Source organism: Stylophora pistillata, chromosome 2 (assembly GCF_964205215.1).
Source record: "Stylophora pistillata chromosome 2, jaStyPist1.2, whole genome shotgun sequence".
NCBI lineage: Eukaryota > Metazoa > Cnidaria > Anthozoa > Scleractinia > Pocilloporidae > Stylophora > Stylophora pistillata.
The window spans coordinates 49,676,975-49,748,143 of record NC_142520.1 but is presented as its reverse complement, the minus strand read 5'-3'; the positions used below and the strand labels follow the sequence as shown (position 1 = coordinate 49,748,143).

The 71,169-nt window shown below is 38.4% G+C and overlaps 5 protein-coding genes and 1 pseudogene across 7 annotated transcripts; 5 read left to right on the top strand and 1 right to left on the bottom strand.

The window, feature by feature from the left end:
- Positions 1 to 3,585: 3,585 nt before the first annotated feature.
- On the top strand, positions 3,586 to 8,512 carry LOC148740089 (uncharacterized). Of its 2 annotated transcripts, none has more exons than XM_088748140.1 (5): positions 3,586 to 3,841; positions 5,164 to 5,444; positions 5,723 to 5,837; positions 6,016 to 6,138; positions 7,119 to 8,512. In XM_088748140.1, exons 1-5 carry the CDS (start codon positions 3,739 to 3,741, stop codon positions 7,745 to 7,747), a joined length of 1,251 nt encoding a protein of 416 aa, XP_088604266.1. In that variant the 5' UTR covers positions 3,586 to 3,738; the 3' UTR covers positions 7,748 to 8,512. The 2 variants fall into 2 exon arrangements, with proteins under 2 accessions (XP_088604266.1, XP_088604265.1); XM_088748139.1 differs by having other exon boundaries at positions 3,587 to 3,841; positions 5,143 to 5,444.
- A 14,565-nt stretch (positions 8,513 to 23,077) lies between these two features.
- Positions 23,078 to 25,716, bottom strand: LOC148740088 (C-type lectin domain family 4 member K-like). Its single transcript, XM_088748154.1, has 2 exons — positions 25,217 to 25,716; positions 23,078 to 23,928 (listed from the first exon to the last, which is right to left on the bottom strand). Exons 1-2 carry the CDS (start codon positions 25,544 to 25,546, stop codon positions 23,515 to 23,517), a joined length of 744 nt encoding a protein of 247 aa, XP_088604280.1. The 5' UTR covers positions 25,547 to 25,716; the 3' UTR covers positions 23,078 to 23,514.
- An 11,693-nt stretch (positions 25,717 to 37,409) lies between these two features.
- On the top strand, positions 37,410 to 49,244 carry LOC111346094 (uncharacterized). 2 transcript variants are annotated; one of them, XM_088748149.1, is made up of 7 exons: positions 37,410 to 37,527; positions 38,563 to 38,602; positions 39,097 to 39,386; positions 39,668 to 39,782; positions 40,497 to 40,761; positions 40,955 to 41,209; positions 41,432 to 42,390. In XM_088748149.1, exons 1-7 carry the CDS (start codon positions 37,525 to 37,527, stop codon positions 41,595 to 41,597), a joined length of 1,134 nt encoding a protein of 377 aa, XP_088604275.1. In that variant the 5' UTR covers positions 37,410 to 37,524; the 3' UTR covers positions 41,598 to 42,390. The 2 variants fall into 2 exon arrangements, with proteins under 2 accessions (XP_088604275.1, XP_088604276.1); XM_088748150.1 differs by lacking the exons at positions 37,410 to 37,527; positions 38,563 to 38,602; positions 40,497 to 40,761; positions 40,955 to 41,209; positions 41,432 to 42,390 and adding exons at positions 45,504 to 45,597; positions 45,742 to 49,244 and having other exon boundaries at positions 38,639 to 39,386; positions 39,668 to 39,792.
- A 2,995-nt stretch (positions 49,245 to 52,239) lies between these two features.
- Positions 52,240 to 57,150, top strand: LOC111346648 (uncharacterized). Its single transcript, XM_088748147.1, has 4 exons — positions 52,240 to 53,115; positions 53,392 to 53,506; positions 55,822 to 55,916; positions 56,062 to 57,150. The coding sequence occupies exons 1-4, from the start codon at positions 52,786 to 52,788 to the stop codon at positions 56,725 to 56,727; spliced, it is 1,206 nt and encodes a 401-aa protein (XP_088604273.1). The 5' UTR covers positions 52,240 to 52,785; the 3' UTR covers positions 56,728 to 57,150.
- Positions 57,151 to 65,794: 8,644 nt separating this feature from the next.
- On the top strand, positions 65,795 to 69,041 carry LOC148740087 (vitamin K-dependent protein S-like). The gene is made up of 5 exons (XM_088748159.1): positions 65,795 to 65,967; positions 66,271 to 66,359; positions 67,661 to 67,964; positions 68,239 to 68,353; positions 68,483 to 69,041. Exons 3-5 carry the CDS (start codon positions 67,779 to 67,781, stop codon positions 68,632 to 68,634), a joined length of 453 nt encoding a protein of 150 aa, XP_088604285.1. The 5' UTR covers positions 65,795 to 65,967; positions 66,271 to 66,359; positions 67,661 to 67,778; the 3' UTR covers positions 68,635 to 69,041.
- On the top strand, positions 68,711 to 69,602 carry LOC148740086 (uncharacterized; annotated as a pseudogene).
- Positions 69,603 to 71,169: the final 1,567 nt, after the last annotated feature.

Sequence of the window (71,169 nt, the reverse complement as noted above, 5' to 3'; positions counted from 1 at the left end):
TGATTTCGTTCCTTTTTGGACGGTTGTTTGAATGGATTAGAAATGCATTCAAACAATGCTACTAATGTTCAATTAGTAGGATCTTCCTCGATAAGAATTTCTTGAGATCTGTAATAGAGTTTCCTAAAATGGACATGAAAATGGCTCATACTCCCAAAAATACTTTCTTTTCAACTGAAAATTTTACTTCTGCTGCGCAAAACTACTAGAGTACCGTAATGATTCGATTTTTTATTTCCAGGGCGCTTATTTACTCTTGAGTTACCTCAAGGGAGGGCGCTTACTGTAACTGAGGTTGCTTAAAAATGTAAGTTTCTATTTTGAGAGACAGCAGAATGTGAGACAAACTTCAAGTCTTATTTGAAAGGATAGAAAAGATTGGAAACTGAACGAACTTGTTTCACCCCTGGATCATTCCTTGCTTAAACGACTATAGCCAAGCAATCTTCGCAACATTTTAAGACGGTATCTTTCGTTTGAAGGGACTGTGTACTGACATAATAGTTGAGAAACTGAGACCAAGACCACTGTTTTTGTGATAGGACTTTACCTGACCAATTAAAGGAAGATGGTCCACGGCTGATCTCAATGAACATCTACTCTGTACAATGCTATGCCTGAAACAGAATAAGAGCGTTTATTGGAATAGGGGGCGCTTATGCTATAGGAACACTTATCAAAACGAGGGTGCATTCTAAATAGAGATTCCTATTAGAACAGAGGCGCTTATTAATAAAAAAAATATATATTAAACGTTGGGGGCGCTTATTAGAGAGGAAGCGCTTATTGGAAGGAGGGCGCGCACTAAGTCGAATCATTACGGTACCCAAGCGCAAAGGCTTATGGACTAACATTAGACCACGAATATAAGTGTACAAAACAGGAAATTCGAACTACGTCGAAGGACACCCATGATCATTTAATTTAAACACCAGAAAAGTTAACAATGCAATAAGGTTTACATTTCACTTGCTAGATTGATACGTGCTGGTTCATTACTGCTCCTAATTCGTTTGCATTATGAAGGGACGATCTCACTTCATGCAGTTTACTGACAGAATGAAAATACAACCTTTTCTCAAGGCTACTAATTAACAACAACCTCTAAAACTGGCTATTTGAAAGAAGGGAAACTATAGAACTGACTGCCTCAAAGATGTTTTTAATTGCATCTATATATTTCTTGGAAAGAAAACCTTAATGCCAAAGAATCATCTTTAAAAATAATAAGCGGGAGTTGTTATTGATAACTGATCTATTCTGAGCAGCATCGACTATCAAGCTGTATAATAAATAATTTACATGCTAAAAGAACCAAATAGCATTTAATAATAGCTCTTGCAAAAAATTTCCGATCTAGCCGATCAACCCACGCAGATCGTTGTTCTCCTGTAGGGCATGAAGCAATGCATGTTAATTCACGGTGAGAACAGCAATTATGCATTATGGTCTCGAACAGTTTGTAGAAAGTAGTATTTTCCTTTGGGGTTTAAGACTTCAAATGAGATTTATTGATTAAATGTTGTTACTTGAGAAGTTCACACATGCGCTTACATCATTGCAATACTTTTCGTGGTATGGGCCTCCGCTTGTAACCAATAAATAATTAATTCTAAATGAGTAGGCGTGGAGTTTCACTCTGCGGTGCATTAGGGACCTAAAACGTAGACGCAATGGCGAAGCTGAGAAATAAAAATTGCAAAACAAGGACACACTTTTGTTGATAGAATTTTACTGGTGGCTCCATATGTTTACCTACTATTTAGGCAGTCTCTTTAAAAGCGGTCTGATGCTTTTCGGGTAAAAAATAACCGATTTCTTTCAAAAGTTGCCCATGAATCTGTCTTAGTCTAAAAAAAAATTGAAACCACCATGGGTTTTCCAAATATTGTAATATGTTTTTTCCCAAGCGAAAATCGCCTCAGCACTCAAAGGCTCGTTTTTGACAGCGCCTATCATCAAAAATGGCAGAAATTGAATTACTCGTCTTTCCACAAAACTCCTGTTTGAGGTATTATTTTTGTTTCGCATATTTAGATGGATCCTTTGTGAGAACAAGTCATATGGTTTTTTTCTTTTTAACGGTTTCTTACATTGAAAATTATTTTTCCGTTTGACACCTGCTTTGCCTTTGCCGTCATGACCGTAAATATACAAGCTTTTATTCTCGGCATAGCGCGAAATTCTCATTTCTTCTTTCATGATGTTTTTATTCAGACTAGCTTAAGTAGGGTAGAAGATTATAGAAATATAAAAATATGTTGTGGTTACGGTGAACTTCTAGTTCAGCCAGTCGACTTAGTTTGCACATTTCGAAATTCCACCCAGCAATGAACAAAAAGTGGACTCAGTTATTTTACGAAAATTTACGAAATTTACGTCTACAAGCCATATGGTTGACGTCTGAGTTGAGTACTTTAAAGCTTTTTCATGTTTGATGATGCCATAAAACAGCATTTAAGAGAGACAAATCCCCGCATCCATCTAGAAAAATACCGCCGCCGAAAGCTGACTCTTCGCTCTAAGCGACCTCTTGTTTTGTTTATTACTCAGTAATAGGAAAGAAAAAAAGAAAAGAAATCACTAAAAAGGGAGGATAGATAAAAATTTTCATAATGATCCAAAATATATATATATATATATATATATATATATATATATATATATATATATATCTTATTAGACGTTATATTGTGTAGTATCGCTGAGGGGCGTGTTCTGAAAGGGGGCGCTAAATCGAATCATTACCCACGCCCAAAGGCTTATGGACTGACAATAGACCACGAAAATAAGTGGACAAGACAGGAAATTCAAACTGAGTCAAAGGAAACTCTTGCATTTTCAATACAGGAAAAGTAAACTCTGCAATCCATGTTTAAATTTCACCTGCTAAATTGATACCTGCTGGTCCATTACTGCCTCTTATCTGTTTATTTTATAAAGAGACATTCGCACTTCATGCAATTTACTGAAATAATAATAAAATATACAACTTTTCCTCGAGGCTACTAATTATAAGTCCCTGATCACCTTATTTCCTTATTTTCATTCCTTATTTTCCCTTCCAAATACCCATTACTACGTGAATCGTTAATCAATTAAAACTTCAGATGTAAACAAGAAAACGCACAAATGCTACGTCTATATATCATAACCTGCTAATAACTGGGCTTGTTTTTAACGTTTTAAGGAGAACACCTTTCCTCATTCCATCAATATCACTGTAAAGCGAGAAACATTTTAGAAAGTAACGATTGCATGTAATCGATTTTTCGTCAACAACATTTAGAAGAGGTTATTTGAAAGAAGAGAAAGTAGAGATTTGACTGCCTCACAGATGTTCTTAAGTGTATCTAAATCATGTTTCTTTGAAAAAACCAAAATGCCGAAGAATCATCTTTATAAATTAATAATGAACGTGGGTTTGTTATCGATAACTGATCTATCCTAAGCGAGTTACCACATAAGCGTAATGTGATTTTATCTTAAGGCCCGTCATAGTTAAGTATTTAGGTGTGCCGTTGCATGGGGCAAGCAGCGTTGTCAATCACAGAACTTAATTAAGCCAATTAGCATTAAATATTTACTGCTCTGCTTTGCAGAAACGAACAAGGGAAGTTATCTTCTAATGGTCGTTGAGTTAGGACCCACACCGCGATGTTCAGTCGTGCAACTAACTAAAACAGTCCGAGCACCAATAGTCTGTCAACATAAGAGATATTTCAGTCGTATGCCGTGATGTATTTTAAAAGGAAAAGCTCCATTTTTTCGCTGCTTCCGTTTAGTTTTGCGTCTGTGCTTTTAGTGGAATGGTTACTTGGCTGGGCTGTAGCAGGCAAAGGTGATTTAATTATCATTCTCTCCAAAGTTGTATCATAAACTCAATATTTTGCTGGTATAGCATTCAAACATTTCACGTAAAGTATATTAATTTTTTTTTCTTCTTTTCTTGGCTCTTTGTATCACCACGGGATTCTCTTTCAACTATTCCAGAATCGAATGCAGTGAAGATCATCTTCTTCTCGGAATAGGGGAAAAAATCCGAGCCTGTGTCTTGTTTGAAGCGTTCAAAATTATTACTAAGACACACATTAACTTTTTATCACAATATATGGGACTACCATACGATATGTTTTATCCCCTTATAGAAAGAGCAATTATAAAGAAAGTGTTTCACCGAATAATAGTAAAATAAAAGAGGAAAAAAGAAAAGGAAAAAAGAGATGGAGGAGTATGAGGTGAAAATTTCGATTATTCATTCATCTGTTTCAAAAGTTGCATGTTCTTAAAGTTTTACAACTGTTTCGTCCTAACAAAGGGACAGAAGGTAGGAAGGAAATAAGCTTCTACTAAAAATAAAGTGAGGAGTATTTAAGAACACTTATAAAGTTAAGTTATTCACGACGATGAAATTGTTTCATTGTTTCATTCCTTTTGCTGAACTGTTGTCACTGACAAGTTCTCATCATGAAGATTCGAAACAATATCTTTTCTAAGTGGAAATTGCGAACACTAACTGGTTCATTTTCGAAAGCACGTCAGATTTTGGACGTTGTCAGTTTACAAGACAACAGAGAAAAGCAAATTTTGGTGTAGTGAAATTAGTTTGTTTTTTTGAGATATAACTTATTTAATTTGAAATCTTGAAAAACTTTGGAAAAAAAATTTTAAAAAAATATATCTCTCTCACTAACTAATCAATAATAAAGTTGTCATTAAGAGTGGACTCCCTGTTTATTGCTGTCTAAACTGATAGACAACTTGCAGCCCGGGTATATTTACATTTACGACAGGTTGTCAGTTGATATGTGATCTGTTATGCCAAATATACAAAAAGCCCTTAGAATTAATGATTTTATCATATCATTTTACAGTCTGGCAAATTACTCACAGTTTGCTATAAAACTGCTTAATTCAAGAGCAAGGGAACTGATCAGATTTCGGCCACATGGGGATGATGGTAGCATACAACTTCAAATGGTCTTATAATTAAGACTTCCCAAAAATTCAAGGAGTTGTTTCCTAGTACTAGTGATAAGAGTTTTTCTAACACGTGTTTTAGAATTCTGATGATATATTGGGCATGAGTGGAAACTTGCAATAAATTTTTTCATTTCTTTTTTTCATTTCTGGAAACAAAAGTCGTTGATGTACTGGTTGAAGGTAAACCTCTTAGCCGAGGCACAGATGAAAAAATGGTTTATGCCAACTTTGAGCTTCACAAGTCTTTCTTCCTCAACATCACTACTATTGGTTTGGACCATGTTGTTGAAGGCAGCGAATGTGGATTTGCTTGTGTCAATATCCCTTCATGTTTCTCTTTTAACCTGGCTGCATTTTATGATATCAATGGCAAAATTCTGTGTGAATTGCTTCCATCGGATATCTACAACAACTCAGACAAGCTAATCCCCAGTCAGAGTCACCATCACTATAGTATCGCAGTAAGTTGCAAATGAAAACTGTTCACTCTATTTTTTTGAAAGGAAGAGGATATGAATTACACGCAGTTGAATGCGTATGGAGTGGGGTTGGTTGCAGAAATAAGGAGAGGGGTTATTTGAGCGAAAGACTACTTATGGATTTTGGGTATTAGCGGGGAAGGTCAACTAAAGGATACTGACTTTATTTGGAAAGATGGCTCATAATAAGATTTATTTTGACTGTCGAGCTTATGCCACATCACCCGCGTTTATTTCTCATTGCTATATGTTTTCTTTAGTCTCCATGTATCAGTTGGCCTTGTCAGAACCATGGGAAATGCGCTCCACAGTACGAGAAGAACAGTTACGTGTGTGTTTGCACGAGAGGATACACTGGGGAACATTGTGAAACAGGTAAGACACAATTAAGTTCACATTTACAAGACTGCTTCAAACTTAACTGATGGTATAATTCTCTTCCACAACAGGAGACTGCCCCAAATCTTAATTATTTGCCGTTATCCTGCTGTTACCGTATATTTCCAAATTCTCCTGTTAATTTACCCAAAGGTTAATTTCATTTTTCCTTCAGATATTGACGAGTGCAGTTCTTCCACTCGGCCTTGTGAGGTTAATGCAGACTGCCATAACACTTACGGCTCCTACAGCTGTTCCTGTAAAAGTGGATTTATTGGGGATGGAAAAACATGTAAAGGTAAACCATATTTGATGTTTATCTGTTTGTCAAGCTCTAACTATTTCCTCTTTACAAGTTTTGTTTTATTTGATATTTAGGCTCTGCAACACCTGAAAACCAATGTCTGCTTCACTAACAGTGCTTTGTCAAGAGGCCAATATCATTTTCGCTTACGGAACCTTAACGTTGGGATGATAATATCCTCTAAGTTCAAAGACATTACAGGGGCGGATCCAGGGATTTTTGATTGGGGGGGGTCCAAACTTTGGTTCAGAAAGGACTGTTGGACTCTTTTGAGGCAAATTACTTCTCCCCCACACCCCCTTCCTCCAGTCGCGGTTGCACGTTATAATTGCTTGGCCGCTTACCGTTGGATTCATTAGTAAAAGAATCAGCCAGTTAAAAAGTGATATACGATCCTGCGGATGTAAGAGTTTCAGTCTCAAAGTTGTAAGCGTCAGGTCTGATGGGGGGGTCCGCACCCCCCAGACCCTCCCCCTGGATCCGCCACTGCATTAGAACATCCCTCATTACAAGTTCTCACCGCTGAGATGAGTTTGAATTCTATTTTTTTTCTTTTTTTTTTTTCGCCTCTTGATGATTATGGTGTAAAAAAAAAATGTTGTTACTCAAACATCAATCCACAAGATTTATTAGAGTGATTCCATGTTAAATCAAAGCAACCATTTTTTCAACTTTCTGGCAATGGATATCAGACGATAAAACAGAAAAAGTGCCTCACTCATTTTTGCTCTACGGCTTACGGTTAAAAATCTTGATCTATCTACGATTTATAATTAATACTTTCTCATTTTGGTCATCAGAAAACAATTTAACGGTTAATTTTCTACTGCTAACCCCAAGAAAAACAGAAGAAAGGCGAGATCATTGCACAATTCGTTACAAGCTATAGAAAGAACAAATAACTCTCTTTTCATAAAACTGTCCATACAATGTCATGAAAAACAGAAAAGATGAGAAATGTACTATCTTTGCAGGCTGGACTCTTATCGCTCGATTCTCAAACAGCGATGGCAAGAATTGGATGCGTGACGATGGTAACTGGTGGTATGACCAGAAAGCTGCTATTGGAGCGACAAAGAACCCTTCCGTGAACAACGATATGATCTCAACAGCCTTTTGGTCGGTCAGCGGGAAAGAAGTAAAGATCACGCGCAGTGACGACCCCAGTCACACTCCTCTGTTACAGACCACAGGTAACTGTTTGGGTGGACAAACATTTCGATCCAAAGTCACAAGTTACGGCGACTTTAGGAATGGCGCAGTTTGGGCCAGTGATCAGTGTCTTGGAAACTGTACGGTTCAATATGGAGGACTGTACAACTCAACAGATGGGTTTCAACAGGCTAAGTGCAGTGGGCACATCCAAAGTGCAGACAAGATCGGCTTCTGGTGTGACTGGGATACTGGTGATGGATCAGTGATGATGATTGGGGGAGGAGGAAGTAGCTGTGCGCGAGCTGATCATGGAATTGGAATCACAGAAGCCAACAGAGCCTCTTTTGATGACAGCGGAAGCCCTGATACTGAATATGACTTTGGATTTGATGCTCTAAAAGGAAACACACCATCCCAGTCCTACTCTTTGAACTTATGGATCCGTTAAAAATAATCAGGTCTTCATTTCTCAAACTTAGTTTAGAAAAGAAGAACTTTGTTGAGGATGACTTGTGATCCAAGTCAAATAAGAATTTTAAAATGATCAGTAATACTGAGCGCATCTTCCCCCTCTCGTAGCAACATAAAATGACTTGACATCCACCCCAGCTGCTACGCTAAGATCCTTAAACATTCTTAGATCCTCACTTGCAACAATTTAATTGCTATTAGAATTTCTATATGAAAACAACATCCAGCGTAATTGATTTAAGTCGGACTCACAACTCATCTCTTCAAGAAGATGTGAAGTACGTATTCATTGACGATTGTTAATAAATGGCATATAAATACAAATGTTATTTTGTAATATTTCTATTTATATGTTATAGTCTCGTACTAAGCTAAAATAACTTGATCTCATATATGATCCAAGCCCTACTGCTAGGATCTCGCCATTTTAAGATCTTCGCTGGCTACAAATAGCCACTAAAAGTATTCGAAAAAGTCACTTTTTAGGAGAATGAATCATATGAAATCTGACCCAGACTCATCTTTTCAAGGAGATGTGAAGTGTATAACAATGCTAACTTACACAATTCAGTCGATGAAGACGCAAGATTCAAGCCGTCTGTGATCAGAATATAGCATGAGAGAATGTAAATATTTCTTCATTCAAATACGGTACAGCCACCCATTGTCACTACAGGAATCAAGCTTAGTTAATTCCAAAACAAGATCTCAAGAATTAAACTTAGTAAGTCGTTTCAACTGATCTGCTTGTTTCTTTTGTTTTGTTTTGTTTCTCAAGCGCGCAAATTTCGGTGAGGGGAGGTATACTTGAATTTTATCTTTGAAAATTTTTATCCCATAGTAGAGGGGTTGTATACGTATATGGAAGGACTTGGTAAAACTCAATGGTCGACAAAATGCTTAACGCAAATCACGCCTTTCCAACCAAGAGGAAAATTCGTAGAGCGAGCATATGCCGTCGTGTTGTGATATTATGTAAAAATGATGGGCAGCCATTGAAAATAAAAACCAGTCGGAAGGAAACTATTATTACACATTATTAACCTGGCGAAGAGGATTAATTCAACTCAGCAAATACCGCTTTAGTTCCACGGTTTGATCCTATGACGATCAAAATTCTCTCGCTTACCAATGAAAAAAGTGATTCAAAAGCTTCAACATATTCTCCGACGCAGCTGTCTGCGAATAAAACAAACAACGCTCATTGTTTTTCCTTGCTGATCCCTTATCGCGGCATGTAATATTCAAGACGCCGTCTGCGCGTTATCCGATGAAAAAGCTGGTTAAAAAACGACCGCGGAATGTTGAACGAATATTTCCTTCCGTGGGAAAACACGGCTTAAATTTCGCCAAGAAAAAAATACAGGGAAGGCGAGACCATCACACGATTGGTTACAATCGAGGAAAACAATACATAACCATCCTTTAAGATAGGCCCATCTTGAAAGTCGTAAAATAAGGTAAAGCTGCCCATGCATTGTCATTACAAACAGAAAAGATGATCAATGTTCTTTTATTGGTGTGGCTATACCCTGAGATGGGAATACTTTTCATCCAAAAAGCTTGAGAGTGCAAAGATTTAGAAATAGAAATCGCTTGAAGTAGAGAGATTAGAAAAATGGTTATCTCAGTATTAAAGGGGCTCTTAAAGAAGTTGTTAAATGAAGTAAGAAGAAAGTTCTTAGGTTTAAAAATTCTCGTAGAAGGCACGAAAAAGTGGCTTCAAAGTCTTGATACTCGAATTAAATGATACTATACTCCATTGAGATGGGTGAACTTAAAGGCTGTTGTTGTATTTATCCTACAGTCGCAACTCTTGTGGTGAAGTGGCTAAAATAATAAATAACAAGCAGCTACTGGATGGGAAATACTGGCTAAAAATTGGGGAAATGAAATTTTAGGTAAGCAATAAAAGTAAATAAAGTGGAAAGCATGGTTTGAATTTGCAACAGTATTGCAGGTGAAGGTTTAAATAACCAAGCCTTTAATCAAGCTTATGCTTAGCGATGCAAACATATTAAAATCTCTATTTTGTTTTTTGACTAGATTTACTGCCACATGGGAGACAACAACAAAGACTGGACTCTTATCGCTCGATTCTCAAACAGCAATGGAAAGAGCCTTTTGATTGGTAAGCGGTAGAGAATTAAAGATCACGCGCAGTGACGCCCCCAGCCACACACCTCTGTTACAGACCACAGGTAATTGTTTGAATGGATAAACATTTCGATCTAAAATCACAAGTTATGGCGACTATAAAAATGGCATAGGTTGGGCCGTTGATCAGTGTCTTGGAAACTGTACGGTTCAATATGGAGGACAGTACAATTTAACAGACGGGTGTCAACAGGCTAATTGCAGTGGATCGGAGACATCCAAGGCGCCAAAAAGATCGGCTTCTGGTGTGACTGGAGTAAAGGCGATAAGTCTGTGATGATGATTGGCGGAGGAGGAGAGGAATTTGATCGTGCAGATCATGGGATTGGAATCACAGAAGCTAACCATGCCTCTTTTGATGACAAGGAATGCAGTGAAGAAGACTTTGGTTATGGTGTTGGTCGTGGTAATCACATTTCAACCGATCTATCACAGTCCTACTCGTTGAACCTATGGATCCGTTAAACATAATTAGAGTATTACTTTTCAAACTTAGTTTAGACCTGCAGAACTTTATAGAGGATGACGTTATTCAATTTATGTCACATTGTGATCCAAGTTAGATGAACATTTTAAAATGGTCAGTAAAAGCACATCGTTTTCCTCTTACAGCAAAGATAAAATAACTCGACCATCTCCCCAGCAACAATACTAAGATCCTTAAACACCTTTAGATTCTCACTGGCGACAAATTAATTGCCAGAAGGATTTTTCTGTGAAAATCAGATTCAATAGAATTAATTTAAGTCAGACTCACAACTCATCGATCTTTTAAGGAAATGTGAAGAGTTCATTGATGATTCTTTAGTAATATCAGATCTAAAATATGCAAGATGTGTGTATATTTTAACCGAATATTTCATCAGGAAATTTTTCTGAAGCTACGTCGAGCACTCTATACTTTATTATATTGGCATAAATAAATGAAATAAAACGATAAATAAATGGATAAATAAAAATCTTTGAAAAAAGGAAAAAGCCTGCGAGTCCTTGATGTATAGTATCTATTGAACAGTTTGAAAAAGTTATGTATAATCTAATTGATCATGCTTAAGTTTTCTACGAACGTGTCAAACGAGGTAATTCTTAGATTTCATCCACATGACCAATAGCTTAGCAACGGTTACTATCCGCCATCTTGGTGTCTCTCGAGCGTAAACAAACCGTATCTAACGAAGAGTTCATGTGAGAAAGAAGGGATGGTTTTGTGCATTGTTTTTGGCTGTTCGAGCAAAAGTGGAAAGCATAAAGGCTAAGGATTGTTTCGTATAATAATTTAATAATTTTATTATTTCTATAGCGCAAAATTCATTAGATATATGATCTAATGCGCTATACCTAAGATCATTACAAATCAAGGGGAAGAACAGGAGGAACTAGAAGTTGTTGTATGGTTCGAGGCTTGCGGCTGTTGTAGATCCTCGATTTTCTGGTCGAGCTTTTCTTTGAGCTTCTTAGCCGATGAGAAATCGATGTCTTTAGCCCTCGCATACGGCACTTCATTGACATATGTCGGCAAAATCCATGAGCATTTTACCTGAGTGCAAGCGAGCTTGGGGTGTCACGAAAACTCACACCCCGAAAACTCAGATCTCAGACCTCAGACCCCGAAAACTCAGACCCCGAGAAAATCCAAGAGATGAACTTGACTCATGATCACTCCTGGTAATGCCGCGTGTATTTTGACCTTTTGGGTTTTGATCCAATTGAAGCAGCAAAAACAAGGCCGCAAGTTGCATGTTTCGTAAAATCGTCCGATCGTTGAGTATTAAAACATTTTAGAGTGACACATGACTTCATTTAGCTTAGATTTCCTCCTTTTTTCCCGTTAATTTTGAGCTGTTCATTCACAGTTAACTGGATCAAATGCACTCGCTCCAACACCAAAGTATTAAAATGTGGCGTGATAATTACCAGCCGAAAGGGACGTTTGTTTACTTTTTTGAACTTCGTCGCACAGATCCTTGTTGTCGTTCTGTTAAAATTCTCAAATATCTCGCGATAATAATGGATACAAACAGAGACCCTGCCCACCAGTCCCAAAACGAAGACAATTTTGCGACCCTTGGACTAGAGTTCTTAAATGAGGCGGAAAGAGAAAAACAACCGGAAAGAAGACTCGGCATCAGCGTCGTCACGATTCGCTTCACTGAAGAAGCACTCTTGATATTGTTGTCCGTCTTTCGCGTCGGATTTGTTGCATTATTCCACCGGTTATGTTATAAAACAATTGGTTCATGCTTTATGCTATGCACTTTCGAATTATGGAGCACTACGGAAGTTTGGAGAACACTTCGAGGGGTCAGAGTTTTCGGGGTCTGAGTTTTCGTGACACTCAGCGAGCTTGCCATGAATTCGAGTAGCTGCCTCTAACATGAAAAAAAAACACTCGCGATATGTGAGCATGACTCAGCCAGTCCAGCTTTGCATCCCAACCAATGAGCTGACAAAATAGTCCCATCGTTTTCGGAAATGACCTAAATGTTCACAAAAGGATCATTAATATGCTGTGAATGCCAAACTCGTGCTCTCACGACATACTTGCCGGCGATTACTTTGCCTATAACTGAGGTTACAAATCCCAACACCATTTGATTAAATGCCTCCAGACTATTGAACGCCTTGAACTGCTTCTTGGTGTAGAAGCTGGTCTCAAGAACGAGGTAACTCAGCAAGTCCGACACTTCCCCAGGAAGCAAGAATTTTGGACTGAATTTCTCGGTTGGTATGCGTGCGGGGTCAACCCCAATGACCGAGATCTTTTGCAAAAATCTTTCCTTCCAACTCTCTAAGCTTTCGGCATACTCAGAGAGCAATGGGATACCTTAACATGAATGCCAGATACTTTTATCGCTCTTTTCTTTCTGGATATTCATGTAGTTGGCGAAATAATACGGCGATAAGAGAGAGGGCTTCACTATAGAAATCGACTAATTATTCATAAATTTGACACCCGAGGGACACCAACATGGCGGACACTAACTTCAGCAAAGCTTGTGACGTCACCTGAAACCCAAGAATAGGAAAATGGCGGCTATTTGAACCTCCATTGGTTCAGCACACCAGAAGGAGGCCTGGGACCAAATTCTAGACCACCAAAATGACAAGTTAAAAACAAGCGTCAGTCTCCGATTGCAGTATCTTGCTTGATTCCGCTGACATTGTCGTGCATATCACGAAGTGGGGAGGAGGACCTCATAATGATAAGCTAATGGGGATGTTCCACAAGATGACGTCGCGTTTTCACTACTGGATTGAACAAATTTCGGCTGCATTTTCAATAGGGATTTGTGAATGGGATCACGTATTTCGGGATTTTAGGGGTAACAAAACTCTGATAATTAGACAGATATTTGCGTTCAGTCGGGCTTTTTGTTGAAAGAAACTTTTTTTTGCGCCTGCATTTGCTTAATCTAGATGGAGCGCGCGCAACAATAAAGATAAACAGCACACGCGTTAAACTTAACAATTAATATAATAAAATAAATACGCAGTGAAACAATCAAAGTATTAAGAACGTCGCACATGCGTACATCTTGACTGCGATTTGCGACCGAACGAAAATAAAAATGAAGACGAAATTTTAACTCGGGCGTTTCCTGTGGAAAGCCCGAGTAATTAGAGAGTCTCAATGGGGTTGACCGTCAACCGTAAAATTGCAAAAATACTAACCATCAGCCGTCAAAAACGCAATATCTTTACCGTCAACCGGCAAATAAGTGAGCCAACGTTAGCCGTCAAATGTCTCAGATATCCTTAATTAATTAAGAGCTAAACCATTGCCTTCATTGGGGTCAAGTTCTGTTGTTTAGTACAGGTAATCACATGATTTCGAGTGCAATTTGGAATAAATAAGCATGAGTAATTTTTTTCAAAGACTAACAAATTGTATGAGACTATAGGGCGAGTGCAATTTGTGGTCTTTGAAAAAAATCGCAAGTGCTTATTTATTCCAAATTGCACTCGAAATCATGTGATTATGTATTAATAATAGACATGAAATAAACAAAAAAATACGAGGTAGCTTCTCACAACTACGCAGAAGAAAAGCGCGCGCATCACATGCAAAAATGATTTATTCAAACCCTGCAAGAGACATTGATGTTTACGTTAACCTTGACATTTATATTGACCAATCATTCTGACCAATCCGAAAACTTTGTTTCTTTCTTTACACTGAATTAACCCTCTTCTGCACTGAATTAACTCTCTTCTGCACTGAATTGACTGAAAACTGCATTCATCTCAACCAATCAGAACTGAGGAATTTTCTTATGTATATTATTATAAATAAAAGTTTTGATATATCACAAAAATGCAGTTATGCATGTTTATGATATTTGAAGTCCTTTAACTTCTAGTCGGGAGTAAACCTAGCTGGCGACAGAACTGACTTCCGGTGTGGAAACACATCCGGTTTCGTAGAGCGGTTGTCATTAATTGATAAAAGGTTTTACAAACTAACAGTCCCCCACAAACGCTTAATTGTGAAAAATTACAGCCAAATTAGCGCGTTTTATAAATGACATTACAAATAATTAACCGTCACCGTCAAATGACCCAAAATTTAATCGTCAACCGTCAAAATAGCCTATTTTTAACTGTCAACCGTTAATGTTAATCCCACCCCCCTCCGTGGAGAACCCCTCTTTAGGTATGGAAGGATTCGTGTTTTAAAAGGTGTTCAATTTCCAAAATTGACTAAAATGGGGTAGGGTTTCTGAGAGGCCAGCGGCACCCACCCGGTACTCGTTATCCAACTGTGTTTCGTAGAGTACAGATAATTCCCAAAACAAGTACAAATATCTCACGGCATTTGTACCCCATAGAACCATTTTGACAGGTTTTCTCCCATCGCGCGAGCGAGGAATTGAATTGAAGTTACGAAAAAAGATGGCGAACCATATGTTATTTTCCTGACGACGAAGAGTCGGAATGGCTGGCGAATATTGATTCAAGTTTAATAGATAAATCGAATGTAGCAGTTAGACGACAATGAAATCTCTTTGCCAATTCCGTTCCGCTTCGCATACTTCTATCGCCCAGTCCCCGTCAATAAATAGCCGCAAATATCCGCCCGCACTGGAATAACAACTTGCTGGCGTGTTGGATAATAAATCTCTTTTTAAACGTTTTGTTGTTTGTATTTTAATACGGCACAGCTCGTAAAGGTACTCAGCAATCCCTCACAACAAAACGTTTATCACCTTCAAGACCACACCCATTTTGAAAACTGGATTCATTTTTTGCGTCGGGTCAGGCCTCTGGGCTCTTACTTTTGTGACGCAATGACAGAAAAATCAATAAAGGTTTACTTTACATCTCGCCTGTACATCTTTTTTATTATATCAGTTTCACAGCTCGAATTTTTATCAATATCCCTTGAAGTTACAATCGACCCTACAAAGAAACCTCCGCAAAATGCTCAAGCGATGATTTTCGCAGAAGTTCTTCGGTTCCTTGTTTCATTTCAATTCTACCCATTGTTACGCTGTTCTTGAGGATGGGGACGATCGACAAGCGAACGGAATTGAATGAACTGCGTATTTTAGCTGTTGAAAGTCATATGAAGATGACGAACGAAGCAGATGAAGATGTCGAGAGCGAGCCCAAAACGTTCACCGGTAAGCATAAAGCCATTGACTTTGATACAAACGACTTTAAGTTTGATATGAATCGGCTGAACTTCTACAATTCGATTCCCTGCGAGACAGAATAGGAAACGTACAAACATGCGTTTATTCATGAGCTCCAAAATTTTTTCTGTGCATTATGTACGTTTTTATATTATGGAGATCATAATAGGCTGTAGTCAAACGAAAAGCCTCGTCATTTTGCCTAGATGATAAGTCGGTATTTGCAGTACAGTGGGCTCATAATCTTCACTTATATACCTATAAGTTTGATCAAGACTAAAAAACGTGGCGAGTACGTGAAAGAGTTTTGGATATTACTTGTTATGCGTGAAAAGGCCAAATATTTACACGTGACTGAGTTTTACAAAGGGATATGACGGACCCTCTAAACGGGAAGATCAAGTCGGCTGGTAAGATCTAACAGTTCCTTTCTTGTAATACTTCCCTTTTTTTAATTAAAACTAGAATATAACATTGCATACAATTCTACGGGTTATACATGACTTGACAAAAGTATTTTCTTATACTTCATGATCAGTGAACTATGATTCACTGTGATGGGACTGTCTCAATGGTCCAGAATGAGATATCGAGAGAGGATTGCTCCAAGTGGCTCTGAGCTGATGAACTCAGAAAATGAATTACGAAAGTATGTTAAGGCTGTTGAATGCTTATCCAAGTTCGCTTAATGCCAATATAAATAAATACATTCTAAATCACACGTAAGGGACCAGTCGCCTTGGGGGTGGGAGAGTTGGAGGAGTTTTTTTGTGCTATAGAAAAGTTTTATCGGTTTCTTAAGTATTTTAATTCTCCCCTTGTTGGCAGTCAATTTTCTATATTCCCCCTTATACACTCCGTTAAGGACCACTGCTCCCCCCTTTTTGTTACCCTAAAAACCCACGTGATCCCACAAAATCCACCGAACCCACCTCAGGCGACGGCCAGGGATTGGTTTCTGGCGTAAGCTTGGAGGTACTCTGCCTGATGCTACTGTAAAATTAAGATGGTATGCTTCGAATCAACAGCGTACAAAGGTCACATATTGGGTCATATATGTGTTCTGCTAACACAGGTTTCGGAAGTCTGGAGGCTTTCAGCACTTTACAAGTAAAAGGTGTGGATATAGGTTGCCAACTTTTGCGTTGTTTGGAATGTTCTTTTTTTTTTTTAATTAACACTAATATAGACATTAATTTGTTAATCAAAAACACATTTTTGTCGTTCCATAGTGAGCCACTGAGCTTGAGTGTGTTTAGAGAGCAATTTATCCCCTTTGACGCTGGTTACTTTGGGAGAGATTATATGTACTTGATAAACTTAAAAGAGTATGATAGGTTTGAGTTGTATGTCCTCGGCTATTTTCAAAGCTTGATTTTTTTCCACTACTTGATACCGAAGTTGTTGCTGACGGCTGTTATTGATCACATGATGTTATTAAACATATGCCGGTTTTTGCATGGATTTTATTCTGCCATCAGAGCCACCGGAATTAACTTGTCAAGAAACTACCATCTTTCGTTATCGCAGATGAGAGCTCCTTTTTAAGTCTCTGTTGTGAAGCCGTGTACCAGCAACTTTACACTTTTGCATCAGACCCCAAACTACTTACTCCAAATCAGTTTGGTTTCCGTTCCAAGCTTTCAATAGTAACTTCCCTTGCCCAAATATTACAAAGTAAAGCTGCTAAAGTTATCCTCGATTTTTCGAACTACGCCTCATCCACCGACGCTCTAAAAACTCTAAATTGGCCAACACAGCTCCAACGGCGCCTTGTACATAGATAAATTGCCACCTTTAAGTACATTTATGGCCTTGTGGATTATAGTTTTAACTGATTTTAAGAAATTCTGACTTCCATAGATATAATACAAGAAGAAAGAACGATTTCCGCCTCCCTCGAGTAAAAACGAACTATGGAAAACAGAGACTTATATATATATATATATATATATATATATATATATATATATATATATATATACATATACATATACATATACATATATATATATATATATATATATATATATATACATATACATATACATATACATATATATATATATATATATACATATACATATATATATATATATATATATATATATATATATATATATATATATATATATATATATATAAATATATATATAACTAACTGCAGACAGTACTGTTTCGGCCTTCTGGGCCTCATCAGTGCAGTGCTAATGCTAGGATGGGGGAGAACCGAGACGGTCACCCCAAACGACCCAACCTTTGTGGTATCGTCTAAGCCATGCCAGAGTGCTCAGACTAGAGTAAACCAGCGAGCATGCGCAATTGCAACGGCAATGACTCATGCTAGATAGAGTGCTCAATTTGGACATGAAAGCAAAGCTTTGTATGCCAAAGAGCTATATCTAACTGCAGACAGTACTGTTTCGGCCTTCTGGGCCTCATCAGTGCAGTTTTTTTTATGTTTAAGGTGGACGGCCGGGCCCCGATGAAGGGAGGTGCAATCCCGCCGACCTACATGTCTAATCCCAACCCATTGGCTTACGTGCAATGCCTTAGGGAAGGGGACCACCAGAAACGAGGGCCACCAGACGCCAAACTCGCTGGGGAATCGAACCCCACCTCACTTAAAAATTAACACACTCACACCCAAAAATTAAACACACCCGCTCATTACTTAACTAATTATTTTCTTTTGTTTTTCTTTTTATGACCTTAATTAATTACTTTGGGAACTTTTTGTTGAAAAATTTTATAGCAGTCTTAAAGTCCTCATCTTTCAAACCAATAAAGCGGGGATCTGAAGTCCAACGGCAAAAACGTTTTCGCTGATCAGGCGGTTTACGATAATCAACCGCAATCTCCCACAGGATTGCACGGTGGTCTGCAGAACAGGCTGCCAATTCCGGAACTTCAAGGAAAACATCAGGGCCATTGCGGATATCACTCATGGGTGAAACCACAGGACTTTTAGATGGGGCCTGTTGAGTCCTCTTAACTGAAACGGGAACAGAGGAAGCGGGGCGTTTCCGGGAAACAGTGGTCCAGGGACCACTTTCACCAGCCATGTCAGAGTCAGCAGGGTTAGCAAAACCCTCGGTTGCTGATATAATATTCTCATTTCCAGTCGTTTCACAAGAGGCGAACCGGTCTTCGCTTGCATCAGAGTCTGGAGGTGAACCAACTTCATCTTCAGAGTCTTCAATAGCAGTGTCGGGGGTCTCTTCTTCGGCGGGAGTGCTCTTCACCGGAGGAAAAGCCACACCGTTCTCTGTAACAGGGGCGTCAGCCTCAGCTGGAGCAGCCACGGTCACCTTACAATTCCGAGCCAAGTGCGCATCTTGATGACACCGGAAGCATTTTCCTTTGAGAGGACAATCAGCTGACTTGTGGCCAACTTTCCGGCAAGTCCCACACTGGAGGGGTTGCCCCCTATACCAAGTTTTACAACGAACACCGCGGATAGGGATAAACGGTGGAATGACATTCCTAATGACCATTTGGACGATGCGTGACCCGGTGGACACTGAAGGCCTTCCGGGCCAAACCTGATTGCGAACAGATTTGACCGTACCATATGCAGACAAAGCTGTGCTGATGGCGTCGTTTGATCCCTCAAAGGGGAACCAAGAAACTACAACAGTAGTAAGCTGGGGTGGAGGAGGAGGAGGTTTGACCACCCTACACTCTACATCACCCAACTTGATGACACCTAACTCCTCAAAAAATAACTTAGCAACATCCCCGTTCTCTGCAAAAGTGACTCTGGCAACACGGCCAGGGCATGCCTGCACCGCAGCCACCCGATGATCAGACTCTCGGTCGAAAAAACCCAGCAACAGACCAACCGCTTGCGAAAAAAGTACCTCCTCAGGGAGCCCCTGACAATCGACGTCGATAGTCCTATTAAAGGACACGACCATGCTGAAGTTCGGACCCAACCCAAAGGGATGGGTGACCGAAACAGAGAAAAAGCAAAAAGAAAAGCAAGTTCGGATCGACCGAGAAATCCCAAAAAAAGGGATGGGCGACCAAACAGAACCAAAGAAAAAACACTGCCAAGGAGGAAGAAAGTTGCAAGTTTTCCCTCCCGGCAGGTACTCACTTATCCAACAAAAATCCTCAGAAACCTCAAAAACAAACCAAAACAAACTCCCAACCACTAGGGAAAGGAGCGAACACTTACCAACAAGCAAAAGTCTCGTCAGTGCAGTGCTAATGCTAGGATGGGGGAGAACCGAGACGGTCACCCCAAACGACCCAACCTTTGTGGTATCGTCTAAGCCATGCCAGAGTGCTCAAACTAGAGTAAACCAGCGAGCATGCGAGCAAACCAGACTAGAGTAAACCAGCGAGCATGCGAGCAAACCAGACTAGAGCAAACCAAACTAGAGTAAACCAGCGAGCATATATTATATATATATATATATATATATATATATATATATATATATATATATATATATATATACACATTTCTGTTTAGGTTGGTTTCCCCGTTATAATATGCGCAAAAGAATGGACTCTCTCAGAAACTTCCTTTAAAGAAATCGACTCCATTATCATTTTTAAGCATAGAGTGAAAAATCATGTATTTAGTTTAGTTAGTGTTGAGAATTTATCCTATCATGTTTATATACCAAGTGTATTACTTAGTTTTTATGTTTCTAATGTGTTATCTATTTACGATGAATTTTATTTTATTTGTTTTTATTTTACAGCGCCTCACAGTATACCACTCTCCAGTGATGTGAGCCCCCTGTATAAAGACTGTCATTATCATTATTATTATTATTATTATTATTATTATTATTATTATTATTATTATTATTATTATCATTATTATTATTATTATTATTATTATCGCAGAGAAATCAACTGAATGCTACATTCTAATCAGGCAGCACAGGGCTAAAACCGTAACCTGTGAGCCATGGAGTAAAAAATAAATGTACATTAACTAATCCTAAAAGGCTTTTTCGTCGTGTCTACGGTCCTCCTTCTAACAAGAACTCAAACTGCCACCTTGAAAGTCCGGGCTATATTGAGCGTGCCCGAGAGCACTGCCCTCTGCATCTTTCGCAATACGTCAGGGCTTCTGCCTCCCACCAGCTCGCGCATAATGACATCCAGCTCCCGTGACCAACCCCCGAGGGTATCCATAATGATGTTATATTGCTTCACCTCGTAGCCTGGGAACTGCTGCCTTAGTTCCCAGCGAAGGGGTCCGTACTTCAGTGTCTTCTCTTCATCCTTTCTTGTCCGATTGTTAACCCAAGGGCAGCTCATTTCCAGCGTCACAACTCTCTTGCACATATGATTTACAAGGCGTGCATCCACCCTATTGCATCTGACCTCTTGTTGATCAGCATATATAGGGACATCCCAATAAGCTTTAACATTCTCTGACTTATTCACGGGCTTATTATTATTATTATTATTATTATTATTATTATTATTTCATTTTTATTTTATTTTTATCTCAGTGATAATCTTATTTTGGATAGTGCCTTACAATAAATTTGAACACAAACAATGTCTGATTCCAGAAAATGTCCATGACCCCACCAAGGAAGAATGTTTTGTTTGACCCCACCCCCACTCCCATCTGGAAATTCCAGTCTTACTTCATACTTCCTTAAAAAAAAAAAATAATAGTAATTTAGGTCTCAGGACTATGAGCCCCTTCACATGGAATTCCAATAACCCTCCTTGGTATTGGTGCATTCATGGATATTTTCGGGAGCCACACAATTATAACTCTTTGAATATAAAGCAAATTGCAATTAATTTCGCAGGATGATAGCAGTCAGTAAACAGAAATATTCTAGTTGATGAATACTTCCACAAGCTATTAAATACATCTATTTTAAAAACTCACCTCGTTTATCGTATCCTTGATTTCTGTCCGGATCATCAGGTAGGGAAGGGTTCAGCTGTCATAACGTGACCGAATAGATTAGCTCATGTAATCCTTTCACAAAGATGCAGTGACAAGGACTGGGTACTAATAAAGAGATACTTGTAAACAATCCTGTAAATTGTTACTCGGCGCGGAAGTCAATCTTTTATCTAACGAGATCCTTTGAACATCCATGGCTACAAGGGATTGTCGGGTTATTGGCCTTCCCTAAGATCATGACTGTCATGGCAAGTACTTAACTGGTTAATCCGTGTTGTTCATTAACGAGGTCAGAAAATGTATTTTCGTGAAAGCTTTCGATTCCACCCTCGTGTTCAATTTTCGCGGTTCCATTGCTTGATCAAGACATTTAACGCAATTAAATCATGATCCCAAATTGTGTCAGGAGAAAACTCACCGAGACATTAATTATGGTTCCGCGGATGATTATTTTTGGATTGAATCCAGCGGCAATCCAATAAACCGACAATCCAGTGGGCAAATAAAGCTAGATGTAAACAAGCAAGTTCGCTTTGGGGCATCAGCTGATCAGTATGGGAGGGAAGCTAAAGGGACTGTGGGAATTATTAGAACCGGTGGGACGGCCTGTTACACCAGAGACTCTTAGCTTCAGAACAAGGCTATCAGAGTTGGCTATACTTGTTGTCTTTAGATCACATTGATATATAAGTTAATTTACTTCTAGTCATGATACACTTTACCCCCTGAAATATTTTCATGCTGCTCGTGGACTGATCCGGAAAGGCTTCACCAATTTACAGTTTATTTTTATGTGAGCTACGATTTAGTCTACCACGCTAAATGGAATTAAATTTTGGGGTGGGGGGGGGGGGAAACATTGCTATACTACCTTGTGATCAAACTATGATGTAATATATGATAAGTGCAGAGATTATTCAGTTCATGTTTATGTCACAGTCTTTTACAACCTTGATCCTGATGACCAGATGTTAGGAAGCGTACGAAGTCACCAAAGTTGCATCTTTCTTCATTGTTTTACTGGAGGGACAACGGCTGTCCAGCCGTATTTTGAACTTTTCGATTTTTCGGAGAAAAAAAGCGCGATGGAACTTTCTCATATAACTTTCGATATAGGTTCATTAAAACGGTTCCTTAGAAAAAATAAAATGAACTACGAAATTTTGCAACTGTCGGCGGGTTCTGGATATTTACGGTCAGTGACTTTCAAGGCCTTGATATCCATTATTTCCCAAACAGAGTATTCTATAGCATTACTACTTTATATTCTGAGTTCCACAAGGTCTAACTCGATCGCAAAGGAACGAAAACTCCGACTTTATAATTTTGAAGGTCGGCCGCGCGGACGCCATGTTTTCAGATTTGATGGCTTAGTGTGAACGCATGGAATGATGCCCCCCTATTACTCCCTAAAGCTTTTAAAACATATGCGCAAACAAAGGATTCTGATTTGTTTGTTGATCTCCTGACAATAGAGGAAGTTTGGAGACAAAACTCTGCTTAGTAGGGAAGGAAGGGGGGAAGCTTTCTCGCGCGAGCCAATTGCGGGGTTCGGACGGCTACAAGCGGTTCAGGTGTCCATGTGCTAACATAAGATATTTACAAGATTAAGTGCTTCTGGTTACAATTGGGTCATTCCATTTAATAATTTCTGCTCCCCCTATATAAGAAACTAGCCTTTGATTAAAATTAGCCACCGTAAAGTCAATCAAATATAACTAATCCCATAGATACATGTACGCACCCAGACTGCTTATTTTTTAACTTCGCGGTAACAATTATAAGTTACAGCGGTGTTTGGAAATCTGCATACCGAATCATAAATAATACAAAACAGACCTATGAGTTAAACTTTACATTTGGAATTTGCATCATCATTATCCAAGGAAGGACAACTTCTCCTCATAAAGGCCAACTAGGGCCAAGTCCATTTACTAACTACTCAGATCAAAGTGCATCTTAAATCGTTCTTAATTACTTCATAATGGCGCTTTTCACAAAAGTTGCAACAGATCCACGCAACGCTAAGATGGGGTCTGTGGATGAGTTGAATCAAAATAGGCTCCTCTGGCAAATAATTGATGGTGGCGTACGTTGACTAGTAAAGTTGCAGGAGGCGTCATTCCACTTTCCAGATCGTGAATCCTTTCCGGCATACATAAATGCACATTTCTCATTGTTGTTATAATTGTTCGGTTCTCCAGCTGCCCATGAAGAAAATTGGCTTGTCACAGGAGTATCGTCAATCCAGTAAAACTTATTGTCCGATTTTCTGTAAAGTCCAATCCATACATCCGAGTCTTGCACTGATTTGCTTATGAATTTGTTCTCATCGGCAGATCTGATTTCTGGTAGATATCCCCCGTGGCTCTTGCAAATCCTGCGGGCTTCAGTCCAACTCTGCGTTGGACTGTCGAGGACAAGGTAACATGATCGAGAATAGAGAACCCATCTTTTTTGACAAACCTATTGTTATCAGCGAGAAAGAAGTAAAACCTCCAAGTAGATTGAAATCAACTAGATCAGTACATATTGAGAAATGTGTGGATGATTGAAAAAATAACTTTGAGCCAAGAGGCTTTTGATCCAATCATGAAGATCTTTAGGGCTCTATTTTGTCAGCCCTTCCCACAGATACCTCAAGACTCGCGAATGAACTAAATGTGAAAAAGGACGAAGAAATATGACAACTGTTGCTTAATCTAGAGGTTTCCTTATGATAGAAAATCGTCCACCTTTCCCGTTAAATTGTGAACAACATGCGTGTATTTTAAAAATATGATATAATGATGTACCATCAATGAATCATTATAGCTGTTTTCAACTTATAACAAGGATGGGGGGGGGGGGGGGGGGTAGGCTGTATACACATGTGTTGAGGCGCATTGGTAATTTATCGATTTTCTTTCACATTTCGTATGCTTTTGAGACATCAATTTACGCGTATTCTTTTCTCGCTCTCATTTATTCATCTACTCACCATTATTTTCGCGCTTCAGGTAAACACATCGTCCCCAAAGTGCCATATTCAGTTTATTTGGGTTCTGTTTAAACCCTTTCCGTGCAAGCGTGTTGTTTTTCCTAGATTTCCTCAGTATTTGGTAAGTTTCTGTCTCATTGTACCTTTCTACTTATTTTCCCGTCTTATTCAGTCGTCACCAACACCAACAAAGTTCAAAGAGCCAGGGGACTGTAGTTTAAACTAACTGTCAATAACTGCCTGGTAGGGAACTTAGGCAGTTACGACGGTAACGCCACGGAAGACGTTGACTAAAAAGTAAGTTTCTACTTTTAGTTAGAATTTCAAAAATGGCTGCATGTGTTTATCGTCTCATAGGGTGCCAGACCTCAAACTCAACATAACGCGTAAAAGTAGCGTTGAGTTCCAAATATAAGTTTAAATAATTTGCCGCCGCGGTTTCAGTTCGCAGACAACGCAAAACTGGTGATTTCACGTTGTTGTTTTGCAAAGGACGGCAAAGAAATGTACAAAGTTTTCAACCGCACGTGCTGGGCTATCGTTCTGCCAATTAGATCTATTGTTTTTCCACGTTCTCGTTTCCGTCGCCGTCGTGGTTTGCTTAAATTCACTATTATTAGGGGGACTGTGGTGGAGGGGGAGTCTAAAGAATATTCACAGAGCTTAAGGGGATAATTTTTCGTTACACAAAAGACCTCTAACTCCTTCCCTCCTCGACAGTAGATGGTGACCGTTCCATAAAATTATAAGAGAACATATAATGTTGATTCTGACCTTATGTAACAGCGAGAAAGTCGCTCCTTCGTCGTCAGAAAAATTGTTGTTTTCGTTAACGATGAACATCTCGTGCTTGTTCAGTTCACAAGTTCCTTCGTCTTTCCTCTTTAAGGAAAACTTGAAGTTGGTGGAGGTACACCAGGTGTTTCTGAGACATTGCTGACTGCATGATAACAAACTTCGTGAATCAAACCGTTTAGCAACATATCCTTTCAGCCTCTTATTTTCAAAAAAGGAAAAACGAGCCGAACATTTGGCGTTGTCTTCGGCGGAAAAACGTGCATTACCCAACAGGAATAACAATACAGCTGTCGCCTTCGAAGCCATACCTTGCTCTGTTGCACTATGTAATACTCTTTGCAGCTTGTAATAAAACTTCCTTTACTTCGTAACTAGACTAAAACTTCTGAAACTCATTTCTGGAGTAGCCTTTGGCGAAAACAAGTGCTGTATTTCCCATCAGCATCAACAACACAGCTGCACCTGTTTTCTGTGTAGTCATGACTGTTTGTTAGACGAAACAATCTATTGAAGGTATATCATGCATGGATTATATCCCACCGGTGCACGCCGGGCTGGCGCGCGCTGTGAAGCGGAACTTTGCCGCCCGCTGTTGTTTGAAATTGAACTGCGGAGATACGAATAAAAGTATAAAACAGTTTTCAAAATGACAGTCGAAAATGCTATTTTGAACGCCACTAAGGCTCTGCGTCCACTACGTAATGAAGTCGGTAATTTCTTTTTGTATAAAGAAGAGGTAAAAAGAACACTGTGTGGACCAAAGCTCTTTGAAACGAGCTAAGATGTCACGAATTCCAACGTCAACACTCCCCGAAGGATAATTGAACATGTGGCTAAAGATGCTCTATAGGCGCCTCAGTCCAAGAATGAAGGCCCGAGGCGCTTGGACCTTTACGCTTGGCTTTACTTTCTCTATGCTGCTCAAGGTATATATATATATGTAATTTTTTCAACACTTTCAGAAAGAGAAAGTTTTTATTTTCACTTGCTGCAAAGTATCTTCACTCTTTCATGCATATTAGTTTCAGATTCTCGCGAGTCGTTTAGTTCTTTTTACTTTACAAATATACACAAAATGATAACAGCTGGTTTGGAAGATTTCTATTCAATATGGTAAATATGCCTGTTAAACGAACATACATGTTTGTTATTTTTAGGGATGTCTCATGACAGGCTGTCGCAATGGCGGTTCTTGTTTGTTTTATGAGAAGAACCAAACATTTTCATGTTCCTGAATAAATCCTTGGACTGGAGATGACTGTCAAATAATTGGTAAGATTGCATTTTTTTTTTGTCAAACCTTTAAAACAGGCCAAAGTAATAAGAGTGCTCAATAGAACCGAACATGTAAATAGCCGCTCCTCAAGCAAAATCCAGCTGTCTGGCGCATCTCAGAATAAGACAGAACTCTTTCACTCTCTGGACAAAAAATGAAATAACAACAGCTTTTGAAAAAACTTCATAACGGGAATTGAAAGCGGAATCGGTTCTAAATACAGACTATTTTGTTCCCCTTAAGTCATGATCCGAAAGTTCATTGATATGCTGTCGCCACTAAGTATGAAATACGAGAAAAATGGCTTTTAATGAGGCAAATATACACCCGTGAAAAATTACAGCCAGTGCGATTGATGACTCCGCCTCTTCCTTAGTGTTTTTGATGGTGGCTACATTATCGCCCCTCTGCATACCATTCCTCTGACTATTGAAAAAACGTATTTGCAAGAATATTTTTTAATTGATTATTGTTGAAAACTGTGCAAACTTACACAATCCGGCCGATGAAGACACAAGATTTGAGCTGTCTGTGATCATAATCTAGCATGAGAGAATGTTAATATTCTATCGCTCAAATACGTTACTGCCTCCCATTGTCGCTACAGGGATCTTTGCTAATTTAAAAAAAAAGATTTCAAGAATTAAACTTAGTAAGTCACTTCAACGGATCTGCTTATTTCTTTTGTTATGTTTTGTTTTCTCACAGGCGCAAATTCTGGTAAGGGGAGGTGTATTATAATTTTTTTTTTAATTTTCATCCCACAGGAGAGGCGTTATAAACGTAGATGAGAGGATATTGTAATTGTCAATAGTTGACAAAATGCTATGGTATGCAAAGCATACTTTTCGAACTCAGAGAGTAAAATTCGTAGAGCGAGTACGTGCTGTCGTGTTGCGATGTTGTGTAAAAGGATAGGCAGCCATTAAAGATAAAACAGATCGGAAGAAAACTATTATTACATGTTATTACACTAGCTACAAGGATTTATTGAGCCCGTGCTTGTTAAATACCGCTTTAATTCTGCCGTTTTATCCGATGACGATCAAAATTCTCTCGTTCACCAATGGCAAAAGTGGTTCAAAAACTTCAAAATATTTTCTGACGCAGCTGGCTGCAAAAGCAACAAACAACGCCAATTGTTTCTCCTTACTGGCCCCGCGGCATCTAATATTCAAGACACCTTCTGCGCGTTATCCGATGCCTGAACTGATTAAAAAACGGCCGCACTCTGTCGGCTCAAATTTCGCCAAGAATCATAAGGAAGGTGAGACCATCGCACAAGTCGTTACAGTCTATCAGATAGTAACGATATGCCCATCCAGAAAGTCGTAGAATAAGATTAAGCTCTCTATTTAGAGTTATTAAAAACACGGAAAAGATGGGCTATTTTTTATCGATGTGGCTACACCCTCAGATGCGAATGCTTTCATACAAAAAGCTTTAAAGTGTATTATTTAGAAATAAATATCAATCGAGGTAGAGAGATTAGAAAAGTGATTATTTCAGTACTAGCGGTGCTCTTAAAGAAAGTGGAAAATGCATCAGGAAGAAAATTGTTAGGTTTGAAAATTCTCGTAACTAGAAGGCGCAAAGAAGTGGCTTCAAAGCCGTGATACTCGAATTAAATGATACTATACTCCACTGAAGTGAACTTAAATGTTGTTTTTGAATTTATTCCGCAGTCGCCAACTCATGTGGTGAAGTGGCTCAAATAATGAATAGGAAGCAGTTACTGGCTGGCGAATACTGGCTAAAAGTTGGGAATGTGGAATTACAGGTAAGCAGTGAAAGTAAATAAAGGGTAAAGCACGAATTGAATTTGTACCAGTATTGCAGGTGAAGGTTAAAATAACCAAGCCTTTTAATCCCACCTATGCTTGGCGATGCAAACAAATTAAACTTCAATGTTCTTTCTTTAATAAATAGAGCGCTGGACTGTTGTGCGGGAGGTCGACGGTTCGAGCCCCGGCCGGACCAACACTGAAGGTCTTATAAACGGCTAACGGTGGCCGTGAGTATTGTGTCACTTACAATCACTTGGCCGTGAAAAGTCTGAGAACGAGATCCTCCATCTGCAAAATAAAGGAGGCGGGGGAGGGAGGGGTTTGAGAGCATGAGGTCCTAGGTAAAGGATTAAAAAAAATTGCCATCATGAATATCAATGCTCCATTCCAAATCTTGCTCTTTGTAATCTCATTGGCAAAGACAAAAATATTCCCATCCAAACCTAATCTTAAAGGGGGTTCAGTTCTTTTTCCCTAGTCTAACAAGGGAAACTTTTTAATTTCCACTTTAACTTATCAGACTCTTCCATAACATGAATAAAGGCTGATAGTTTCGAAAGAAACTGTTTGGGGCTGCGTCAGTGGGAGTAACGAAATAATATGGATATATCAACAAAGTTGAAATGGTAAATTGGCCACCGTAACGGTTACAAAAGCTGACGTTTCGAGCGTTAGCCCTTCGTCGGAGCGAATAGAGGAATTGTGGGTTGTGTGTACTTTTAAAGGCAGAAAATGGAGCTACCTTATTGGTGGGAACATGGCAACGAGAAAAACAAGAACAAATTAGTGGAATGAAAAGCGTTCGTTGATCCCTGTGGGATTTAGACTGCCGGCTTGAAAGATGAGCTTTTTTTCAAGATTTTTACGGCTTTCCGTGCTACCTAAGTGTAAGGAAAGACCGCAGATTGCCATATTTTGCTAAGAATGATTAGGTAAATTAAAATGTCTAGCGACTGGTTTCGATGTGTCCATTGTCATTCCTTTCCACGTCTCGAAGGTGTTCTCGGAATCGGTCACCTTGTCTTATGCCTGTTTCACCGATGTATATCTTTTTGCAATAAGTGCAAGTTATGCAATAGTACATTGGCGGAGGTGTACGTTAAGTGATAATAGTTTAATAATAGTAATAGTAATAATAGTTTATCTAACACGTGCCTCTTATTGCGCGTAAAGTGTTTAAGTACTCTGATGAGATATTAGGCATGAGCACAATTCTTTGGAATAATTTTACTTTTCATTCAATTTTTCAATTCTAGAAAAAAAATTATTTTATGCACAAGGTAAACCTCTCAGCCGAGGCACAGATGAAGGAATGGCTTATGCCAATTTTGAGCTTCACAAGTTTTCCAACCTCAACGTCACCCGTATTGGTTTGGATTATGTTCTGGATGACAGTGACTGTGGATTTGCTTGTGTCAATATTCCGTCATGTTTCTCTTTTAACCTGGCCGTACTTTTTCATGATATCAATGGTGAAGTTCTGTGTGAATTGCTTCCATCGGATATCTACAACTACTCTGGACAAGCTCATCCCTAGTCAGAGTCACCATCACTATAGCATCGCAATAAGTTGTAAATACGGAGTGAGGTTATTGTAGAAATAAGGAGAGGGGCTATTTGAGAAAAGACTAAAATAATTTTCGGTATTGGCGGAGAAGGTTAATTTAGACGCACTGACTCCATTTGTAAAGACGACTCATAATCATATTTACTATAATTGTCATGCGAAGGCCACATCTTCCGCGTTTCTTTCCCATTCCTGTATGTTTTTTTAGTCTCCATGTATCAGTTGGCCTTGTCAGAACAATGGGAAATGCGCTGCACAGTACGAGAAGAATAGTTACGTGTGCGCCTGCGAGAATGGATACACTGAGGAACATTGTGAAACGGGTAAGACAGTTAACTAAAGGTGTAATTCTTTTCCACGACCGGAGAATGACTCAGAGCTTAGTTATTTACAGCTTTCCACTTCTTATCGTATATTTCCGAATTCTCCTGTTAACTTACCTAAAAGTTAATTTCGTTTTTCCCTAAGATATTGACGAGTGCAATGCTTCCATCCAGCCCTGTGACGTTATGCAAACTGCCAGAACACTTATGGCTCCTACAGCTGTTCCTATAAAAGTGGATTTATTGGGAATGGAAAAACATGTCAAGGTAAACCCTATTTGTTCTTAATCTAGCGAACTACAAAGAGTCAGTTTGTCAGCTAAACTATAACTATTTCCTCTCCGCGAGTATTGCTTACTTGTATAGGTAATTTCATTATAAATAAGCTTGAGCAACCTGATCAAAAATAATTTCACGTCGAAAGCATTTGGCTTCAGGTGTAAGGCTTTCAAAGACTTATTTAAAGTGCCCCTGAGCTCAAAATTGTCGTACATCATTTTTTTTTTTCATTTTTGTGTTCAGTGTGTCTCCTTCACATACTCTGCCAAATTTCAGTCTAGACCGAGCACCAGAACTATCTTTTTTCGGGCCGTTAAATTCGCGATTTCGCGTCCGCCATTATTCGACCATGTTCCGGAAGTTGATCGCAGGACTCAGAGGAAGTGACGTCAACGGTTCAACGCGAAAATCTCACATGGGAAGATGTCAAGCAAACACAACAGAGTGCTTTACTCTATTCTTACAAAGACTAAACAAAAATTACGAGGCACTGATGAGTAATTCAAAGCTGTAGTAGTCGGGCAGACCATGCTTCAGGTATTTCTCTGCATCGGAGCCTTGCAAATACGTCAGAGCGGAAAAAGCGGATGCGACAGGGACAAGAAAAACCGTCCTCAGTGCAATCTCCATGAAAGGGAAGCTACGAACCTCAACGGGTTTTGTTACCTATACGTGTGAGTTGATCATTATCTGCCTTTAACAACTCTCTGGCAGAATACCTTACATAAAGGAAAGAACTCGGTGAACATTGTAAATAACAATGATAACATAGCCAACTTGAGGAATGAGATTTCTGACCTCAAAAAAACTCACTTATATACCAAATACATGAAAAATATAAATGTGTGCTCCGACTGTTAAAAAATGCTTGCTTCAATATCAGCGAAAGAAGAACAAACAGCTTAAGACACAGAGCGTAGAAACACTTTAAAATGTAGGCTTGCGGCCAAAAGGCCAGGAAAATTATTTTTTTTAAAAATCCTCGCAAAGTATCAACCATCTGACGGCCAAGTCAGCGTGCTATGAAAAGGGTCTCAAACTCATCCCAACACCCGTGACAAACGAATGTAAAATCAGGCCAACTTTGCGAGATTTATTCGCAAGACGAACGCGCCTCCATTACACCTTTCTCGGACAAAATAAAGAACCACTTCCATTTCATATCTAACTGCATGTTACCAGTTCAGTCTTCTATCGCCCTTCAGAGCTACTTGGAAAATCGTGATAACACAACTTGCAGACTGTATCTAAGCCAAAAATTACTTTGTAAAGCAATGAGGTTTTGGCCCTGAAAGAGTTGAAACAAACTCTGCTTTAAACCCCACCGAAGCAGCACAAAAACAGTCATCGTGAATAAGACGAACAAAACAAAAGAGGCCAAAGTGCAATTCGACAACAGAGTTTACTTCAAACCTCTCAAAGCAGCGATAGTAAAAAATAGGCAGGAAAGGGTTAATGAGATAATTGACCTAATGCATCGGAGCAAACACATCGATGGCTTGGAAATGGCTTTCACAAACTCCCAATATCCGCCTTGATACACAATCAGCCATTGCCGAAAACAATTTTATATATCATCCGATCATTTTTTACCGAAGGAAAATTCCTTACGACAAGCAAAAATACAACTTGAAGGAGTTTAGTCAATGGTCCCTCTGCGGTTGAGCGCGTGAGATTAATAAATCAAAATCGCCGCCTAAAAGTTTTAAAGTGGAGTGTCAATGACTCTGGAGAATAGGCTCAGCCACAAGTTTCTCGGCAACTTTTCGGCAACTTTTGAGATTTTTGGCAACTTGTTAGAATTTTGGCAACTTTTAGAATTTTCGGCAACTTTGGGCTTTTTGAGGTTCTTTGAAGCCACTTTCTTCACGTGTTGAGCCCCTTTGGTCAGCTTTCGATACAAGTTTATTCAATTTATTCTAAAATACAATAGTTAGGGCCCCCCATGGGTTGATTTTTGTGATACCTTATTACGAGGTCAGCGGTATCACGTTGCACGTTTCTCAAAATGGCGGACAATTACAGTGACTATTTGTTGATCCAGAGAAATGGTAAAAACCTCTGATATTATCATTGGACTTTGACAAATAAAGTTTTGATAAGAAGCAATGTGCGAATTTTTAATCTTTAACACCCAAAAAAGTACGAAAAGGAGAACAATTTTGGCAACTTTTCGGTCACTTTTCGGCAACTTTTCGGCAACTTTTTGAAAAAAATTACAACTTTCTTGGCAACTTTTAGACACTTATCGGCAAATTTTTTGAGATTCCTCGAAAAATTTTTTGGGGTTGATCGGCAAATTGTGGCTAGGCCTACAAAGCGGGGAATGTATTTGTTTAGCAGTTAGTTTTCTGGGGAAGGAAGGCAAGACTACAAAGCTTTTCGTTGAAGGTGGGGTCACTTTTATACTTTACAGTCCATCGAAAGGGTGACATTCGACAAGGTGGCCGCTTAATACAGGTTCTACTGCATGCTGTCCATTTTGTTTTCTGAGGGGTGCGACGATATCCTACATTGTTAAGTTAACAATTATGTAACTCGAAATAACTGTAATCCAACCCGCCTATAGGGGTGTGTTCACTTTCTTTGATTTGAATATAGTTGAATCAATACACGTACCGCTTGGCGTTCATTATTACCCCTATCCTATCTGTCATCCCTACGGCTAAGCCACGAAGAACGTGACAGGGGTGAGGGGGTGTGAAATCTGTCCTCCATTAGAAGTTAATTTTAGTTCCCATTTTAAATATTGATTCTACAGTTACTGTCACGCGCAAAGGAGACAAAAATGAGGAAAAGACTCAAGTGATCTCTGCATACGAAACTAACCAAATTGTGGCAAACGGTATTATGATACCCATTGAATATGAGTGCACGGGAAAGGTTATGACACGTACTTCAAATGTTCCAGTTTTGATTCTTGTTCGAATAAGTTTAATTTCGGGATCTATGTGCTCCAAAGATTTCGAAAGTTTTCTTGATCGCATTGAGAGTGGCAAAAATTACAAATGCTTATGAATTCTAGATATTGTTTTTGCTGTTGTATTATTATTATTATTATTATTATTATTATTATTATTATATCGCAGAGAAATCAACTGAACGCTACATTCCAATCAGGCAGCACAAGGCGAAAACCGTGACCTGTGAGCCATGGAGTAAAAAATAAATGTGCAGTAACTAATCGTAAAAAGCTTTTCCGTTGTGTCTACGGTCCTCCTTCTAACAGGAATTCAGACTGCCAACTTGAAAGTCCGGGCAATATTCAGCGTGCCCGAGAGCACTGCCCTCTGCATCTTTCATTATCGTTATTAGTATAACTGTTATTATTAAAAACTGGATCATTCGATAATGTAATTCTAAACTTTTTATTGGTTTAGCCATTATGGTATATGAGCCAATATACCATAATCTACAAATATGGTTGTAGTTACGAAAAAAAAAATGGCGGACAATTTGAATCATATTTCCGACGACGAAGAGTCAGAATGGCTGGCAAATCTACATCCAAGATTATTAGATGAATCGAACGAAGAAAAGCAGCTAGACGACCTGGAAAATTCTTCATTTATTGAAAAAACAGCAACACGACAACGCGCCAATTCCATTCCGCCTCGCACACTTCTGTCACGCACTCCCCATAGATAAATATCCGCGAAATTCGCCCGCACTGAAATAACAGTTTGGCGTGTAGGATATTAAATAACTTATCAGACGTTTTGTTCTGTAGTATCGCTGAGTATCTTTACTCGTTATTTGTATTTTGACTCACCCTACCACAGGCAGCCCAAGCTCACTTCTGGAAAAACGGACGTTACTCTTACTGTGTTGCGCAACGTTTTATATTTATAAAGGTTTGTATGGGATGTTATCGGTTTGCCTTAAAAGAAAGATAAAAATGTCTTGTTTTGAAATAAAATGGACTTACCTTATTGCCTTGTTGTTTTCTTTGTCGATTACTAGCGTCTCAGGCTATTTTGAAGCGTTTTCGGCGAGTTAGCGATAAGACTTATTGAACATTCCACTATCTGTCTGCATGATGACAGAACATTGTTGAACCTAATCTGATTGGCCAGTAGGTGGCCATTATTACGAAAAGGTGTTATCAACCATCTGTAACAATATTAAGAGGTGCATATCGTTAAAAATGTGTAACCTTCACTCATTCATTCATGTATATTTTAATTTCTGTCAACCATGACCAAATCAGACAAGAGCATTAAAAATCTTAAACCATAGAAGTCATGATGGTTATTGAAAATCAATTACATGGCCTATTTTGATGCTCAATCGAATTGAAAAAATTTTTTTTTTTTTTTTTTTTAACTATGGAGACATAATATTGATATCAGACACTATTCATCTGAAAATATACCTCAAAAGTGGGTATCCTCCATCACCTATTAGATGATGATCACGGGGAAATTTGTTCGCTGAAGTTGCAAACAGTTCTGAATTTCTCAAGACTCTCGAGTCATGTACCGAGCCAGGCCAGCCTGCCAAGACATCTGTTAGCACCATGTTGTTGTCGCACACAATCTGTGAAGGCATGGGAAATTTGCAAATTAATTTTATTTATTTTATTATGTTTTATATATTTATGCAAATTTTACAACACTCATTAATAAATAGTATCCCACAAAAAAAATATTAGTTTATATTTTTCATCTATGTCAGACTATTAAACAAAATTTCACCTGCAACTGCAGAGCGTAAAACTTCTTTCTACAGTTGAAAGATTCTCGATCCACAGTAGGTGCCTTGATCTTTATGAATGTTCCATCCACTGCACCTTAATATTGAACAACAATGAAGCTATTGTCTTTTTTTTCTATTTCGCTCTCTTTGGTAGTTTTATTTACAAAATGAAAGTAACCGATTAATTTATTTTTGAGATAATAAACATATCTAAAGAGGACTTTATCATTACGGGCAAGTAAACCCTCGTATATTCAATTTTTCTTTTAAGATCAATGAATTTAAAATTAAGCTCAATTTAAAATTTGAACTCTAAAAAGTTTAAAATTCCATGTTTGTATGATCTGAAAATGACATGAGAAACTGTACTGATAGGTGGCTTCTAACAAAACGAAAATAACCGTTTTAAAGTTTGCCATTTTAACATTCCTGTCACGACAAAAGCACTGGGCACTGGGCACTGGGCACTGGGCACTGGGCACTGGGCACTGGGCACTGGGCACTGGGCACTGGGCACTGGGCACTGGGCACTGGGCACTGAACACTGGGCACTTACCTATTGTTCCTGGCATCCCTTCATCCTCAAAATTTTGGGCAATCTCTCGCATTTCATTCACTAAAAACAACACAAGAATAGCTATTTCAAGTTATATGTCACAGGATATCTATAATGAATTCCTAAATTACTCATGACCGAAGAAAAGGGAAGCGATCGCAAGAAAACGAGGGATTACACATACATAGCAATTAAAGGTTTTTTAATGCGATCGATTTTTTTTTCTAACTTGCTTCGAATGAATACATTAACTATACAAATACGTGATTTTTGTTGCCATCATCCAAACTTGATATGTTTATGTAAAGTATAAAAACATTTTCTCACCATTTGGCCATTTTATGTAGTGCTGGCGCATCGACAAAAGAGCAGAGTTAACCACAGGTGGCCCAAGCTCTGTCACAGGCTCTTTCACAGTGAATAATTAAAAAGTTTGTATAGTGGTTTAGTTGGACTTGCTTTTAAGCTCCGTAAATGTAAAGTTGTGTGAAATAATCAAAGAAATAAAGTCGTACCTTCGTAGAGAGTAGTCTGTGTTGTTCTCCTCGCAATTTGATGCCGTTTTGATGTGTTTCAGTTTGACGCCCTAAATTACCGTGCATAAAATACGGGAAGGTCGGAAACTTTTGTTGACACAAGCTCGCCAAAATCGCTCAAAAACAACACTTAAATACTTTCCCTCGAATCAAAACTCGGCAGCACGAAAGCCAAATAGTTGACCTTTAAGTTGACTGAAAAAAATCCCAAAAAAGTCGGTTTGTCAAGCAACCAATCCAGCGAGAATTTCAAATTAACGGCCGTTCGGAATTCTTCTAATGCGTGGAAGAAACTTCTTGTGCAGCTGAGAGACCGTTAATGCGCGGTCAACCTGGAACCTAGTCAAATCTCTCTCAACGGGTCCTCCCCATAGTCTTCTAATACCAACTCTTCATACATACTAAAGTACCCCGGGTAAACTCATCGACTTGACTAGATCGTCGATAGTGTCCATTTTCACTGTTTTCAATTGATTTTTACGAATATCCTCTTACCCGGATAAGAGGATATTTGAGAATAAAGCTGAAACACATCAAAACGGCCTCAAATCGCGAGGACAACAACACAGACTACTCTCTACGAAAGTAAGACTTTATTTCTTTGATTATTTCACATAACTTTACATTTACGGAGCTCAAAAGCAAGTCCAACTAAACCACTATACAAACTCTTTAATTATTCACTGTGAAAGAACCTGTGACAGAGCTTGGGCCACCTGTGAGTTAGCTCTTCGCAGGACTCTGCCGCAACTGCTCATCGTGATGTTGAATCGATCTGCCACTTGTCGCGTTGTTTCACTGGCGTTTGTAAAAGTTGTTTTCCTGGCGGGATAGGGACCCTGCCAAATGGGTTTCCTGCATTAATGACACCGGACGCTAAAATTTCTCGCGTGAGTAACTCACAAGTGTTACGAGTTAAACGAAAGTGGTTTTTAAACTCATCGCCAAAATAGGACGGAACTTTAACTTCAAAGTAGCCTTGTATACGGTTCAGACAAGAGGTCAGAAACGTCTAATTCATCCAATATGGCCAACAAAATGCCTTGTTGCGCTATTTTGTTTACCTCCTCGACTGTTGGCAGATTGTCTGCTAAGATGTTACCGTAGTAACAAAGGAAGTCAACCGCTTGAAGCCCTTAGTGGGGGCTTACATTTCTGTTCGGATCGCTGCTGAAGGTTTACGACCCGCTTACCCTGTTCCATCCGGGAGGAAAATGCATTACCATTGACAGGGAATTCTCCAACTGGAGGGTTTAATGTAAATGGTAAGCACCCCTGATCTATTGATAGTTTATTCTCGACTGTCATTCGGTCAATTTTCGTGAAATTTGGATATATAATGAACCTCAAAAGGACAAAAGGATGTCCCGGATTTTCGATTTCATCCTTATTTCTTGAGATATAGCCTCTACTTTGAAAACTTCGCTCAAAAGCGCTACTTTGAAGTTGATAGGATAGCTAAAAAATAACGAAGTGTTCAAATAAAAATTTCAGACACGTTTTTCCAGATCAACCTGTGTAGGTCACGTTCCGATAAAATAGAGACGTGTTTGTTAAAATGCGTCGTCAAACAAACATAAATCGTAATATGTCTCGGCATGAAAGAATAAACTCCAACTCTGTTCAATCATAAAATTAGATTAAATATCCGAAATCAGGGTTTATTAAACTTTAAGAAAATGTTTATTTTTACAGGGATAGCGCGCATTATATCTCGGTTTGAATGAAAACGCAGATTTTCCTTCTTTCGTTTATAGTGGCCTTCAAAGTAACTTGCGTGCATTTAAGTTGATCAGCTAAGACGTAGATAAGACTGTTTTTCATTATTTGGAGTTACAAAAAATGAGGCAAGTTCTTTTAATTAAGTTAATCAAAATTTAGAACGCACAAAGGCTACGTGCGTTATGCATAATATTCCCTTCCTTTAATTATAGCTTGTTTCACCTCTATATTTAGCTACGAAAGCACCTGCCTTATTCCCACCTAATAAAAGCAAAAAAATTTAGAAAATAAGAGTTTTTTAGCACTTGTAGCAGTTGGCTCTCTCTCTAAAGCTGAACATTTTATGCTGGACTTTGCACCCAATATCTCAGTTTGAATGAAAACGCTGATTAAAGAACTTGCGCGCATTTACGTTAATCAGCCATGACGTAGATAAAATTTTTTTTCATCATCTTGAGTTACAAAAAATGAGGCAAGTTTTATTAATTAAGTTAAAAAAGAACGGAGAACGCACTAAGGCTATGTGCGCTTTGTGCATTATTCCCTTCCCGTAATTTCAGCTTGTTTCATTTTTATAGTTAGACACAAAAGCACCTGCCTCATTTCAACCAAATAAAGGTAAAACATTTTAGAAAACAATCATTGTTTTCAGCATTTAATAGTTAACTATCTCTAGAGATGAGGATGTTATGTTGGATTTCGCACCAAAATGTTAGTTGAAAAAAAAATCATATATTGAAGAATCACTTTTTATCATGAACGTGACTTTCTTTTTGATAACCGATTTATCCTAAGGCGTGCAGTAAATAATTTATAACGTTAATGTTAATGCTTTGGGTCGCAGAAACAAATAAAGGATCGTCTCTTTCGACACGATGACAAAGAAATCAACTAGAAACACAGAATTCGTCCATTTCATAGGTTTACGCGGAAAGTTAACAAATATTCGTCTATCAGGTTACCATCTGGCTTCTCCCTTAATCCAACCTCGATAAGAACTGGCCAATCGTGTTGTACTGTTTCAACGCTTATAAAACTTACGTCACTTTGTTCGTGCCTAGTATGTTTAGAAATGGCGATCAAGGAAAGTTTCTTCCTCTTCCTCTTTCAAGGAATCGCCATTATTTCCGCGAGAGAAGAGTCTACGCTTTCTCGTTCAGCGTTATTCACCACCCAGGAGAACAAGCGACTTGCTGGTCATGCTGTCAAACGATTTCAATCTCCCAATCAAATATCATGCAGCCTTTCGTGCCTCAGAAACTCCTGGTGTACTTCTACAAACTTCGAGGAACCAACTGAAAAGGACGAGAAAGGAACTTGTGAACTGAACAAGCATGGGATCCTCGACGGAAATTCTCAGTTTTATGATCAAGAAAGCTTTACTTTCTCTATGGTGCTCAAGGTAAAGTTTTTCTATTGTTTTTCTCTTGGTTTTTTTTTTTTTTTTTTTTTTTTTTTTAATACGTACAAAAAGAAAAACAGTTGTCATTTTCATTTCTAAGAGAGCTTCTCAATTACATGCATAGTAGTTTGAAATTTCCGAGAGTTATTGAGTGTTTGCTCCTTATCTCTTAATTCTGTCAAGTTCGAGTACCCGCAAAACGACCGCAGCTGATTTGGAAGATTTCTACTCAGTAAGGTAAATATGCCTGTTAAACGACCATACATGCTTGTTATTTTTAGGGATGTCTCGTGTCAGGTTGTGGTAATGGCGGTTCTTGTTTGTTTCATGAGAAGAACCAAACATTTTCATGTTCCTGCATACATCCTTGGACTGGAGATGACTGTCGAATAATTGGTAAGATTGCAATTCTTTTCTTTAATTAAACCTTTAGAACAGGGAAAAGTAATAAGAGTGCTCAATGGAGCCGAAAATGTAAATAACCGCTCCTTAAGCAATATCCAGCTGGCTGGCGCATCTAAGAATATGACAGAACTCTTTCACTCTCTGGAAAAAAAATGAAATAACAACAGCTTTTGAAAAAACTTCATAACAGGAATTGAAAGCGGAATTGGTTCCCCATACAGACTCTTTTCTTTTCTCTTAAGACATGATCCGAAAGTTCATTAGTATGCCGTCGCCACTCAGTCTGAAATGAATTAATTAACCTTTCTATATAGCGCAAATTAACATGACTGTGTAGATGATCAAATGCGCTTCACAATACTGTGTGGGGGACTTTACCAGATTGCCAGTGGCAATTTACAGTCAATGCGAGGAAGTGGGTTTTAAAGTGCTACTACGACAAAAGTTTTTGTTTTTGTTTCCGGGTTATGTTAACATAAATCTTTTCTATATGTTCAAAATTATACAAATAGCGAAAAACTGAAACGATACTTGCGTACGGGGGCTGGAAATTTCCCACTGAAAAGTGCGTAGTTACCATCCGCCATTACAAAGTTCGCAAAACAATAGCCCCCGAGATCTCCGTAAAGTTGTCTTGCGTTTGACCACGTGATTTATGCGCTGCTACGTAGAAACATCAACCAAAATATTCGCATTTGGGAAAAGCTTGTGTGTTTAGAGCCGTTTATAAGACGTTTAAGATGTCATCTCTGTCGGATTCCTCTTCCTGCACATCTGAAAGTGATCAAGAAAGTTTTATAGTTGACGAAGTGATTGAGGAATTTTCTGAGTTTGCGCCGTGCGACGACAGTTACGAACCTCTTGCCACCGAGGAAGAAGCCGCGGTCTACAACGAAAGCGTTCACCGCGAAGAAGAAGATGAACAATTGTTTCAGCGAAGATATTCGGGAGAGGTGCCAGCGAATGAATGGTATGGTATTATCATGGAATGTAGATTTATATTTTTATTTTCCAATTTCAAACAACCGTCGTAAAATCGTTGCTATGTGATTAACTGTAGTCCTGATTTTATGCGATAGTTTTATTAAAGCGGTCAGACAAGTAATGATTTTATACAGACGTATTTTTCTTTCGTTTGACAAATTTTTCAAATTATTTTGCAGGTGTTCGTGCTCGAACTGCTCTGTCAGCCGTGTGACAAAAGCGGAGGAGTGCATTTGCTGTAAAGAGATAGATCGCTGCCAAGAGGTCATGGAAGAAGCCATTAGAGACCAGAACGTATGCATAACCCTCCATCCAGGGTTTGAAAGCGTCTGCTTAAACCGCCACGTATTGGAAGTGGCTGCACTGGGCCTAAAAACACGAGCTGGAAAGTCGTACACAACTGTTCGTGGGCAAAGCAACAAAAGTGATGATGAGTAAGTTGGGGTATTGTTGACTTTGTATCGGAACGATCGAACCTTACATAGCGTTGAATAATTGATACATCTAAGCTTATCGCCGTGGACTGATCTCATAGAATCACATTTTTCATTTTCTAAATGGCTTTATTGGCCCCACTGCTTATTTTTAAAAGGATTATTTATTCATCTCCATCCAGTCCTTCCTTGAATGAACAGTGATGATATTTCCCTCACTAGATTCCTGAGGTCTGTGGCCTATCACCAATTTACAAGACTGCTGTGGAGTTATATTGGTAGTTCCAAGCGATACCCCTTACCCTGTTGTGCTTACAATAAAATCAGGAAACAATTTCCGAGTCAAAATGGCCATTACCGTGGATTCGAAGATGAAGAAAATGAATAATAAATGGACATTTTGCTCTTGAAGAGTGTCATGTGTCATTAAACTTCCTTGTTCGTCAGTGTCTCCAGTATCCTCTTCTGGTATTTTCGCCAGAAGGAGATAATGGAGGGGATCAAAAGGTGCCTTTGGTGATAATAGTATGTCGGCTCATGGTAAGCCAATATACCCATGTGCGTAAATACCAGTAGTACCTTTCGGATGGATGCCCCAGCACAGAGCACTGCAAAACTTAATAGCAGGTTACCTGCTGGAAACATTCCTAGCAGGTCTGGTTGACTCTTCCAGACTTTTGTCTGGCCACAGTTACTGCAGAAACTTTCCACGGTTAATAAGGTACCTGTCTTAAAAATAAAGAAAGTTTAGGTTTGGGAAGAAGCACAAGTAGCAGAACTGAAACAAAATAAGAAGTTTGGAAAAGAGAAACAATTCCCTTCGGTTCCTCTTGAATGGTTTTTTCCTTGTAGGTCCAACCTGTAAAAAATGATTGAAAGGAAATACTCATTTAATCATAGCATCTGAAATAATAAAATAACACTAACAAAATGATCATCATTTTTATTGTTTTTCTCAGGGTGTTGCCCGTTTTTTCAACTTTTTGTAAACCTGGCTAATTGTGGATTTGGTTTTTGATCTCACATACATTCTGAAAAATGCCTTTTTGTAATAATTCTGTTCATTGCACACATGACAACTTTGAGCCCTCAAGCTATCTAGCCCACCCAAGTGGTAGAGTGGACAAACCGAACACTTAGGACTGGGACTTCCAGTCTATGGGCTGGCTATGCCTCTTTGTTTTTTTTCCAATTCTTATCTGATTAAATTAAAAAAACATATTTCATGTATTCTTGTGCTGAAATAGATCCTCTCATACTGGATTTAGTTTTAAGCCTAAATCACTTCCCAAAGGATAGTTAGAGCTCAGATGGGAATGCAGTAGATTCTGCATCTTTGTACCTTGGGTTCTGATGAGTCTTCACTGAGTCATCATCTTCCTTCAGTTTTTTATATGCATTTTCGATTTCTTCACGACTTCATATAGGGTCTTTATCACCCGCAAACAGTAACTGAATTTATAGAATGTAGAAATCAGACTAAGTTCAATTTTGGTCGTTTTAAAAGACTCGCGTGTAACTCAAAATTTGCTGATTTCTTGGAGGGAACTTTGGAGAACTGTGAAATCTCAAAGTAACAGCAAGGTAATATCTCAAAAAATAGAGAACTGGATTTCTATGTAGCTTCACTTTTTCTACATTTTACGCTTGAGTGGGAAGGTCTGGGAATTGGGGAATTGACTTCACGTCCACCCAGCGCAAATGCCCATTTTTCGCAAACGCCCGTTTTACTGTAACTATGAGAAGAAAGCAGAAAAGTATGAAAACACATGCAACAATATGGGAAGTCTAAATAGTCGGAGCATTCATTACACGAATATTGAACAACGATGCCAGAAAAAAATCATGTCACAGGTAAGTGAGGAAACAAATGTTATGGTGATAAGCACAGCACAAATACATTGTAATTTCACTCACCGATCGTCGACTCCGCTTTGAGAGTGTTTCAAACGATTTTTTCCAAATAGTTGGAAACGTCCTCTTCTTCAACCTTTCTTTTCATGCCTTTCATCGGAAAAGCAAGCGTAAAAAAATCCCTTGTGAAATGCTAGGAGCACACTGCAAATTTTCCCACTGGCTTGAAATCCTTCCGATGAATAGACACGAACCTTTTCCACTTTAGTCTAACGCTACCCGAATCAGGAGAATTATGAATAGAGATCCCCAATTCATCGTTCTTTATGTTTCCACAGTCCTGAACAACACAACGTGGGAGGAGCAGGGTTTGGGGAAGCAGGGTTGGTGTAGTGGTGAGAGCGCTCGCCTTCCACCGCTGTGTCCCGGGTTCGATTCCCGGACCCGATGTCATATGTAGATTGAGTTTGTTGGTTCTCTACTCTGCCCCGAGAGGTTTTTGCCCGGGTACTGCGGTTTTCCCCTCTCCTCAAAAACCACCATTATTTGAATTTATTTAGTTTCAGTTTAGTTGTTGCTCGGAGATATTAGCACTTGCGTGCTACCTTGAAATTCGAGGATAAATAATGTTATTATTATTATTATTATTATTATTATTATTATTATATAATGTCTACCAGGCATACTTTCGTTTTAGTCAAAAATAGCGAAGAAAGAACCTCTCAAAGCTTCCAAAAATATCTCGTCCTGAATGCGAAATTAGCCACGTTTGTGTACCTTGTTTTGCCGTGTTGATGTTTCTATTTCACATCTCGCCCCAACTCCTTCAAATACTACTCCCAGTCATTTTCTGAATCGAGTAATGGTGGCAGGATATTTACGAAAATTGTAGTGCAAATAAACACACTTCCAGATCATATTTCGACTCCAAACTTGGCACGGTAAGTCACTTTTACATATATTTTCGAAATATGTAATAAAAAACGAAACCCCAAATTTAATCGTAGTGACACTTTAATGAGGCAACTACATACCCGTTAAAATCATTTCGTGCTTGATGTTCGCTTCATCAGTGTAACTAATGGCGACTACCTTATCGCCTCTGTACATACTCTTTCTCTAACAATTAAAAAGAAAGTCTATTCAATCATATTTTTTAAGTTGATTTGTGTTGAAAACTGTGCTAACTTACGTGATTCGACCGATGAAGACGCAAGATTCAAGCAGTCTGTAATCATAATCTAGCGAGACAGATTGTAAATATTCGATCGCTCAAATACGTTACAGCCTCCCGTTGTCGCTACGAGGATCTTTGTTAATTCTAAAACAAGATTAGCATTGTTTTGTTTTGTTTCTCGCTCGCGCAAATTTCGGTGAGAGGAGGTATAATTGAATTTTATTTTTGAGAATTTAACTTTTATCCCATAGAAGAGGGATTGTATATGTATAACGGAGGGCTTTGTAATAGTTAATGGTTGACAAAATGCTAAACACAAATCATGCTTTTCCAACAAAGAGTAAAATTCGTAGAGCGAGCGTATGCCGTCGTGTTGTGATATTGTGTAAGAAGGATGGGCATGCAGCCATTAAAAATGAAAACCGATCGGAAGGAAACTATTATTACACGTTTTTACACTGGCGACGAGGATTAATCGAACTCATGGCCGAATTGTTAAATACCGCTTTAATTCCGCCGTTTGATCCTATGACGATCAAAATTCTCTCGCTAAATAATGGCAAAAGTGGTTCAAAAGCTTAAACATATTCTCCGACGCAGCTGGTTGCAAAAAGCGATAAACAACGCTCATTCTTTCTCCTTGCTGACCCCCAAGTTACCGCGGTATCTAATATTCAAGATGCCTTATGCGCGTTATCCAATGCAGAAGCTGATTAAAAAACGGCCGCGGAATGTTGAGTCATTGAATATTTCCCTCCACGAGAGAAGACCCCATTTTGTGGGCTCAAATTTCGCCAATAAAAAAAGAAAAACACGAGGAAGCGAGACCATCACTCAATTTGTTACGATCTAGGAAAATAATAAGTAGCTATACTCTACGATAGGCCCATCTAGAACGTCGTAGAATAAGATTAAGCTGTCCATGTATTGTTATTAAAAAAAGAAAAGATAATCAATTTTCTTTTAATTTATTGATGTGGCTATACCCTCAGATGGGAATACTTTCCTCCAAAAAAGCTTTAAAGTGCAAAGATTTAGAAATAGAAACCGCTCGAAATGGAGAGATTAGAAAATAGGTTATTCCAATATTAAAGGTGCTCTTAAGGAGATTGTATAATGAATCGAGAAGAAATTTCTTGGGTTCGAAAATTCCCGTAGAAGGCACCAAAAAGTGGCCTTAAAGCCATGATACTCGAATTAAATGATACTATACTTCATTGAGAAGGGTGAACTTAAATGCTGTTGTTGGATTTATCCCACGGTCGCCAACTCATGTGGTGAAGTTGCTAAAATAATAAATAACAAGCAGTTACTGGATGGCGAATACTGGCTAAAAATTGGGGAAATTGAATTTCAGGTAAGCAATGAAAGTAAAAAAGGGCAAAGCATGATTCGAATTTCTAACAGTATTGCGGGTGAAAGCTAAGATAACTAAGCCTTTTACCCAGCTTATGCTTGGCAATGCAAACAAATTAAAACCTTGTTCTTCTTTCTTTAATAGGTTTACTGCCACATGGCTGACAACAACCAACACTGGACTCTTATCGCTCGATTCTCAAACAGCGATGGCAAGAATTGGATGCGTGACGATGGGAGATGGTGGTATGACCAGCAAATTGCTATTGGAACAACAAACAACCCCTCTATGAATAATGATATGATTTCACCAACCTTTTGGTTAGTCCGCGGTAGCGAATTAAAGATTACGCGCAGTGACGACTCCAGCCACACCCCTTTGTTACAGACCTCAGGTAATTGTTTGAGTGGCCAAACATTTCGATCTAAAATCACAAGTTACGGTGACTTTAGAAATGGCAGTGGTTGGGCCATTGATCAGTGTCTTGGAAACTGTACGGCTCAATATGGAGGACTGTACAATTCAACAGATGCGTTTCAACAGGCTAATTGCAGTGGACACATCCAAAGTGCCGACAAGATCGGCTTCTGGTGTGACTGGAGTACTGGTGATGGATCAGTGATGATGATTGGTGGAGGAGGAGAGGAATGTGATCGTGCAGATCATGGGATTGGAATCACAGAAGCTAACGATGCCTCTTTTGATGATGAGGGATGCAGTGAACAAGACTTTGGTTATGGTGTTGGTCGTGGTAATCGCATTTCAATCAATCTGCTATCCCAGTCCTACTCATTGAACCTATGGATCCGTTAAACACAGTGTTACAGTATTTTCCAAATCGACAGAAAAATACAACTCGTACTATCTCAGCTATTTTATTGACTAACGTAATAACTACGGAGCGATATCAATAACCAGTACAATAACTATCCACTTACTTACGGAGCGATATTAATACCAATACAATAACTACCCTCTAACTTGGAGCTCTCTATAAATATTACAGCTTCAATCTCAGTGCACTAATTCACAACTCACGGTCCACTTGAAACTCTTGTAACTTGTCGACGTCCACAATACTTTCTCCTACGTAGCGTTCCACACGGCTGACGATTTCAACACTAATTCCTCTGGGCTCTTCGCAACAGCAGTACTTACTCACTAAAAGGGCCTCACTTCAACTGATCGCGACTCCTCGCATATCTTCTACAAAAGTTCCAGAATGTTCTTGAGATCTGTAATACTGCTACTTTTAGTAACATTACACTACTATTACGTCACAACGAAAATCTGCACACTAACGTTTCTTGAAAGCTCTATCAAGAGTACTCGCTCAGTTAGCATGATTAAACGTTCTAGAAACTTCTTTATTCTATTTTTAGTAACTACGTTACGCCACGCTTTTTAAAGAAATATGGGCGCTCTCCATAGTACACAGTTAGATCGTTACTTTTTAAACTTAGTTTAAGAAGAACTTTGCAGAGGATGATGTTATTCATTTAATGTCGCACTGTGATCCAAGTTAGATGAACATTTTAAAATGGTCAGTAATAGCGCATCTTTTTCCTCTCACAGCAGAGATAAAATGACTTGACCAGCACCCCAGCAACAATACTAAGATCATTAAACATCTTCAGCTTCTCATTGTCAATAAATTAATTGCCATCAGGATTTTTCTGGGAAAATCAAATTAAATAGAATCAGTTTAAGTCAGACTCAAAACTCATCGATCTTTCGAGGAAATGTGAAGTATTCATTGATGATTCTTTAGTAGTATCAGATATAAAATATGCAATACGTGTTTAATGTTTTAACTGAATATTCATCAAGAAATTTTTGAGACTTCGTCAAGCCTTCCATAAGTTTCGATCAAAAATCACAAGTTTTGGCGACTTTAGATAAATAATAAATAAATGCATGGGTAAAGCATTTACTACTCACTTCTCAACAATTGCAGGCAAGCTGAGAAATTTGTTGCCTGACATGCCTTTTGACATCGCTAACCTGAGTAACGTTATAAAAAAATGTCAAGTCACTTTTTCTTATTCAAGTGTTTTTGGCATGAGCTCTGATCTATTGATAGTTTAATCGCGGCTGTTATTCGGTCAATTTTCGTGAAATTTGGATGTATAATAAACCTAAAAGGATGTTCCGGATTTTCGATTTTTGCTTTACTTCTTGAGATATAGCCTCTACTTTGAAAAAAATTGGATATATCAACAAAGTTGAAATGGTAAATTGGCCACCGTAATGATTACAAAAGCTGACGTTTCGAGCGCTAGCCATTCGTCGGAGTGAATAGAGGAATTGTGGGTTAAATGTACTTTTAAAGGCAGAAAATGGAGCTACGTTATTGGTAGGAGCATGGCGACGAGAAAAACAGGAATAAATTAGAAGAAGGAAAAGCGTTCGTTGATCCCTGTGGGATTTAGACTGCCGGTTTGAAAGATGAGCTTTTGTTCAAGATTATACGGCTTTCCGTGCCACCTAAGTGCAAGGAAAGACCGCAGATTGCCATATGTTGCTTAGAATGATTAGGTACTTTGAAAACTTCGCTCAAAAGCGCTACTTTCAAGTTAAAAGGATGGCTAAAAAATAACGAGGTGTTAAAATAAAAATATTATACTCGTTTTTTCAGATCAACACGTGTAGGTCACGTTCCGATAAGATAGAAGCGTGTTTGTTAAAATGCGTCGTCAAAAAAACATATGTTGTAAAATGTCTCGGCATGAAAGAATAAGCTTCAACTCTGTTCAGTCATAAAATTAGATTAAATATCCGAAATCAGTGTATATTGAGCTTTAAGAAAATGTTTATTTTTACTGGGATAGCGCGCATTATATCTCGGTTGGATTGAAAACGCTGATTTTCCTTCTTTCATTTATAGTGGCCTTCAAAGTAACTTCCGCGCATTTAAGTTGATCAGCTAGGACGTAGATAAGATTGCTTTTCATTATTTCGAGTTACAAAAACTGAGGCAAGTTCTATTAATTAAGTTAAACAAAATTAAGAACACACAAAGGCTACGTGCGTTATGTATATTATTCCCTTTTTGTATTTACAGCTTGTTTCACTTCTATATTTAGCTACGGAAGCACCTGCCTTATTCCAACCAAATAAAGGCCAAAAAATGTTAGAAAATAACAGTTGTTTACCGCTTTTAGAAGTTGGCTCTCTCTAGAGCTTAACATGTTACGCTGGATTTCGCACCCAATATCTGAGTTTGAATGAAAACTGTGATTTTCCTTCTTTCAGTCATATCGGCCTTTTAAGTAATTTGCGCGCATTTAAGTTAATCAGTCACGACGTAGATAGAATTATTCTTCATTATCTTGAGTTACAAAAAATGAGGCAATTTCTATTAATTAAGTTAAAAAAAAACTCAGAACGCACTAAGGCTACGCGCGCTTTGTATATTGTATATTATTCCCTTCCAGTAATTTCAGCTTGTTTCATTTTTACATTTAGATACAAAAGCACCTGCCTCATTTCAACCGAATAAAGGAAAGACATTGTAGAAAACAACAATTGTTTTCCGCTTTTAGCAGTTAACTATCTCTAGAGATGAAGATCTTATGTTGGATTTCGTACCCAAATGTTGGTTGAAAAAAAAATCCATATATTGAAGAATCACTTTTTATCATGAACGTGAGTTTACTTTTGATAACCGATTTATCCTAAGGCGTGCAGTAAATAATTTATAACGCCGATTCATTTTAAATGTTAATGCTTTGGGTCGCAGAAACAAATGTGTGCAGTAGTCCTCTTATGTTTGTTAAATTAAGGCGCACAATCTTAATGTTGAGTCGTTCAACTAACTAAAAGTGTTAGGGAACGAAAAGTCTGTCTTTTTACGAACGTGACTTTATTTTTGATAACTGATTTATCCTAAGGCGTACAGTAAATGATTTGTTATGCTGATTTACTTAAAATATTAATGCTTTGTGTTGCAGAAACAAATGTGTGCAGTAGTCTTCTTATGTTTGTTAAATTGGGGCGCTAACTAAAAGCGTTAATGTACGAAAAGTCTGTCACTGCCTATTACATCAGTCATTTTTTAGATGTATTTTAAAAAGTGAAGCCTGTTTTTCACGTTACTTCCGTTCAGTTTTGCGTTTGTGTTTTTTGGTAGGATGGTTTCATTACTGGGCTGTTGCAGATGAAGGTGATTCAATTGTTACTATCTTATTGGTTACATCGTAAACTCAATATTTTTTCTGGTTCAGGTATTAACTTTCACCCACTTTTGAGTGCAATGAAGATCTTTTTTTCGAGGGCACAGGAGTGCGGGAAAATATTTATAGCCTGTACTTCTTAGGTAAAGTTGTCAAAATCGTTGCCAATGATAACACGAGTTCTCTTAAGAGATAGTTGATCCTTTTTAAGGAGAGCAACGATAAAAGTGACACTTGCTAAGCTGTCAATCCTCATGCATCAGTAGAATATTGGTAGAGCGCTGCTCTAGTATCGCAGAGGTCAGTGGTTTGAATCCCGCACAGGCTTGATTTTTTTCAGGTCTGATTTTCGCTCTTGAATAAATAGCGCTGTCTACTGCAAGGATCGTGCATCATACGTATCTAATACCGCAGTTCAAAATATATGAACTTCATATATTTATTGTATCTGAACATCAAACAGCTTTAAAATGTACACACTTACATAATACACCTTATTCCAAAATGGCGGCTGCCTCAGATGATCTGGGTCGAGTTGCATGAAAACGAGGCATCGTGGGCCAAACTGCGGTGTTTACAAATGTTAATACGTCGGGATACGCTGTCATGCCTCAGAATTGTTGTGTACCAAGGTGTAAAAAGACGGTTTGTGTCGAAAACGGGGTAAAGATTTCTTTCCACACATTTCCTGAAGGAAGAAAGTTATTTATGAAATGGATCGTCGCTATTCGAAGAGAGATAGGCAAACATTTCCAAGTGACAACTCACAGAGAGTTTGCCCGAGACATTTCAAGCCATCGGATTATTTTCCCTCACTTGTGAGGCGTAAAAGGACTTCAAAACCAACAGTAGTACCTTCTGTATTTTACTGGAAGAAGAGATCCCCAGAATATTTACAGACTTTCATCATCAAAGCCAGGATATGGTTGCAGAAACCTGTCTTTCCAGCAGCACAACTTGGCCCACAGTAGGCATATTCTACATCTCCAGAAACATTGCAGAGCGCAAGTTTCAAGTTATGTGGTTCCTCGCGGACTTTGAAACTGTGGAAGCACTTCGCGCGATAATAAAAATAACTGATCTTGTCGAGTCTGAATCTCGTGAAGGTATTCGTCAGCCAGAAAAGCCTTGGCTTTTCGAAGTCCTGTAGGCAACGAGTGATATTCGCTGTTTTGGTACTTTTTTCCTGAATTCACAATATGTATGTCCATTTTCGCAGAAGCAAATGATGGACTTTTTTCAAGTGCTGTCGCCCATCCATCAGTAGGAAAAGCTACCTTTTTGTGTTGTCGGAAGGGGCTGACAAGTTCGGCGTGTTCGGATCCAAAGCATCTTCAAGGCCAAGGAGTCGCCTTTTTCATCTGGTATAAACAAAATTTACATCGGGGTCGACAAGAAGATATTCGATCTTCGCTTCCGAGTAGTCATTTACCCTGAGAGAGTATGAAGCGATTGAGAATCTAGGCCACGCAAAGCAACGAAGGTTATTGTGGACTCGACGCTTACCGCTTACAAAGTTGCGCTTTTGTGAACAATCCTTTGCACGAATCGCCACGACACTTTAACCAAAACTTTAACCCGGAGTTCTTTAATCAATTCGTATCTCTTCCATTAAATGAACTTTCAGGAATATCGTCCTCCGTCAAAAACGAAGGACAGTACACAAGGTTGTCTCGAAAGGACGCCATGATATTGTGTTCCGTAAATATTCTGGGGATCTCTTCTTCCAGAAAAATACAGAAGGTACTGCTGTTGGTTTTAAAGTATTTTTACGCCCCGCGAGTGAAGGAAGATAATCCGATGGATTGAAATGTCTCGAGCAAACTCTATGTACGTTGTCACTTGGAAATGTTTGCCTATATCTCTTCGAATAGCGACAATCCATTTCAAAAATAACTTTCTTTCTTCAGGAAATGTGTGGAAAGAAATCTTTACCTTGTTTTCGACGTAAACCTTCTTTTTACACCCTGGCACACAACAATTCTGAGGCATGACAGCGTATCGCGACGTATTAGCATTTGTAAATACCGCAGTTTGGCCCTCGATGCCTCGTTTTCATGCAACTCGACCCAGATCATCTGAGACAGCCGCCATTTTGGAATAAGGTGTATGTTGTCTCTTAATTTCAACAAGAAACAAATAACAACAGCAATAGCTGTAATTACTACCATGTATGCGTGGCTTGCTGGTAAAGGGTTAATAATTGGAGTAGTTTTTCTCGAAGTCATCCGAGATTCACCTACTCTCTTCTCTTCTGAAATATCAAATTAAGGCATCCAAAATCACTGTGTATTTTTCTGGATCAACATTATCTCTAAAACCAGCTGATAAATTTAAATGTTTATGGAAAAATTCAAGGAAAGCAAGCTACAGCAGCCAAAATTAAAAATTCTTAGTTGATCCCATAACTTTTCTTTACTTAATTTTTATTCACGGTCTGCGATGGAAATAAGTTAACTGTAATTTGAAGACTTGAGAATCTAAAAGGTTCCGAGCCAGATTATATATATATCTTAACATATTTTTCAAAATTTGGGCCTTGTTATCTCTTTTTCCTGTCTATCAGTTGTACGAGACCCTTTATTCCACATTTGAACGGTGCAAATTTGATATGAAAGGGAAACGGGAAGCTAGATTAGCGAGCGAGATCAGGATAGGCCAGAAGTTTCTCGTCAAATTGTTCAAAATAGCAGGATTTACTCGGGGGCAAATGATGGAGCTTCTGGTTTTCTTACTCTCCTGACTCGATGGCATAAAAATCAGTTAATTGTAGTTCACTTTACATCTCGCCTGAACTTGTTCTTTAAGATCTCGGTTACACAGGATACGTCGATTCCATCTTACACAGAAACCAAGCAAATATTCATTTATTAGATTACCGCATGTGGCTTCTGTCTTAAAATTTGTCCAACGTCGATAATTAAGAATTTTCCAATGGTGTTGTACTGCTTCAACTTCCAATAAAGTTAACACCTGCATCAACATCTCACTCAGTTAATGATATGTTTTAGAAATGGCGGTCATGGAAAGTTTCTTCCTCTTCCTATTTCAAGGACTCGCCATCCTTTTTGCTAAAGAAGACTCGACGCATTCTCGTTCAGCGTTATTCGCCACTAAGGAGAGCAAGCGCCTTGATGGTAATGCTGTGAAACAGTTTCGATCTCCCACTCAAATATCATGCAGTCTTTCATGCCTCAAAAACTCCTGGTGTACTTCAACAAACTTCGAAGAACCATCCAAAAAGGACGATAAAGGAACTTGTGAACTGAACAGGCATGGGATCCTCGACGGAAATGCCCAGTTTTCTGATCAAAAAGGCTTCATTTTTTCTATGATGCTCAAGGTATAGTTTTGTTATTGCTTTTTCCCTTGTTTTTGTTTTTTATTTCGTTTCTTTGTTTTTTTTTTTTTTTTCTTTCCTTAACACGTACAAGAAGAAAGAAATTGTTATTTTCAATTGTAAAGGAGCATCGCAATTTCATTTATATTGGTTTGAAATTTCCATGATTTATCGAGTGGTTACATACATGGAAACAACTGCAGCTGAACAAGAAGAGTTCTACTCTATTTTGTGAATTAAAAATGCCTGTTAAACGACAATACATGTTTGCCTTTTTAGGGATGTCTCATGACAGGCTGTCGTAATGGTGGTTCTTGTTTGTTTCACGAGAAGAACCAAACGTTTTCATGTTCCTGCATACATCCGTGGACCGGAGATGACTGTCAAATTATTGGTACGATTGCATTTATTTCTAATTTTTTTTTTTTTTTTTGTAAAATCTGCAGAACACGCCGAAGTAATATAAGTGCTCAATGGAGCCGAACATGTAAATAGCCGCTCCTCAAGCAAAATCCAGCTGGCTGACGCATCTTAGAATAAGACAGAACTCTTTCACTCTCTGGACAAAAAATGAAATAACAACAGCTTTTGAAAAAACTTCATAACGGGAATTGAAACCGGAATCGGTTCTAAATACAGAATATTTTGTTCCCCTTAGGTCATGATCCAAAAGTTCATGAACATGCTGTCGCCACTAAGTATAAAATACGAGAAAAATAGCTTTTAATGAGGAATATATACACCCGTGAAAAATTATAGCCAGCGCTCGTGATGATTCTGCCGCTTCACCAGCGTTTTTGATGGTGATACATTATCGCCCCTGTGCATACCGTTCCTCTGACTATGGAAAAAACGTATTTGCGAGAATATTTTTTACTTGATTCGTCTTGAAAACTGTGCAAACTTACACAATCTGACCGATGAAAACGCAAGATTCAAGCTGTCTGTGATCATAATCTAGCATGAGAGAACGTTAATATTCATTCCTCAAATACGTTACTGCCTCCCATGGTCGCTACAGGGATCTTTGTTAATTTCAAAACAAGATTTCAAGAATTAAACTTAGTAAGTCACTTCAACGGATCGGCTTATTTCTTTTGTTATGTTTTGTTTTCTCACACGCGCAAATTTCGGTAAGGGGAGGTGTATTATATTTGTTGTTTTTAATTTTCATCCCACAGGAGAGGGGTTATAAACGTAGATTAGAGGACATTGTAATTGTTGCATAATCAGCAATTTACGCCGCCATTTACGTTTTATCAAAATATAATCGTTGTTGCTACCAAAAGGCGAGTCTTTTCGTTGCCGCTTACAGCAATGATTACAAACGCTCGATCGGAAGGAGAGGTTTGAACTTATGAAGAACCAACAAAAATAGAAGCTTACAAAATGCAGAAATATAAAACTGAAAGGCGGCTAAAGCGAACGCGATGAACATAATAACTAGGATGTTAGATTGTATCGGCGCTGTAGGCCGCGAAAAGGCAACTCTAAACCAGATGTTCTCTTAAGACAAGATGTTCTCTCGATGAAATCAACGATGAAACTAAAAAGCTAGAATATTAACAACACGTATTTTATACCGAACGCGGGAAAGAAAGACTAAACGTATTCTCGAAGGAACGCTAATGAACTGCAAAAAAATGGGGAGAATGCTAAAATTCTACAATCGTTGCTAATTAGTGTACATTGCAGTGTGACCGTAATATATGCAGAATGCTAGCAGGTATAAAACTCGTAAATTTTGGCTCTACATTTTATTACTTGGATTAGTGTGTGCGCGAATAAAGAACTTTTTTTTTCAGAACCGAGTAGTTAACAGTAATAGTCAATAGTTGACAAAGTGCTATGGTATGCAAAGCATACTCTTCGAACTCAGAGAGTAAAATTCGTAGAGCGAGCATGTGCTGTCGTGTTGTGATGTTGTGTAAAAGGATAGGCAGCCATTAAAGATAAGAACCGATCGGAAGAAAACTATTATTACACGTTATTACACTGGCGACGAGGATTTATTGAGCCCGTGGTTGTTAAATACCGCTTTAATTCTGCCGTTTGATCCCATGACGATCAAAATTCTCTTGCTCACCAATGGCAAAAGTGGTTCAAAAGCTTCAAAGTATTATCCGACGCAGCTGGCTGCAAAAGCAACAAACAACGCCAATTGTTTCTCTTTACTGACCCCGCGGCATCTACTATTCAAGACGCCTTCTGCGCGTTATCCGATGCATGAACTGATTAACTTGAAAACGGCCGCACTCTGTCGGCTCAAATTTTGCCAAGAAACGTAAGGAAGGCGAGACCATCGCACAAGTCGTTACAATCTATCGGATTGTAACGTTGTGCCCATCCAGAAAGTCGTAGAATAAGATTAAGCTGTCCATGTATTGTTATTAAAAACACGAAAAAGATGGGCATTTTTTTATCTACGTGGTTGTACCCTCAGATGCGAATGCTTTCATCCAGCTGTAAAGTGAAAATGTTTAAAAAACGGAAATAAATCGAAGTAGAGAGATTAGAAAAGTGGTTATTTCAGTACTAGGGGTGCTCTTAAAGAAACTGGAAAATGCATCAAGAAGAAAATTGTTAGGTTTGAAAATTCTCGTAACTAGAAGGCACAAAAAAGTGGCTTCAAAGCCGTAATACTGGAATTAAATGATACTATACTCCACTGAGGCGAACTTTAATGTTGTTGTTGGATTTATTCTACAGTCGCCAACTCATGTGGTGAAGTGGCTCAAATAATGAATAGGGAGCAGTTACTGGGTGGTGAATACTGGCTAAAAATTGGGAATGTGGAATTACAGGTAAGCAGTGAAAGTAAACAAAGGGTAAAGCACGAATTGAATTTGTACCAGTATTGCAGGTGAAGGTTAAAATAACCAAGCCTTTTAATCCCACCTATGCTTGGCGATACAAACAAATTAAACTGTAATGTTCTTTCTTTAATAGGTTTACTGCCACATGGCTGACAACAACCAAGACTGGACTCTTATCGCTCGATTCTCAAACAGCGATGGCAAGAATTGGATGCGCGACGATGGGAGATGGTGGTATGACCAGCCAACTGCTACTGGAACAACAAATAACCCATCCATGAACAACGATATGATCTCACCAGCATTTTGGTTGGTCAGCGGTAGAGAAATAAAGATCACGCGCAGTGATGACCCCAGCCACACTCCACTGTTACAGACCACAGGTAACTGTTTGGGTGGTCAAACATTCCGATCTAAAATCACAAGTTATGGCGACTTTAGAAATGGTAAAGTCTGGGCCAGTGATCAGTGTCTGGGAAATTGTACGATTCAATATGGCGGACAGTACAAGTCAACAGACGGGTTTCAACAGGCTGAGTGCAGTGGAAGCATTCAAAGCGCCAACAAGATCGGCTTCTGGTGTGCCTGGAGAACTGGTGATGGATCAGTGATGATGATTGGTGGAGGAGGAAGTAGCTGTGCACGTGCTGATCATGGGATTGGAATCACAGAAACTGACAATGCTTCTTTTTCTCTCAAAGGAAGCCCTGGATATGAATCTGAATATGACTTTGGTTATAGTGCTCAAAGAGGAGACGCTCCATCACAGTCCTACTCGTTGAACTTATGGATCCGTTAAAAAAAAAATCAGGCCTTTCATTTTTCAAACTTAGTTCTGAACTGAATAACTTTGTGGAGGATGAAATTATTCATTTAATGTCACATTGTAATCCAAGTTAGAGGAGCAGTTTAAAATGGTCAGTAACAATCAAGAAATTCATTGCCATTAGAACTTTTCGAGAAAATCGAATTCAGTAGAATTACTTTAAGTCAGACTTACAACTCAGCGATATTTCAAGGAAAAGGGAAGTACTAGTTGACGATTGTTTATTGATGTCAGAGATAAAATATGCAAGATATGTAATAATCAGTCATTTCATCAAGAATTTCTGAAACTATATCGTGCACTTCGTGTTTTATTAGATTGGTAGAAATAATTAAATTACAAGATGAATAAATAAACGATGTGATAAATAAATAAAACGCTTTCAAATGAAGAAAAGAGGTTCGTTGATGTATAGTATCCACCAACAGTAATGTATATATAGTCTACTTACTATATTCAAGTTTTGAACGAACGTGTCAACCGTGGTAATAGGAGAATACAGGCCATTGATTAACTGAACCTTAGATGGTTCAGCACACCAAGAGGAGACCTGGGACTAAAGTCTAGACCATCAATGAGACAACTAAACAACAGTGTAAGTCTCTGACTACAGCATCTTGCCTTACTTTGCTAACATGGTCATAAATATTCTTGGGTAGGAGGTACTTCTTAATTATTGACTAATGGGGATTTGCCCCTGAATGTAATCGCATTTTCACTACCTCCTTGACTAAAATATGAAGTTGCAATTTTAATAGAGTTACTTGAATGGAATCGCACTACTTATCATACTGGGCTTACCTGGAAGACACGGCAAGCAAGGCATCAGGGGAGACAAAGGACTGGAGGGAGAAAAAGGCGAAAAAGGTTTTCGAGCCGATTTTTCTATCAATTAAGACTATTTTTCATTAAAAAAGCAATTGAGATTGAGTTTATCAATTCTTTGTTTGTTTGGTTTTCAAATTTTCAACTAATATGTGCGTCTGGCCCCCGTGAAATGGTAGGACAGAAAGGAGAACCAGGAAAAAGCGTCTCCTTGCCAGAGGTAACCATATCACCTGAGACTTAAACAGTAACTGAGAACAAGATTGCTAGATTCTACTGCTTGGCCAGAGGGCATCAAAACCCTGTGGTAGCTTGGAGTATAGTCGATGGTCCCCCTGCGGTTGAGCGCGTGAAAATAAATCAAAATGGCCTTCTAGAAGTTTTAAAGTGGAGTGTCAATGACTCTGGGGAATAGGCTTAGCCATAATTTGCTCGGCAACTTTTCGGCAACTTTTCGGCAACTTTTCGGAAACTTTTCGGAAACTTTTCGGCAACTTTTTGGTAAATTTTGAGATTTTCGGCAACTTGTTAGAATTTTGGCAACTTTTAGAATTTTCGGCAACTTTGGGCTTTTTGAGGTTCTTTGAAGCCACTTTCTTCACGTGTTGAGCCACTTTGGTCAGTTTTCGATAAACATTTATTCAATTTATTCTTAAAATACAATAATCAGGGCTCCCCATGGGTTGATTTTTGTGATACCTTATCACGAGGTCAGCGGTATCGCGTTGCACGTTTCTCAAGATGGCGGACAATTACAGTGAGTATTTGTTGATTCAGTGAAATGGAAAAAACCTCTGATATAATCATTGGACTTTGACAAATAAAGTTTTGATAAGAAGCAATGTGCGAATTTTAATCTTTAACAACCAAAAAAGTACAAAAAGGAGAACATTTTGGCAACTTTTCGGCAACTTTTTGGAAATTCAGCAACTTTTCGGCAACTTTTTGAAAAAATTTACAACTTTTTGGCAACTTTTAGACACTTTTATCGGCAACTTTTTTTGGATTCATCGGCAACTTGTGGCTAGGCCTACAAAGCGGGGAATACATGTGTTTGACAGTTAGTTTTCTGCGGAAGAAAAGGAAGACTACAAAGCTTTTCGTTGAAGGTGGGGTCACTTTTATGCTTTACAGTCCATCGAAAGAGTGACATTCGACAAGGTGGCCGCTAAATACAGGTTCTGCTACATGCTGTCCATTTTGTTTTCTGAGGGGTGCGACGATATCCTACATTGTTAAGTTAACAATTATGTAACTCGAAATAGCTGTAATCCAACCCGCCTATAGGGGTGCGTTCACTTTCATTGATTTGAATAGAGTTGAATCAATACACGTACCGCTTGGCGTTCATTATTACCCCTATTCTATCTGTCTTCCGTACGGCTAAGCTACGAAGAACGTGACAGGGGGAAGGGGCTGTGAAATTTTTCCTCCATCTCAAGTTGTTTTCTGTTTCCATTTCGAATATTGATTCTACAGTTACTGTCACGCGCAAAGGAGACGAGAATGAGGAAAAGACTCAGTTGATCTCTGTATACGAAACTAACCAAATTGTGGCAAATGGTATTATGATATTCATTGAATATGAGTGCACTGCAAAGGTTATGACAGGTACCTCAAATGATCCAGTTTTCATTCTTGTTCAAATAAGTTTAATTTCAGGATCTATGTGCCCCAGGGATTTTGAAAGTTCTCTTGATCTCATCGAGAGTGGCCAAAATTACAAATGCTTAAGAATTATAGCTATTGTTTTTGCTGTTGTTTTATTATTATTATTATTATTATTAATATTATTATTATCATTATTATCGTTATTAGTATAATTGATACTGTTACTATTATTATTACAGGTATGTTCTGAAAAAGAAAAAAAACCACTATTTAACAAATTTAAGGTGAACTTTACGTGAAACACTTCAACGGTCTTAAAAAATTTATTTTTTTGTTTTTCCCTTCCTCCCCTTCTTATCTTAACAGTTGCGCCACAAGTGATCAAAATACCAGATCTTTTTCTTTCCCATTCGAGGAAGGCACCGTGGCAGAAATAACTTGTGAAGCCCTCACTAACCCTTCATCTGTCATCATATGGAAACGCATACTCGTGGCATTGCCAAAAGGTCGATATTCTGTCATAACGGCACTTTAAGAATCCTAGACTTCCCCTAGACAGATTCCAGGCTGTACGTTTGTACTGTTACGAACAAACCTGGATCCGTTTAAGCGACGATAGTGGCCCCGTTCGCCGATTGCATAGTATGTCGGGTAACAAAACTAAGCCTGGCAAGGGTAGCCAGCGGCCTGCAGGGACCAGGGGAGCTAACTGGTTTGTTTGTCGACTGCAGGCCGCTGGCTACCCTCACAACGGTTATTTTTGTTACCCGGCATACTATGCGATCGGCGAACGGGGCCACGATCGTCTCAACGTGACTAATTCGAAATTAGAAAGCCTATCGAACTGGAGAGAAAAGCATCGCTAAAGAAAGACTGTGGGAGGAATTGGGAATCGAGTGAATGGAAATGGAACTGCAACATCTCTGCTTGATTTTCTGGAGGAATCGAGACTGGTTGTAATCTATTGGCGGAATTATTCGGACATGTCCAAAATGGGTTTCCGGCCTTGTCTTCATTTTAGCAGTTGAACACCAAAATATCGCTAACTCGCCGAAAACGCTTCAAAATGGCCTGAGACGCTGGTAATAATCAAAGAATACAACAAGGCCATAAGGTAAGTCCATTTTATTTCAAAACAAGACATTATTTCTCTCTTTTAAGGCAAACCGATAACATCCCATACAAACCTTTATACGTATGGTGCACGATCCTCGCAGTAGATAGCGCTATTTATGCAATAGCGAAAATCAAACCTGAAAAAAATCAGGCCTGTACGGGACTCGAACCACTGACCTCTGCGATACTAGTGCAGCGCTCTACCAATTGAGCTAACAAGCCAACTGGGAGCAGGCCGTTAAGTTGATTCGTAATAAACCCGTGAAAGTGATAAATGAGATACAATGAATATTCACAGTAAATGGTTTGAACCCGGGGGTAACATGTGAAGGTGTAGTCTGATCGTCCGGGTGAGTGTAGTCCTGAGAAGGACTGTTGTCGGTGGCAGTGACTGACGTTTCGACAACCTGTGCGGAAGTCATCATCAGAGTCAAGTGACTCTTGACTCTTGACTCTTGACTCTGATGATGACTTCCGCACAGGTTGTCGAAACGTCAGTCACTGCCACCGACAACAGTCCTTCTCAGGACTACACTCACCCGGACGATCAGACTACACCTTCACACAATGAATATTGGAAGTTCATATATTTTGAACTGCGGTATTGGATACGTATGATGCACAATCCTCGCAGTAGATAGCGCTATTTATACAATAGCGAAAATCAGATCTGAAAAAAATCAGGCCTGTACGGGACTCGAACCACTGATCTCTGCGATACTAGTGCAGCGCTCTACCAATTGAGCTAACAAGCCAACTGGGAACAGGCCGTTAATTTGATTCGTAATAAACCCGTGAAGGTGATAAATGAGATACAATGAATATATGAAGTTCATATATTTTGAATTGCGGTATTAGATACGTATGATGCACGATCCTCGCAGTAGATAGCACTATTTATGCAACAGCGAAAATCAGACCTGAAAAAAACCAGGCCTGTACGGGACTCGAACCAATGACCTCTGCGATACTAGTTGGCTTGTTAGCTCAATTGGTAGAGCGCTGCACTAGTATCGCAGAGGTCAGTGGTTCGAGTCCCGTACAGGCCTAATTTTTTTCAGGTCTGATTTTCGCTATTGCATAAATAGCGCTATGTACTGCGAGGATTGTGCATCATACGTATCTAATACCGCAGTTCAAAATATATGAACTTCATATATTCATTGTATCACAAACCTTTATATTCATAAAACGTTGCGCAACACTCTAAGGGTCATGTCCGCTTTTCTAGTAGTAAACCTGGGCAGCCTGTGGCCCTACAGAGTCGTCAAAATACGCGGGCACACCTCGTAAAAATACTCAGCGATAATACACAACAAAAGTCTAATCAGATATATATATATATTCTCTTGCCGTACTCGGGGCTTGTCTGCTTCCACAATATATATTGATTTCGTTCCTTTTTTTGGACGGTTGTTTGAATGTATTGGAAATGCATTCAAACAATGCTACGAATGTTCAATTAGTAGGATCTTCCTCGATAAGAATTTCTTGAGATCTGAAATAGAGTTTCCTAAATTGGACATGAAAATGGCTCATACTTTCAAACATACCTTCTTTTCAACTGAAAATTTTATCTCTGCTACGCAAAACTACTAAAGTACCGTAATGATTCGATTTTTGATTTCGAGGGCGCCTATTTACTCTTGGGTTACCTCAAGGGAGGGCGCTTACTGGAACTGAGGTTGCTTAAAAATGTAAGTTTCTTTTTTTGAGAGACAGCAGAATGTGAAACAAACTTCGAGTCTTATTTGAAAAGGATAGAAGAGATTGGAAACTGAACGAACTTGTTTCACCCCTGGATCATTCCTTGCTGAAACGACTATAGCCAAGCAATCGCCGCAACATTTTAAGAGTCGGTATCTTTCGTTTGAAGGAACTTTGTAATGACATAGTAGCTGAGAAACTAAGACCAAGACCACTGTTTTTGTGATAGGAATTTACCTGACCAATTAAAAAAGGAAGATCGGCTGATCTCAATGCACATCTACTCTGTACAATGCTATGCCTGAAACCGAAAAAGAGCGTTTATTGGAATAGGGGGCACTTATGCTATAGGGATGCTTATCAAAACGAGGGTGCATTCTAAATAGAGATGCCTATTAGAATAGAGGCGCTTATTAATGAAAAAAAAATATTCAACGTTGGGGGCGCTTATTAGAGAGGGAGCGCTTATTGGAAGGAGGGCGCGCGCTAAGTCGAATCATTACGGTACCCAAGCGCAAAGGCTTACGGACTAACACTAGACCACGAAAATAAGTGAACAAAACAGGAAATTCGAACTACGTCGAAGGACACCCATGATCATTGAATTTTAACACCAGAAAAGTTAACATTGCAATCAAGGTTTAAATTTCACTTGCTAGATTAATACCTGCTGGTCCATTACTGCTACTAATTTGTTTGCTTTATGAAGGGACGATCTCACTTCATGCAGTTTACTGAGAGAATGAAAATACAACCTTTTTTCAAGGCTACTAATTAAAAACAACCTCGAAAACTGGCTATTTAAAAGAAGGGAAACTAGAGAACTGACTGCCTCAAAGATGTTTTTAATTGCACCTATATCTTTCTTGGAAAAAAAAGAAAAAAAACCTTAATGCCAAAGAATCATCTTTAAAAATAATAAGCGTGAGTTGTTATTGATAACTGATCTATTCTAAGCAGCATGGACTATCAAACTGTATAATAAATAAATTACATGTTAAAAGAGCCAATAGCATTTAATAATAGCTCTTGCAAATCATTTCCGATCTAGCCGATCAACCCACGCAGAGCGTTGTTCTCCTGCAGGGCATGAAGCAATGCAGGTTACTTCACGGTGAGAAAAGCAATTAGGCATCATGGTCTCGAATAGTTTGTAGAAAGTAGTCTTTTCCTTTGGTGTTAAACACTTCAAATGAGATTCAATGGTTAAATGTTGTTGTTTGAGAAGTTCGAATATGCGCTTACATCATTGTAATACCTTTCGTGGTATGTGCCATCGCTTGTAACAATGAATAATTAATGCTAAATGAGTAGACGTGGAGTGTCACTCTGCGGTGCATTAGGTACCTAAAACGTAGACACAATGGCGAAGCTGAGAAATAAAAATTGCAAAACAAGGACACACTTTTGTTGATAGAATTTTTACTGGTAGCTTCATATGTTTACCTACTATTTAGGCAGTCTCTTTAAAAGCGGTCTGATGATTTTCGGGTAAAAAATAATCGATTTCTTTCAAAATTTTCCCATTAATCTGTCCTACTCTAAAAAAAAACAAAAACAAATTGAAACCACCATGGGTTTTCGAAATATTGTAATAAATTTTTTCCAAGCGAAAATCGCCTCAGCGCTCAAAGACCCGTCTTTGACAGCGCATATCATCAAAAATGGCACAAATTGAATTACTCGTCTTTCCACAAAACTCTTGTTTGAGGTATTATTTTTACTTGGTATATTTAGATGGATCCTTTGTGAGAACAAGTCATATGATTTTTTTCTTTTTAACGGTTTCTTACATTGAAAACTATTTTTCCGTTTGACACCTGCTTTGCCTTTGCCGTCATGACTGTAAATATACAAGCTTTTATTCTCGGCATAGCGCGAAATTCTCATTTCTTCTTTCATGATGTTTTTATTCAGACTAGCTTAAGTAGGATAGAAGATTATAGAAATATAAAAATAAGTTGTGTTTACGATGAACTTCCAGTACAGCCAGTCAACTTAATTTGCACATTTCGAAATTCCACGCAACAATGAACAGAAAGTGAATTTAGTTATTTACGAAAATTTACGAAATTTCCGTCTACAAGCCATATGGTTGACGTCTGAGTTGAATATTTTAAAGGTTTTTCATGTTTGATGATGCCATAAAACAGCATTTAAGAGAGACAAATCCCCACATTCATCTAGAAAAATACCGCCTCCGAAAGCTGACTCTTCGCTCTAAGCGACCTCTTGTTTTGTTTATTACTCAGTAATAGGAAAGAAAAAAAGAATAGAAATCACTAAAAAGGGAGTATAGATAAAAAAATAGTCATAATTATCCAATATATATATATGTATATGTATATGTATATGTATATATATATGTATATGTATATGTATATGTATATGTCTATGTCTATGTCTATGTCTATGTCTATGTCTATGTCTATGTATATGTATATGTATATGTATATATATATATATATTAGACGTTATGTTGTGTAGTATCGCTGAGGGGCGCGTTCTGAAAGGGGGCGCTAAATCGAATCATTACCCACGCGCAAAGGCTTATGGACTGACAATGGACCACGAAAATAGGTGGATGAGACAGGAAATTTAAACTGAGTCAAAGGAAACTCTTGCATTTTCATTACAGGAAAAGTAAACTCTGCCATCCATGTTTAAATCTCACCTGCTAAATTGATACCTGCTGGTCCATTACTGCCTCTCATCTGTTTGTTTTATAAAGAGACATCCGAACCTCACGCAATTTACTGAAATAATAAAAAAATACACAACCTTTCCTCGAGGCTACTAAGTATAAGTCCCTGATCACCTTATGTCCTTATTTTTGTTCTTTATTTTCCCTTCCAAATACCCATGACTACGTTAATCGTTAATCAACTAAAACTTCAGATGTAAACAAGAAAACGCACAAATGCTACGTCTATAGATCATAACCTGCCAAAAACTGAGCTTGTTTTTAATGTTTTAAGGAGAACACCTTGCTTCATTCCATCAATATCAGTGTAAAGCGAGAAACATTTTAGAAAGTGACGATTGCATGTAATCGTTTTTTCGTCAACAACATTTAGTAGAGGTTATTTGAAAGAAGAGAAAGTAGAGAATTGACTGCCTCAAAGATGTTCTTATGTGTATCTTAATCATGTTTCGTATGATGCACGATCCTCGCAGTAGATAGCGCTATTTAAGCAATAGCGAAAATCAGACCTGAAAAAAATCAACTTAACGGCCTGCTCCCGGTTGGCTTGTTAGCTCGATTGGTAGAGCGCTGCACTAGTATCGCAGAGGTCAGAGGTTCGAATCCCGTACAGGCCTGATTTTTTTTCAGGTCTGATTTTCGCTATTGCTTAAATAGCGCTATCTACTGCGAGGATCGTGCATCATACGTATCTAATACCGCAGTTCAAAATATATGAACTTCATATGTTTCATTGTATCTGATTAATCATGTTTCTTGGAAAAAAGCCAAAATGCCGAAGAATCATCTTTAAAAATTAATAATGAACGTGGGTTTGTTATCGATAACTGATCTATCCTAAGCGAGATGAACCATCACGTAAATCATTTTACCACATAAGCGTCATGTGATTTTACATTAAGGCCCGTCATAGTTAAGTATTTAGGTGTGCCGTTGTATGGGGCAAGGAGCGTTGTCAATCACAGAACTTAATTAAGCCAATTAGCATTAAATATTTACTGCTCTGCTATACAGAAACGAACAAGGGATGTGATCTTCTAATGGTCGTTGAATTAGGACCCACACAGCGATCTTCAGTCGTGCAACTAACTAAAACAGTCAGCGCACGAATAATCTGTCAGCATAAGAGATATTTCAGTCGTATGTAATGTATTTTAAAAGGAAAAGCTCCATTTTTTCGCTGCTTCCGTTTGTTTTTGTGTCTGTGTTTTTAGTGGAATGGTTACTTGGCTGGGCTGTAGCAGACAAAGGTGAGTTAATTATCATTCTCTCCTAAGTTGTATCATAAACTCAACATTTTGCTGGTATACCATTCAAACAATTCACCTAAAATATTTTTTTTTCTCCTTTTTTTGGTTCTTGGTATCCCCACGGTATTCTCTTTCAACTATTCCAGAATCGAATGCAGTAAAGATCATCTTCTTCCCGGAGTAGGGGAAAAAAAGTCCCAACCTGTGTCTTGTTTGAAGCGTTCAAAATTGTTACCAAGACACGCATTAACTTTTTATCACAATACAGGGGATTACCATACGATATGTTTTATCCCCTTATAGAAAGAGCAATTATAAAGAAACTGTTTCACCGAATAATAGCAAAATAAAAGAGGAAAAAAGAAAAGGAAAAACAGGTAGAGGAGTATAAGGTGAGAATTTTCGATTATTCATTCATCTGTTTCAAAAGTTGCATGTTCTTAAAGTTTTACAACTGTTTCGTCCTAACAAAGGGACAGAAGATAGGAAGGAAATCAATTTCTACTGAAAATAAAGTGAGGAGTATTTAAGAACACTTATAAAGTTAAGTCATTCACGACGATGAAACTGTTTCATTCCTTTTGCTGAACTGTTGTCACTGACAAGTTCTCATCATGAAGAGTCGAAACAATATCTTTTCTAAGTGGAAATTGCTAACACTAACTGGTCCAATTTCCAAAGCACGTCAGATTTTGGACGTTGTCAGTTTACAAGACAACCGAGAAAATCAAATTTGTTGTGGTGAAAAAAGTTTATTTTTAGATATGTTATTGAATTTGAAATCTTGAAAAATTTTATAAAACATTTTTTTACAAAAATATATCTCTCTCTCTAACTAATCAATAATAAAGTTATCATTCAGATACAATTAAATATATGAACTTCATATATTTTGAACTGCGGTATTAGATACGTATGATGCACGATCCTCGCAGTAGATAGCGCTATTCAAGCAATAGCGAAAATCAGACCTGAAAAAAATCTACTGCGAGGATCGTGCTTTATACGTATCTAATGGCGCAGTTCAAAATATATGAACTTCATATATTTAATTGTATCTGATTTATCACTTTCACGGGTTTATTACGAATCAACTTAACGGCCTGCTCCCAGTTGGCTTGTTAGCTCAATTGGTAGAGCGCTGCACTAGTATCGCAGAGGTCAGTGGTTTGAATCCCGTACAGGCCTGGTTTTTTTTCAGGTCTGATTTTCGCTATTGCTTAAATAGCGCTATCTACTGCGAGGATCGTGCATCATACGTAAAGTTATCACTGAGAGTGGACTCCCTGTTTATTGCTGTCTGAACTGATAGACAACTTGCAGCCCGGGTATATTTACATTTACGACAGGTTATCAATTGATATGTGATCTGTTATGCCAAATATACAAAAAGCCTCTATAATTATTTTATCATATCATTTTACAGTCTGGCAAATTACTTACAGTTTGCTATAAAATTGCTTAATTCAAGAGCAAGGGAACTGATCAGATTCCGGCCACATGGGGATGATGGTAGCATACAACTTCAAATGATCTTATAATTAAGACTTCCCAAAAATTCAAGGAGTTGTTTCCATGTACTAGTGATAATAGTTTTTCTAACACGTGTTTTAGAATTCTGATGATATATTGAGCATGAGTAGAAACTTGTAATAAATTTTTTCATTTCTTTTTTCATTTCTGGAAACAAAAGTGTACTGGCTGAAGGAAAACTTCTCAGCCGAGGCGCATATGAAACAATGGTTTAATTTATATCAACTTTGAGCTTCACAAGTCTTTCTTCCTCAACATCACTACTATTGGTTTGGACCATGTTGTTGAAGGCAGCGAATGTGGATTTGCTTGTGTCAATATCCCTTCATGTTTCTCTTTTAACCTGGCTGTATTTCATGAGATCACTGGCAAAGTTCTGTGTGAATTGCTTCCATTGGACATCTACAACAACTCAGACAAGCTCATCCCCAGTCAGGGTCATCATCACTATATATAGTATCGCAGTAAGTTGTTGTTCACTCTGTTTCTTTTAAAAGGAAAAGGATAGGAATTACACACGACTGCATGCGTATGGAGTGGGGTTCTAGCAGAAATAGGGTGAGGGGTTATTTGAGCTTAAGACTTATAAAGGTTTTTCTATATTAGCGAACTTCTAATAGATACTGACTCTACTTGTAAAGACGGCTCCTGATGATAATTACTATGAATAGGGACCTGTGTTGGTCGAGCGGATGCCACATCTTCCGCGTTTCTTTCTCACTGTTATGTTTTCTTTAGTCTCAGACTATCAGTTGGCCTTGTCAGAACAATGGGAAATACACTGCACAGTACGAGAAGAACAGTTACATCCGTATTTGCGCGAAAGGATATACTGGGGAATATTGTGAAACAGGTGAGATACAATTTTAGTGTACTTTTACTGCTTCAAACTTAACTGACGGTGTGATTTACTTCCATAGCCAGAGACTAGTTCAAAGCTGAGTTGTTCACCGCTTTCCTGCCGTTATCGTATATTTCTCAGATATTGCCGAGTGCAGTGGTTCCCTCTGGCCCTGTGACGTCAATGCAAACTGGCAGAACACTTATGGCTCCTTCAGTTGTTCCTGTAAGAGCGGATTCTTTGGAAATGGAAAAACATGTATGGTTAAAGCTTATTTGTTCTTAATCTGTTAGTCACGTTCACACTACTTAGAGTCAGTTTAATAGCTAAACTGTAACTATTTTTCTCTCCACGAGTTTTGAATACTCAATGATTTCATCTTTTAGAATTAGACTTTCGTCTACGATTAATATACTTCCTTTGTGGTCACCATAAAAAAAAAAAAAATTACGGTTAATTTTTTAATAATAACACCAAGAAAAAGAGAAGGGCGAGATCATTGCAAAATTCGTTACAAGCTTGGAAAAGAATAAATAGCTATCCTTTGCGATATGGCCATCTAGAAACACATAGAAATAAGATTAAACTGTCCAAACATTGCTATCAGTAACAGAAAAGGAAAGGACTTTTTTTTCAATGTAGGCTGGGCTCTTATCGCTCGATTCTCAAACAAGAATTAAATGCGTAACGATGGTGGATGGTGGTATGACCAGCAAACTGCCACTGGAGCAACAAACAACCCCTCAGTGAACAAAGGTATGATCTCAACTGCCTTTTGGACCGTCAGCGGCAAGGAAATAAAGATCGCGCGCGGTGACGACCCCAGCCACACCCCTCTGTGACAGACCATAGGTAACTGTTTGGGTGGACAGACATTCCGATCTAAAATCACAAGTTATGGCGATTCTAGAAATGGCAAAGTCTGGTGAAGTGATCAGCGTCTAGGAAGTTGTACGGTTCAATATGGTGGACAGTACAAGTCAATGGGCGGGTCCCAACAGGCTGAGTGCAGTGGAAACATCCAAAGCGCCAACAAGATCGGCTTCTGGTGTGACTGGAGTAATGGTGATGGATCAGTGATGATGATTGGGGGAGGAGGAAGTAGCGTGCACGTGCAGATCATGGGATTGGAATCACAGAAACTGCCGCTGCTTCTTTTGCTGACATCGGAACCAGCGACACTGAATATGACTTTGGTTTTGATGGTCTAACAGGAAGCGCTCCACCCCAGTCCTACTCGTTGAACTTATGGATCCGCTAATGACCAGATGTCTATTTTTTCAAACTTAGTTTGGAACAGCAGAACTTTTGAAAGGAGGATATTACTCATTTATTTTCACATTCTGATCCAAGTTAGATGAACTTTTTGAATGTAGGAAAAATCTTAAGATCTTCTCATCTTAGATCTCCATTGGCAACAAATTGCCATTTTTCTTAGCGTTTCGGCAAAAAAGCAAAACAAAAACAAAAACAAAAAACTGATAAGAAAACAAAGCAAGAAAAATTGTCATTGAATTTTTCGACAAATTCCTTGACCGTAGAGTTCATTTAAATCAGACTCACAACTCACCTTTTCAAGAAAAATGTGAAGTATTCATTAATGATCGGTCAGTGCTGTGATTTCAAAGACAAACTGAAAACATGTTTAATATATTCATTTTTTATTTGATCGAGAAAATGCTGAGGCTCTATCGAACATTTGTTTATTTGATTGGCATGAATAAATGAATATTTACAAGAATAAATAGATCATACGATAAATGAATAAAAAGCAAAAACAGTTTACTTTGATATAAAGGGGAACTTGATATGACAAATCAAGACTGTTTCTCTTTTCATCATCACAATTCAAATTTAGTAACAATTTATGGTGATTACCTTTTATCAGTTTTTATCTCCAATAGCTCGTCTGAAGTGTTGCCCTAAAATCGAGAGTCTGGGACGGTGGGGGAACAAGTCTTAGAAATCGTTTTCTTCGGACAAATGAAAACCATCCTTGAAATTAACATTTTACCAACAGTGGCCGTAAACATCTTGTGGTGATCTTTCTGAAGAACGCAATACCAGTTTATTAAAGGCATAATTGACTAAAAAATATGTTTTACGAAAGCATGTGTCGCCTCGACTTACAAGACTGAGATTCTCGAACTTACACCATTCGCTTTTTCTGTTTTAATGTCTAGTCATAAGTTAATTACCATGTTACTATCCTGATTTTTCGCAACACACTCTAAAATGATGGCATCATTGAGAAAATCCATCACATAAACTTGACATGTCAACGTTTGTCAATATGTGAAAACGATATTCGTGAGCTGTGGTTAAAAGAAGTGAATATGAAAGCGATCTGCGCCATAATGAACAGACGTCAGGGGCTCAGATCCCGTACAGGCCTTATTTTCACTATTGCTTATTTTTAATGTTGAGGCTGCGAACATCGCTGTCATACTCAAATTTGATATGGTTACAAACTAACGAATCCCAAGTTGACCGAGTTGACCAACTGGAATGCCATGAAAAGTCCGCGCCCTAAGCAGACTCTAATTTCTTGAAATATCAGTATGATCAAAGAAAATAATGAGACTGTAAGTTATTTTCTCTTGTTGTATGGTTAATAATTGGAGTCATTTTTCTCGAAGTCATCCGAGATTCACTTCCTCTCTTCTCCTCTGGAATATCAAATTGAGGCATCCAAACACCATCGTGTATTTTTCTGGATCAACATTATCTCTAAAACCTGCTGGTAAATTCAAATGTTTATGGAAAAAAATTAAAGGAAAGCAAACTACAGCAGCCAAAATAAAAAAAAAAATTATTATTTCAACCCA

What these genes read in the sequence shown, in the direction of transcription:
- LOC148740089 (XM_088748139.1), top strand. Translation starts at nt 3,739, where the DNA reads ATGTATTTTAAAAGGAAAAGCTCCATTTTTTCGCTGCTTCCGTTTAGT. An exon ending in CTGGGCTGTAGCAGGCAAAG is followed by an intron (nt 3,842 to 5,142) that starts GTGATTTAATTA and finishes TGGAAACAAAAG; the next exon opens with TCGTTGATGTACTGGTTGAA. An exon ending in ACCATCACTATAGTATCGCA is followed by an intron (nt 5,445 to 5,722) that starts GTAAGTTGCAAA and finishes TGTTTTCTTTAG; the next exon opens with TCTCCATGTATCAGTTGGCC.
- LOC148740088 (XM_088748154.1), bottom strand. Translation starts at nt 25,546, where the DNA reads ATGGCTTCGAAGGCGACAGCTGTATTGTTATTCCTGTTGGGTAATGCA. An exon ending in CTTTCTCGCTGTTACATAAG is followed by an intron (nt 23,929 to 25,216) that starts GTCAGAATCAAC and finishes TGATAACAATAG; the next exon opens with GTTTGTCAAAAAAGATGGGT.
- LOC111346094 (XM_088748150.1), top strand. Translation starts at nt 39,057, where the DNA reads ATGGCGATCAAGGAAAGTTTCTTCCTCTTCCTCTTTCAAGGAATCGCC. An exon ending in CTTTCTCTATGGTGCTCAAG is followed by an intron (nt 39,387 to 39,667) that starts GTAAAGTTTTTC and finishes TGTTATTTTTAG; the next exon opens with GGATGTCTCGTGTCAGGTTG. An exon ending in TTGGGGAAATTGAATTTCAG is followed by an intron (nt 45,598 to 45,741) that starts GTAAGCAATGAA and finishes TTTCTTTAATAG; the next exon opens with GTTTACTGCCACATGGCTGA.
- LOC111346648 (XM_088748147.1), top strand. Translation starts at nt 52,786, where the DNA reads ATGGCGGTCATGGAAAGTTTCTTCCTCTTCCTATTTCAAGGACTCGCC. An exon ending in AGATGACTGTCAAATTATTG is followed by an intron (nt 53,507 to 55,821) that starts GTACGATTGCAT and finishes TTTATTCTACAG; the next exon opens with TCGCCAACTCATGTGGTGAA. An exon ending in TTGGGAATGTGGAATTACAG is followed by an intron (nt 55,917 to 56,061) that starts GTAAGCAGTGAA and finishes TTTCTTTAATAG; the next exon opens with GTTTACTGCCACATGGCTGA.
- LOC148740087 (XM_088748159.1), top strand. Translation starts at nt 67,779, where the DNA reads ATGTTGTTGAAGGCAGCGAATGTGGATTTGCTTGTGTCAATATCCCTT. An exon ending in TCACTATATATAGTATCGCA is followed by an intron (nt 67,965 to 68,238) that starts GTAAGTTGTTGT and finishes TGTTTTCTTTAG; the next exon opens with TCTCAGACTATCAGTTGGCC. An exon ending in TGGGGAATATTGTGAAACAG is followed by an intron (nt 68,354 to 68,482) that starts GTGAGATACAAT and finishes TATATTTCTCAG; the next exon opens with ATATTGCCGAGTGCAGTGGT.